The following is a 61,462-nucleotide window of genomic DNA, read 5'->3' on the forward strand; positions in this document are numbered from 1 at the left end:
CGGGCCAGCCTCTACAGGCTTGTGGACCTTTTCAGCTGGGCTCGTTTTACACGATCTTACATTACTGTGAGTACTTCACAATCATGCTCTAGTGCACACCTGCTAATGTATGCAGCACAAGGACTATGTATCTTTATGTGAGCCTTGTGTTCTCTGGCTTCCAGGAAGACTTAAAGGGGAACACCTCTTTATTTTCAGAAGCCATTTGTTTATGGTTTAGAAAAATACTATTTGTGAATATGAACAGCTCCTCAATAGCAGGAAGTCACACTAAAATATGTGACGGACACTTGAGATATCGAGATTTAAAGCTATCTTTTTCCTTATAGACAAAACCTAGAAAGTCAGTTTTATCAGCCCACACACTGATTTTTAAGTTTTTCATAGTGAAGAGAGTTTCCTCCTGTGGTTCAGAGTTTCCTGTACCCTTGAACTGGTGACATGGGTCTTCTTACTTTGAGTAGCTGCTAACCTGACTTTAAGCTCTTTTTAAAGCAAAGAGACTTGGTCTCCTGTGGCATCAGTGCTTTTTAACAAGAATGAATTTATGTGGGAAACACTCCTGCAAAAGCATCAGGGGGGTCAGAAATACATAGCGCCTATATTTCAGTCTCAGATTCTCTTGTACGAGCTCAATAAACACTGATTATACACTGTAATAAAATCACAGATGTTTTTCAGTATTGGGATTTACGCATGTTTTTGTAACTTAGGTTTTGGATATTGATATTGATTCATTGTTTCTCAGGTGCGTGTCAGCAAAGAGCTGGACCATGTTCTTATTAGTCCACAAGGTCTGTCCTTCGCTGAGGTGACAGCAGCAAATTTGGTAAGCACAATGACTGCATGTTTTGTTATTTTCCAATTATGAGTAAGAATGCATTGCATTTGTAATGCATGTATTGGGCAAGGTAAAAACACTAGTAAAGTTTTTGTGTGTGTAAAGCCATTGTAAATACATTTAATGGATACCCAAAAAATTTAAAGATGTATCTGAGGAGTGAATTGTATAGTAAATGCAGTAAGACATTTTTGTAATGTTGTATTTGATTGAGAATGCCAGGCACCTGTAAGATATGAAGCGATATATTTATACATGCACAAAATTGCACACAAGTCATGAAATTCAAGTCTGGGTCAAGTCTGAAGTCTCTGGGGTAGGAGTCCGAGACAAGTCTGACGTCTTTGAGTTAGAGTCCGAGTCAAGTCTCAGATTTCTAATGTTTCCTGTTCAAAAGTATTTTGTTCTTCTGAATTTTATCCAATGTGTTAACTAATAAGGGTTTATAGTGGATTTATACTATGTCTCTCTAAGATGCCAAAGATGCCATCTAAAACTGCCTTTTTAAATTCAGCGAACCTGCAGGTAACTACAGACACCAAATGAAAATACAGATATTATATTCTTCCAAGGCAAACTGGAGGCAGAGTGTAAAACATTTACATATGCCTCTTCGCTTTATCAGCCCTGGGATATGGCACAAATCACTCACATTAACATCTACGGGCAATTTAGAGTTGCCATTGAATCTAATCTGCATGTCTTTGAACTGTGGGAGGAAGCCGGAGTACCCAGAGAAAAGCCACACAGACACGGGGAGAACATGCACACTCCACACAGAAAGGCCCTGGTCGACCACGAGGTTCGAACCTAAAACCTTCTTGCTGTGAGGTGCTAACCACTGCATCACTGTGCTCCCTGTTATTGTTATTGTTACTATTTAAAAACAGTAAGTCGGTTAGCCTTTAAATTATTACTCCTATAGTACGAAAACAACAGCGACTGCCCACTGGCCTTCATCATGTCTCTAACTTTGCTTTTTTTTCCTGCCTCATTAAGGTGAAAGTAAACATAATTGGTGAAATGGTGGACCAAGGCTCTACTGAGCTGGGTATTGACCATTTTGGATTTGCTCCTCATGCGGCCATTTACTCCATGCGCCCTGATGTGAGATGCATCATCCATATACATACCCCTGCTACAGCTGCTGTAAGTATGCTCCAGGCAAATATTTAATGAGCTTTGTCTTAATCAAGGCATAAAGGCTGCTGCTAAGTGCTTATTGTGCAGCAGAGGAAAGGGCTGATCTAAAAGCAGCCCCCTGCATGGCTACTTATTTTAGATGGACACCCTTTATCGTTTCCCTTGAAGCTTGATGGTAAAACGCACAGCATATTATAAACATCACTGTGTAAAGTTATATTTGCGCCTGATAGCAAAAAATGTGCCTCGATTTAAATGTTGATGTGTCACAGCCTCAGTTGCTTTTATCCCGTGTTAACAGGTGTCCTCGATGAAATGTGGACTCTTGCCCATTACCCAGGAGGCTTTGCTTCTGGGAGATGTGAGCTGCTTTGGTTACCATGGCAGCCTGGATAATAAAGAGGAGAAGGTGGAGTTTCAGAAAGCACTGGGTCCTACTGCCAAGGTACTGCCAAACCAAGGGACTCCATTAGTGACAGGCTCACTTTCACTTGGGACAGAGTGGGCTTTCAACAACTGCTTGTAAAAAACCCATCAGTTATTATAATAAATTGCACACACCAGCGGTTATATATGAGGTTAGTTTTCCCTCTTGCTTAGGTAAGGTAAATATATGATCACATACAATATAATATATAGAATCAACGTGTCACACAAAAGCATTATTACCTAAATGTAAACCCATCTTCTGCTAACCAATTTCAGCCGTAATCACTTTGTCTAAAATTGAGGTTTTTGTGTGTCAGTTACATCCATGAAGGGGAACATGATATTAGAAACACCTCTGACGTGGAAGAAGACCTGTGTCATGTCAAGACAAGTGTTGATAAAGAAATAGCAAATGGGTTAGCTGATGAATGCATGTTAACAAAGTTGGATATGCTAATAAATTAGCTCAACTGGATTTATTTACTGTTTCACGTGTTCTTCAGGTGATGATTCTGAGGAACCATGGGCTGCTTGCTTTGGGGGAAACAGTAGAAGAAGCTTTTCACTATGTTTACCACTCACAGCAAGCTTGTGAAATCCAGGTACAAAAAGCTTGATTTTTATTCTATTTTATTTTTTACACATTTAAAAGCTACCTTATAACTTATATTTAACATATGTAATTCACCTGTAGACATGTTTTACCTTTATATTATCTTGTCTACAAATAGCAGTGCCTGAGATGAAAGCAGAGTTGGTGTCTAACATAGAATAAGTCTGAACAAAACTAAGTCAAATGTGTACAACACTGCACACAGTCAGAGTGTCACAGTGTTCGCTGTTTAAGGATGTTTTGAGTTAGTAGAATCTGAATAAATGCCTGCAGGAAAACTGCCACTGACTTCGCACAGAACAATGATTAGCCTTGTAATTCCAAAAGTAAGAATTGTATTACTAGAATGATTTTGCTATAACGTACCTTTGTTTAGGTCAACGCTTTGAGGTGTTCAAGCAGCACGGACCACCTTGTGCTGCTGGACAGAGAGAAGTTTAAACCCCTGACACAGGGTGTGGCTGCTGCCGGGGTGGTGATAGACAATGAGGTCAAGTGGAAAGTGGGCGAGGCCCAGTTTGAGTCCCTTATGAGGATGCTGGACAACCTGGTAAGTGAACTCTGACCTGTGCCTTATATCCATGATGCTCCGAATTTCCTGTCTCAGATGCTTCCTTTGGAAACACAGTGAAACTAGATGTGTTTTTGTTGATGTAATCTGAAAACGTTTTGTTTCTGTTTTATGATAGTGGTCTCTGTGTAATCATTTTTTCAGATACTCATTAAATTACTGTGAGAACCTATACAGGTTTACAGTAATGTAACAGGCTGCCCGCTGGTATTGTGACAACCTCAAGACTTCTTTGCTGTGCTGTGCTTCTGTACATTCTAATCACACTGCTGATAACCAGATCCTGACATGTTCTATGTGTGTCTGTTTGTGTTTGCTACTCGCTAACAGCTGCGGCTGGAGTGAGCTACAGCGGCGTTAACTCTGTGTGATCAAAGCCCGCCCACCCTCTCAAACATAGTTTCCAGATGGTGAAGCATGCTGTGGATAGTTAAAGCAACACAGGCCACACAGTCACTTACTGTAAGGACTTTAGAGTACTTGGAAAGAAGATATGGTGTTTGCTCAGAGACTGTATATGGCACTGGGTGTAAATGCCAGTACACTCACTGCAACAGGAGGTCTGTTCTTCCATGCCAGAAGGTAGAGTTTACTTGTGGTGGTGAATGATGTCAGAACTGATCCCAATGGAGAAATCCAAAACAAAGACAGCAAGAGCCTTGGCTGCACTAAAGGTCACATCTAAAGATTTAGCTCTGTACAGGCATGAGAAAGGAATGGTGTGTCAGTATCCACTTTCATTAAAAATCTTCTTCTATTCATCTCCTCTAGCTATCTGCTCATTATATGAAATAGGAATGCATCACATGGAAATAGAAATACTCACAAAATAATGAGGGTAGCATAGCTGTTTGTGTGTGCAGAAATGTATTTGAAAGCTACAGCTGCTGTCTTCTTTATTTTATACACGAGCCCAGATATATCATAGCTGAAAGTTTCTGCACATGCTAAATTTAAGTGCCCTAATCTAGACTACGTAAAAGGTGCTAGTAAATACTGGCCAGGTTCTCACTGCTCTTATAAATGATAATCAGGCCTACAAGTATAAGTTGCAGCTGGGACTGTGCAGCTGTGCACTGGGAGGTGGGGTTATATTTAAAAGGATTTCAGAAAGTTCTGTCAAAGGCTTGTTTACATTGTGAAAGGGTCTTTTTCAATTGCAAACTTGTCATATTGCCTGAAGGAAAATGCCAGTTTGAGTTGTGACTGTAGTGTTGCACTGCTGACTTCAGACTGCCCTCTGCACATACCGCGGGTTCCCATCAGTACTTTTACAGTTGTCTCTCCTGGCCCTTGATGTATTAACAACATACTTACACAAGTTTTATCTTTTTGCTCTGAAACTGGTCTGGTTTGCAAACGTGCTGTTTGTATTCACAGCCTTTTTTTTTTATATTTAAAAGCACTGTGTAAGTGGCCTTCATTTGAATTTTGTGGCTTTTATAGTTGACATTTAATTATTATTTAATGGATTGTGAGCGGAACTAAGGAGCAGTGAAAAATACTGCAGACTTCTTCCAGCAAAGGATGATTGTTCAGTAAGTGTCTTAGATTGAGGTTTCCTCTCTGTCTGACCTTCTAGGGATACAGAACAGGCTACTCTTACAGAAACCCCATTGTCCGTGAAAAACCCCGCACTAAGAACGATGTGGAGATCCCTGCCACAGTGTCTGCTGTGCCACCGGAGGACAGTGAACTGGGTCTACGTAGCCCCTTCAAGTTTATGGCGCAGAAACAGCAGAGAGAAAGAACCCGGTGGCTCAATTCACCCAACAGCTACTTGAGGGTCAATGTTCCTGAACAGTCACCCAGCGGGGATGTCAGTCCTAGGACCAAAACCATGGTAACAAGAAACTGAATAATCTATCCTTTACTGGTTTAGACTCTGAGGGAACTTGTGATCTTGGGAGTAGTCCATCCTTTGTATTATCCTGCCCTCTGGTGGCAAGTTACACAAATGCATGTTTTAAATCATCTTTATGTTTTTCTTGTGAATGTTTTTTATTCTTTCAGTGGATGAAGTCATCACAGCCAGGTAACAGCGTTGGCACCCCAATAAAGATCGAGGACCCCAACCAGTTTGTCCCACTCAACACTGATCCCACAGAGGTTTTGGATAAGAGGAACCGGGTCAGTTGAAAACATTGTCACTTTTGGCACCAGAGACCCAGAAGGACCTCATTTCATTCACTTGCATTGCCTGCATTATATAATGATTAGAGCTGGTATTTGAAAAAGTCACACCCAGTTTTAAGCTCATATATACTTAAACTTGTATTCAAACATAGCATTCTCTGTAATGTATGGCACTGAAATTAATACTAGACACCTGATCTCGGTGTATCGAGAGTGATGGTATTAATATACTATATGTAATGCCAAACATTCCTGAATCAGCTATAATATGATTTTGTTGGAAATCATTTTCAGATAAAAGAACAGCACAGAGGCGACCAGATGACACCAGGACCAAAGTCTCAGTTACTAGCAGGCATTGTTGTGGACACCATACCTGGACCAGTGAGTACATAAACCATTTAAAGTTAATAATAGGTCACATATGCTATCACATACTGCATGATGCACAACCCAAGAATTGTATTCACTTATCAAGGGAAGAAACAGCACGGCCATCTCAGCTATGCCCTCTTCAGTGTTTAGTAAGCAGTCAAATGTCTGCAGTAAGTAACACTTTATATACCGTTCCTTGTTGAGACTTAAACACAGTCACTCAGTAATTAATGCTACCTGCTACTCCTGGGCTAGAGGCTAACACAATACATTTGATTCTGGTATCAAAACAAGCAGAAATACATCCACTGAATGACTTGTGTTAAAGCAACTGGGAAAACTGTAAACATAAATGTATAGTCAGTCATAATTCAATATGAGCATTTTACTGCTGTTTACTGTAAAAGACATAACAGCTGATCATGATGTCTTTTTATAATCTCCTCTCCATCAGGCTTTCATCATTGAGGACGAGGAGCAGACTCGCTCGCTTCCCCCGAACCCCTTCAATGAGCTTACAGAAAAAGAGCTGGAGGAATACAAGCAAACTGTAGAAAGAAAGCAGCAAGGACAAGAAGGTACGCATTTCTACCTACACTGACTTCAGCGATTTCTTTATCATTACAAAACCTTTACATCCCACCGTTGCTCTTCAGGCTCACAGATGCCTCTACTTTATTTATTCCTGTTTGGGTTCACATAGACTCATAACTGACATCATCCCACGTAGATTTAGAGTGCAGTGTTTGGAAGTTACGGTCCTGACAGAAACTGAGATGCAGAAACCAAACTAATCTCAGGAGCTAACATTTGCAGTGGTCTCGTCTGTATTTCTGTTTAGTACTAATTAGGAGATGTTAGCATAAGAAAACATTTAACTTTTACCACTGTCATTAAGAGCATATTATCAGACTATGTTAACAGGTCAAAGCACCACTGACGTACCACTAAACACAGATGCTAGTGTGGATGTAGGCTAAACAGTGAAACAATACAATTCTGAATTAAGATTTGTTCATCCACTTACATGAGCACACTGGCTTTGATGAATGACTGTCCTCTGATGACTTAAATTCTTTCACAGAAGATGATGATGCCACTGATGCAGATGAGATGACCACATTTGATGGCTCTACTATCTCCCTCTCTCTCTCTCCCATAATGACACCAGCTAAACAAGGTAATTAGCTAGTCAGTAGGTAGTTAAATGATCAGGTGTTAGAACTAGCTGTCTCTGTGTTACCTGTCCCTCTGGTATAAACTGTAAAGGGACAAAGAATGTCTCAAATTACATGGATAATTACCTCTACCATGGAGGTTATGTTTGTACTGCTGTTTGTTGTTTTATTCACAGCACAAGTCAAAGTTATGAATGGATTTTTATGATTTTTTTTTTTTGGAGAGGTAGGGTAAGGTCCATGGAACAATCCATTACATTTTGACCCTTATCCAGCTCATCATCCTAGTTTAATGTATTATTACAGCCTAGTGTTTGTGATGGCAGGTCTTATTCACATCCTTCTCTGACTTGGATTCATCTGTTGACAGACACCATACCCAACGGGAAAGACCACTTGGCAGAGATGGAGGAGGATCTGAGTATAGAAGTGTCTAAGCTGAGCGTGAGCACTTTGGAAAGCGTGGAAATCTCCATAACAACAAAAGAGAAGACGACAGAGGCTCAGACCCCAGAGAGCCAAACAAAGTCCCCCAAGAAAAAGAAAAAGAAGTTCCGCACACCTTCATTCTTGAAAAAGAGCAAGAAAAAGAAGGAGGAGAAAGAAAAGGCAGAAGCTTGAGAGCATTTACTGTTAAAACAGTGAGTGTTTGAAAAACATCTTAATTGCCTTGTTATGTTTTAGCTTGCTGAAAAGGGAAGAATAAGAGAAATGACTATAATTTAGTTGGAAAAGTCTCCCAGGACAGGATTGTTTTTACATATCCTGCACATTCATGGTTATTTCATGTGAATGTTTTTCCAGGATGGAAATGTATAGATTTTTTTTTTTCCTAATGAGAATCTGTGAATGACCAGTTCTGAGGACAAAGTAAAATGAAAAGTGAATGCAGAACTGCATAGCTGTGGTTTTGTATTACCCATATTTTTAATGGGGTTAAAAAACTGATATCATATGATACACGGATTCGAAGTTCATGAGTGCATCAGTGTGAGCCAGTGATTTATCTGTTGTCATTCCTTTTGCACAAGTTCATCGTTGAATGTATACTGAAAGCTAAGTAAATTGTTTAACAATTTTAAAATGTAATAATCACAATAGTAATGTAACAGGGGCTGCACACATTAAGATTATACAATGTTTAGCCTTATAAAAAGAATGATTTGTATTTGAACATATTCATAGCTATATGATCTTGTAATAATATATGTTGGTTTATATTATAGGTATTACAATAGTGTTTGATAGTTAAATAATTGATTTGATAGTCTTTACATATGTTCTTTACACACTAACTCATACTAAACATGCTGTGATTGATAATAGAGTAATTCCTGTTTTTACATAGATGTCAGTGGTATTTTTCCCATGGTTGCTGCTTTATTGTAATTGTGACAAGGAATCGACTGCGACTAAAAGGAAGAGCTCAGCAAAGTGGCGATTCTTGCATACTGATGTGTGGCAGAGCGATGAAGTTTGACTTTTACTAAACAGACAGAAAATCACTACTTGTTTGGTTGTTGACAATGAAAGTGCCAAAGCTGAATCATAGAAAGTTGAACATGACGGTTTGACTAATTATGTCCAAATAGTCATTTGATGGCAGTATGCTGTGGAATGCTTTTTTTTGTAGCCACTGTCAAAAGTTTAATATGAAGCATATTAGAGGACCATATATTTACATCCCAGCCAATAATGTGAATGATTTATTTAGTCCCAAAGGGAGTGAACACTGCCTTTGTAAATAGTTTGTTTTTGTGAAGTTCTTCTGTTATGCTAAACCAAACGTTAAACAATGAAACATAGAAATGTGACAGTACAGTCTAATAATAGTTAATACTTTTATCATGTTTTATCCACCTTAATTAAGCTCCTTATTTACTAAACATGCACAGCTCCATGTGTTTACAAATGATATTACTTATGTAATTTGTGTGTCTAGTGCTTGTATTTCCTCTGTTGTTTATGTTGCTATTTGTATTGCCTGGGTATTCCCACGGTGCTTTACATTACTGTCACCTTGCCTCAAAGTCACTCTAAAATTGCCTTCCACCTGATGTAATAAAAGCTGGGGTATGTTTCCATAACTGTTTTATTGCTCTCTTGCTTATTGACTCTAAGATATTTGGTGTTATTGCTTCCTATATTTATTCAATCATAGTTTCGAACATGAACAGGTTTTTCATGTTGGATATTTATGCATTTATTTAACATGGGGTTTAAAACGGCAGCTGATTTGATCAATTTTTAACAGAAAAAATAACACCTAACGTATGAAATAAAGCTTTCTCAAATACTACTCACGCAACCTCCCATTTAAAGAATAAAAAGCACCATCCCCTTAAAACAATGTCCTCTGATCTATGGCTCTGTGAAGCTATATAATCAGTCTTCACTCATGATATTAATGGGCATTGTCATGGTAATCCACCAAGAGGGGGATGCGGAGACAAAGGGGATTTGGTGTCTCCAACAGGTGTTCATGTTGGGGGAATGACACAATCTATACTGAGATACACCTCCCCTATGAGATGACAGGGAGAGGAAGAGGAGGTCAAAGGTAGTGCATTTCATAGCATATAAAACTCATAATGACAACATTATGTTTTAAAAGAAGGTATTAATGAGGATTCAATTGTACAAAGATGTCAAAATCTGGCAGATTGAATAAATTATTATTAATGGAATGTTTTTGGAACAATAGGAGAACAGACATTTTCTCAGAATTTTTACAAAACAAATCAGTTATCTAAAAAAGCAATAGAAGGACCAGGCTCCAACCTTGTCTGAAAAGTCCCTTACAATGCGTGGATGACAAATCTTAGTGCTGAGCACTTTCATGTCCTGACAGTGCTAAGGAGAGGATGGAGCAGGTGTCCTTCTGCTGTGAACTCAGAGCAAAGGGCAGCTAGTGTTTTAAAATGGGACTGCTGCTGCACGAACCATCTAAGACCGCCACCTTAACCGACCATCAGCATGTGTGAGACTAGACTCAGCACAGAGAGACAGAAACAGATACAGTACCTTTTGCTCTCTGCTTTCTGACACTAGCACGGGATGTTTGGCACATTCTGTGAAATAGATGCACACATACCTGTACTTCTATCTTTGTGAGAACACTCACTGACATAATGCATTCCCTAGCCCCTTACCCTAACCCTTAACTATCTGAACTAAATGTCTAACCTTAACACTTCATCTAACCCTAACCTAAACCTAATTCTAACCTAAAATTTCAAAGCAAGTCTTAACCCTCAAAAATGTATTTCAGAAAGTGAGTACCAGCCAAAATGTCCTCAATTTCCAAAAATGTCCTCATTCTGTAGCAAAGAAAATATTGTTTTTGGTCCTCACTGTATAGCAAGTACAAGAACACACACACACCAGCACCATGTGACTTTGTCTCCTCTGTGACAGTCAAGCCATTGGTGTAATCCTCTGGCTTTTCAGATTACTACAGTAGGGGTCACATTCAACACAACCTACAGAGGGTCAGCTTTCTACGCTGGCTATATCAGCGTGCAGCATGCAGTCAGTCGAGCCTTACTGAAAAGATGAGCCTCTTCCTGGTGAGATGCTGTCAACATCCATCCCCCACTGAACTCTGTCCATGTGTGACTGCATTTATCTGTCCTGTTGAGCACATGGTAACGTCTGAGTGCATAAACACTGTTGTTTGATTTGAGGAAGATGCTCCAATAACAGGAGCCTTAATTACATGGGAAATACATAAACATCTAGATTTCAAAAGTAAATCTGTATTTGTGAGGATTTTTAAGGCACCTTTGCATCTGTCCATGATCAAGACCGTCTGTGTGTCAGGCCTTGCCAGACAGCTGAAATAGGCGGGTGTACTTTCACAGGCATCCGTTACAGGGCTGGCTATATCTGCAGCGGGCCAGCCATCTGCACCCATTGTCTCAGAGGCACAACACAGCCCTGCACGCTTGGCTGCCTTGTAAAGGCAGGCCCTTTCACATCTGTCCTCCTCTTCCGTCACAGTGCGGGGAAAAATGACTTCTTAATCCGTCAAAAGGACAAGAGAAGTTGATCATCAAGCTAGAAGTAAATTAAAGTTCAAAGATTAAAAAAGGGATAATTACATCAATATAATATTATTATAACATGATCACTTTTACTATCATTTCACTTCTGTGAGCTGCTGAATTAAAACTCCCACTAAGGGATCGTCTGTGCTGCACATTCTGAAATCAAACATTATTTTACTAGTTTATTACTTTCTTGTATTGTATTTATATGTTTAGATAGTTTTAAAACTGGAAAACTATTTAAAATAAAACACAGACAGGCTATGATTAAAATGAGAGACTTCAAGACCTCAAAGGAGAGCAGCATATAGTGTATATACAGTATAGTGAAATGAGGAAAGAACCTTGGTGAGAACAAGTCGCAAGAAGAATCTTAGAGAAAAACAAGCATTACTAACTGTTCCTGTCTTGTCCAAGTTCACAGATGTGACTAACAGATTAGAAATACAAGCATGGGAGAAAAATTACCATGCCTGTACATTAAAGTATTACTGCCCGGGGCCCTTCAGCAACACTGTGGCCTAACATAGTGATTACATATTTATAAATGTCCGACCCTGGCAGCTGTCCCTGATAACCAGGTTGCACTATTGATTAGATGTGATACTGTCTAATACCATGCTTTTCACTTTTTAAACTCTGTTTGCATATATTCACACACAAGCTGTGCACATGAAAGGCAGCTCTTTGTCATAATCATTCAGTTTGGTTTATGTCCATAAAAAAGCAGCACTGTTACAAATGAAAGCAGATATTATTTCAGAATGCCAATGGACATAGGTGTGTTATTTGTTACTCTCCTGCTGTATTGATAATGAGGATTTATTATGGCACAGTTGACAATGAGTGCAACGTGCATGCGTTAGTGGGAGGGATTATCCATCAAGTAGGGCAAGTGGCTGAGACTAAGGACTGCAATTTCATCCAGCCTAGTTCGTTTTAGTCATCTGCTCAGTGCACAGACGGGACAAGGAGACCAATTCCAGTGCTGCTTATCTGTCAAAGCCCAAAAAGGCTAAAGTGAAAATGGTAAAGTACATGCGACAGCACAGCGAGCTGAAACCCGAGGAGGTCTTGTCGGAGTCTGATGCGTCCATGGACCAGCAAGATTTCGGAGAAATGTCCGACTATTCTTTCAGCGACGTTTTATACTCCAAATGTTCCGCAATGGACCAAATCGGCACTTTTATGAAGAACGTGCAAGTGCTGCTCGATGCAGCAAATTACATAGAAAATATCGAGAAGAACCACGGAAGTAAGTAACCACGGGCTGTAGGGGATATTAACACGTAATGCACGGAGCAGACAACAATAGAGGCGAAGGCGACAAAAGACGCGCAGCGGACAGATGATCTGACCCCACAGCAGCCAATGATATTTCGCCTGCTACTCTCTAATTGACCTAGCAATTAAATATGATCATATAAGCAGAAGTGGGAAAAATGCCAAAATGTTCTATTCAATAAGCACTGCATAGCCAGAGACGTATTTTATCGCAACAATAGCCTGCAGCTATATCATCTGCTCACATTAAAGCTGGTCTTTTGCAGACCATGGGGGCTTAAATTAACGAGCACGATTAAATGTATTTAGTGTTTTCAACAAGCTTACATGTGTGCACATTTAGGTTAATATAAGTAGGCTAGTCAAATACAGTTTGGGTCGCAGATGTTCCCTTTAATCTTTTATCTCCGTTTATCAAAGTTCCACGTATTATTCACTTAAAATGTCCCGCTCACTCAAATAATATCGCATTCACGGGTTGACTCGCGTCCACAAACTGCGATATAGCGCTTATTTCTTCTAAAAAATTAATTCAAAGCCCAGCTATAGTTTTCAGGGGCAGCTGCTGCTTCCTTGTATGTGTTGTTCACATGGTTTCCACATGGAACAAATTGGAAAGTTTTCATTGGTCGGGACACATGTTCCCAGTGCAAGTCACTGCAGACAGCCAATCAGAGACAGGTTCATGTCTGTCGTCATATGTTACCGGGAGGGAGGGTTCATGGGTATTGTAGGTTTTTTGAGCAATTGTAAGAATACTGTAGAACAGAAATGTGTTTTGGCCAAAATATTGTTACTCATGGCCACTTTCACGGTTTTTCCATTTAACTTCAGTTCTTTGAGCTAAATTCCAAGTATATGTTGCCACTGGCTATATATTAAGTTCCCATTTAAAATGCAAGCCAAAATAAGGTCTCATCCATCATGCTAATTAATACCTTCATGAAGCTGTAGCACATTTATTAAAAAAAATGCACAGTATATTTAATCCTCTATCTTTTTCATCACCAGAATATGAGCATGGGTATGCTTCTATATACCCAATCACCCAGACTGCACATCAACAGAAACAACGTAAATTTAAGAACAGGAAACTGGACAACATTCACAATAGGTAGGTTCATGACTTGAAAAAGGTCTACAGTATATGTATGCATGAGTATTCCACCATTCTAGCATAAGCTCATAACTACTGGATTTGGTTTCTACACACATATTGTATAATATGTCTTATTTTTCATTAGTTATGACTTGTTCAACTGTTTTGTTTACATGTTTATAATTTCAACAGGTCAGCACACAATGAACTGGAAAAAAATAGGTGAGTAAAACAAAACTGAAGAGGTCATTTAAATGCATGCTTATGACAAAAACAGACAGATAACACTATATAAAGAACATTAAAAAGGAACCAGATGAAGATAATGACATGACTATGGCAGTGATCGTTGATTTTTACTTTTATCTAGCTTTAATCAGCATTTGTTATATATGCATAACAACTTCATGATGTGGACATACTGTACAAAAGGCATACAAAGCGGAGGAAAGAATCTCCAGTCTTTAAATTGCTGTAGCAAATGAGCTACACGGGGAGTTTATCTCAAGAGCTTCCTGTCTCAAAATGAAGCGGCAAGCTGATAATCCAAAAGCATTCTCTATTCTGGCATGTTTGCATACCTTGGGCTAAATAAGTTGACCATACCATTTCAGAGAAATGAAATGTACTGTAGGCTTATAAATCATCTTATATCATCGCAAGACTCAAAAAAGGCCTTTTTTTTATCCACAACTTGGGAATTTACCTATAATATATGATAGTGTGCATTTTGCAAGGCAAATAAAAGGGAGGTGTAATGCAGTCTCAGTAGCAGCACTGTTCCTAGAGGATGTGCACACATTTCCCCAGTCAGCAAACAGGAACTGTCTGTTTCCAGACAACAGGGCTCCTTCCTGAGAGATTCTCAGCTGCAAATCGCAGCTTGCTTCTGATGTTCTAGGATGAGGCAGCATCTGCTTTGAGCGGGGAACAAATGTCGGGACACATTTACCCTGAAATTAAATGACCAAAAGTATCTGGGAAAATCTTAGTTTAAGAGATGAAAGATGGGGATCATCTAGAGGAAGGCTTATTTCATATTTCTCTATGTTTATTACAAAATGGTGGCCAATGCAGGGAGGAGATATGACATCACAACCTGACCTAAATTTTATACCTTTTTTTTTTTTTTTTTTAAATAATCCAGAAATCAGAATTGCAGACCTCGGGTCCAAAGGCCTTAGTGGGTCAGAAATAGGCTTTAAATCTGGGCCCAGCAGATACACAGTCTTATGCTGGTTTACTGTTTACTTGCCCCTTGCATGGGGATATGTACATACACGTTGAGAGCCGATGTACCAGAGTCAAATTCCTCGTGTGTCCAACACACCTGACCAATAAAGCAGATTCTGATTCTGATTCACATGTAATTGCAAAGGAGTCAGACAGTGTGGTTAACTAGCAAAACAGATAAACAGATAGGTCACGTGCCATCACAGATGGATTAATAGTCATAATCAGAACTGATCAGGACCAAATAGTTAACTATTACAATACTAATCACACTGGATGAAGAGGAAAGATTATCATCTGATTTAATCAGGATCAGTGCAGAAGATAATACATTGGTCTGGGAATTCAGCTTTCAGTTTTCTGTCATGTATTACTGTTCTATAATGCACATTATCCCATGTTTCCTGTCTCTCAAGAGAAATTACCCTTCTTGATTATGTTTCCTCACACAGACGAGCACATCTCCGCCTGTGTTTGGAAAGGTTGAAGTCCCTCATCCCTCTGGGACCAGACTGCAGTCGGCACACCACACTGGGGCTGCTCAACAAGGCCAAAGCACATATCAAGGTGTGGTAGTGTAAGGCAGCCCATGTTGTCATGAAAACACTCACAAATCAAAACAAAATGTGTGGCTGTCACTCACAGGTAACTAGATTGAGAGATGTCTGGTCGCTCCCTTGAGAAAAATAAGTGATGTTGTATAGACATCAAAAATAGAACTGCAGTTTTGCAGAGATTTACTCAGATACACAAGTGAGGGTCCCAGTATCCTGATTCCTTTGAGACCCAATGTGAATGACTTACAAAATGTAAACCTTTACCAATCAATAAACAAGAAAATCAAGAAAATTATATTTAGTCTCCTTGCCACCAAGAGTCTCTGCCTGTTGGTGGCTCAGAGTCTCAGGTTCCTCCTTAAGTTACGAACCACTGTGCTGCACTGATACTCAGTCAAGTGTGACCACAGTGCAACCCCACGGCATACACAGAAAACTCAATATTTAGCTTGAAATCCATTTTGAAATACTATATATTCTTAGATGTGTTAGGTCAGCACTTGCTGACAAGGGTTTCTCCATGCAGTTGTACACTGTACATTAATTTTTTCTCAGAAACATTAAATGAACTGCACCTTAAGGTACTTTGGCCTCAGCATTTGGACATTATGGTTGCTGCTTGGTGAATTCAGTTTTTCTTTCCATTTGAACAATCTCACGGGTTGTTGCCAGGGTTGTCCTTTGCAGGACTTTGAGCCTTGGTGAGCCTTTGATTTGGTCTTGTGTCTGTCACACTATGGGATAATGTGAGAATAGTACACTGACTATTGGTCTAGAGAGCACCAGACTGTTAGAACTACAGTACATACACACACACTAATGTAACTAAGTACATTTATTCAACTACTCCACTCAAGTACAATTTTGAGGTATCTGTCCTTGAGTATTTTCATTTTCTGATACTTCATACTTTGACTACATTTCACAAATAAATGTACTTTTTGAGTGGTAAGGTGGTAAGTTTAAACAAATAAATTAGAGCTAAGAAGGCAAAACTTGAATAAGATGACCTTTAAATTCATTTGTATATCAAAACCCATAAAAAAATGACCATGCCTCTTCCAGCCAGCCATTTTTCAATTATATCTGCCTCACACAGAGACACTAACACTTTCTCTAGAATCAAACCAGCAACTCTGTGCCCTTGTGTGTTGAATAATTCATTTGAAGGCACAGGGAGCATCACAGTTTGCAGTGGAAGCAACTACATATTAACTCACATACAAGACCATCCTCTCATGGAAATACCTGTATTTACAATTAATCGTGAACCACATCTGGAGAGGTGTAGTCAATAATGGTGCAATTTGATGCAAAAATATTCATATAAATATCAACTGTGGAACATTGGATCCCCAAATACTGCACATCATGATTATTTTTAGGTTTACAACTATAAAATGAACTCTTGTGCATTCCCTTCTTTTCAGAAACTTGAAGAGATGGACCGGAGGAGTCAGCACCAGCTAGAAACCTTAGAGAGGGAGCAGAGGCACTTGCAGAGGCAGTTAGCCCAGCTGCAAACTCATGGAGAGAGGGAAAGGGTGTGTATGGACAGCCTGGGCTCCCAGATGGACTCTGACCGCTCAGAGTCGGACAGAGGTTTGTGGTTCTAATAATCTAATTTATCACCATATATACTATGGCAGGCACAATTTCAAATGTTTTAGACCCACATGATTCAGAAACTTAATCTATATTTATTTGCATTCTGTTTTTGAGCAGAGGAAATTGAAGTTGATGTGGAAAGCACTGAGTTCTCCCATGGAGAAATGGACAGTGTAAGCACCAGTGGTGTAAGTGACCTGGATGACCCTAGCAGCCAACAGAGCTCAGCGAGTGACGAGGGCTACTCCACATGCAGTCTAAAACTGGCCTTCTCTGCATAAAGCACCAGCCTATACATTCACTTGAGCTGCAGTCTTTAATGGCTTTCACCTTTCAAAGTACCAGCCTACAGCTTCATTCTCTTTAGCAGTTTAGGTTGTCTTCAAAAGAATCAGCCTCAATCCCACCTTTACCTGACAAATGAAACATCTACTCCCCCCCCAAAAAACCAGCCTTAAGTTCAACTCAGTCTAAAAATGTTTAAAATATATATATAAAAAAAGGGGGGAGCACCTCTACATTTTACACAACAGCCTGAAATTTAACTTCTCTGGCAATATACTGTTTCCTAATTTTTCAAACTTGATGTAACCGATCACCTGAACGTCCCTTTACCCACCACCAGCTTGAATCAACCATACCTACACTCAGTACTGATCCTGTAGATGGCCAATGATCACGAAAGGGAAAAGCTACCTTTAGTCAAGTTAATCCTCTGAAACCAGCAAAAACACAAAACCCCCAATACCAGCGTAAAGCTCACCATTTGGAACGTTTGCTCCATTTGCCATGTAAAAAGATTGCCCTTTTTTCCTTGGATAATATGTAAAGGTGACACTTCTTGTCAATGTACAAGCCAGTGGCAAGGGCTACAATCTCTGCATTCCAAAATGTTTATTACACTTCTCTGACCTCTGCTTTAGGACCCACAACCATCACTGATCCATGTGGTGTCCCTCTTGACTGAAACAGTCATACCCAAACAGGTCTGCCCTTGTCATTCTAATTTATTTTGCTATGATTATAGTATTTATTTTTGGTATGTTTAACTGTACTGTAGCTACAGTATTGTTCAAAATAATAGCAGTACAATGTGACTAACCAGAATAATCCAGGTTTTTAGTATATTTTTTATTGCTACGTGGCAAACAAGTTACCAGTAGGTGCAGTAGATTCTCAGAAAGCAAACAAGACCCAGCATTCATGATATGCACGCTCTTAAGGCTGTGCAATTGGGCAATTAGTTGAAAGGGGTGTGTTCAAAAAAATAGCAGTGTGGCATTCAATCAGTGAGGTCATCAATTTTGTGAAATAACAGGTGTGAATCAGGTGGCCCCTATTTAAGGATGAAGCCAGCACTTGTTAAACATGCATTTGAAAGCCTGAGGAAAATGCGTCGTTCAAGACATTGTTCAGAAGAACAGCGTACTTTGATTAAAAAGTTGATTGGAGAGGGGAAAACCTATAAAGAGGTGCAAAAAATTATAGGCTGTTCAGCTAAAATGATCTCCAATGCCTGAAAATGGAGAGCAAAACCAGAGAGACGTGGAAGAAAACGGAAAACAACCATCAAAAGGGATCGAAGAATAACCAGAATGGCAAAGGCCCAGCCAATGATCAGCTCCAGGATGATCAAAGACAGTCTGGAGTTACCTGTAAGTACTGTGACAGTTAGAAGACGTCTGTGTGAAGCTAATCTATTTTCAAGAATCCCCCGCAAAGTCCCTCTGTTAAAAAAAAGGCACATGCAGAAGAGGTTACAATTTGCCAAAGAACACATCAACTGGCCTAAAGAGAAATGGAGAAACATTTTGTGGACTGATGAGAGTAAAATTGTTCTTTTTGGGTCCAAGGGCCACAGACAGTTTGTGAGACGACCCCCAAACTCTGAATTCAAGCCACAGTACACAGTGAAGACAGTGAAGCATGGTGGTGCAAGCATCATGATATGGGCATGTTTCTCCTACTATGGTGTTGGGCCTATTTATCGCATACCAGGGATCATGGATCAGTTTGCATATGTCAAAATACTTGAAGAGGTCATGTTGCCTTATGCTGAAGAGGACATGCCCTTGAAATGGTTGTTTCAACAAGACAATGACCCCAAACACACTAGTAAACGAGCAAAGTCTTGGTTCCAAACCAACAAAATTAATGTTATGGAGTGGCCAGCCCAATCCCCGGACCTTAATCCAATCGAGAACGTGTGGGGTGATATCAAAAATGCTGTTTCTGAAGCAAAACCAAGAAATGTAAATGAATTGTGACACTGCTATTTTTTTTAACACACCCCTTTCAACTAATTGCCCAATTGCACAGCCTTAAGAGCGTGCATATCATGAATGCTGGGTCTTGTTTGCTTTCTGAGAATCTACTGCACCTACTGGTACCTTGTTTGCCATGTAGCAATAAAAAATATACTAAAAACCTGGATCATTCTGGTTAGTCACATTGTACTGCTATTATTTTGAACAATACTGTAGGTCTTGGCGATGGTTGAATGAAAAAATATATAATTTTTTTTTTCCAGTTTTGTTAGTGTACCGAATTTCTTTACATAAAATTAATCCCCACTATAGCCTATGTAGTGCTACAGGTTTAATGCATTACTTATTGTTTTGTCCAAAGAATGTCACATCTCTTTCATGCTGTGCGCAAACTCAATTTAATTTTATTTAGACAGTAATAAGCTATCCCGCACTTGTCCAAGCACAAGGCCCAAGCAATAATGCCTCTAGTTCAGCACACTATTCTGTCTGTCCAACACCAAATTACAGTTTGCTAGATTTCCACTCCCTCCAGTAGTGATGTCAGTTAATAATCACCATTAAAATGATTGTAACTGATTTAAAAACTGTGGTGCATGTGTATTGAATGTAACCTTTCTAAACATGTTGTAATGTGCTTTGAATCGACAAATCTTGTAAAAATGTCTGTAGCATGACCAACAAACACTACAGAACACTAATTTAGGTTTATACTTAAATGTTTAATACCGAATCTTTTTGTATTGTAGCATATAAAGTACAAGTTCAAATTCATGAATTATATGGAGACTTGCCATTGCACTGCTGACATATTTGAATCCATGAAACCAAATAAGACATTTCAATATAGTCATGTTTTTACATTCTTCTGTTCTAAGCTCTAAGCAGATCACCGCCAGCATGCATCTTAAAATACTTACAAAACTCTTGCACAAATATCCTTGTTACAGCCCCCTGCTCCCCCCCCAAATTAGTTTGGGGAACTAAAATGCACTTCGAAAAAGACTTTTGTAAAGGAACTATGTTGAAGCACACACCAGAATGTTTTCTCTTTGTGCTTACCCAGCCATTCAAGGTGAATTTTTTTTTTTTTTTTTTTTGCAAAACATGCTGCTGGTCTCCTGTTAATACTTTGTTATGGTTCTTAATAACTGACCTGAAATCTTAATAAACCAATACCACCTAGATATAAACTGGTTTTGTCATTTTCAGTAAATCTAACAAAGCTCAAATAATCAGCTTGCATGTCTGACACAGTATTTGTTGCCCAGTCTTAAGACTTAAGAAAACACATATCACATCTGTCAAAAACACAGTAGTGACGAACTAGGCTGAACATCTCTGATTAAAAAATGTGACTTTGATGGTAAAACAAGTTTTATTAAGAACTCCAGTGTGATGTTCATAGCATGGATTGATTAATAATGGTTGTAAGTCTTTACTGCCCCATGCAGGACCTGACAGAACCACACAGATTAATTCTAAAAGGAGTCAAATGAGGTGGAAGCTGTTATTTAAAAAACTGAAAACAAAGCAATGTTTATTTCACTGTTATATACACAGAAATTAAAATGTAAATTGAGCCATCTCAAATCAAAACCATTATTGATGTTAAGACACCATGAAATGGTCAGTGTTCAAAATTCAGCCTCAAATTTACACAGCAAATCTACAGGTGAATATTTATAAACATCTTAGCAGGCATTTAGCCTCAGTGGAACCTGGACACAAATGGCACACTCTGTAGTTTTCCTAAAATGCCACTTCCTGTTCCTACATAAAAGGTGGGCCTGTTCCAGTGCAGGAAAAAGCCCTGTATTTGGATGGTTGGTTGTACCTACATAATATATAAGAAAACAACATTAATATTTCAAACAATGGTGTGCAAGCTATTCGTTTCAAAGCTTTCTTTACTTGAGAAACACAAATCATGTATAAACACAACAGGGAGCACTGATACAGCTAGTACAGAGTGGATTATTATGTACAGAATATATTAGGTCATTGTGGCATTAGATGTCTGACATTGTATTTTGATGTGTCGTGGTACTGGGTCATAGGTTTGTCTGCGATACCACATGTTCCCACTCCCACCTTTCCATTTACGCTTTCTGGAGATGCAAATATGCTCCTCTTTACCTAAGAAAAAAGTAATTATTAACCGTTACAAATACAAAACAACAGAGTACTGGATTACTTTAACAGGTGTATACTCCACACAGTCTCCCAGTTGTATTTCATGGACAGTGTGTCACTAGTTTAAAGTTTCTTTGTCCTGTGGTCACGTATGGTATTACATTATGCGTCATGCCATGAGAGGGAGATGGGGTGGATGAGGCAAGGTGTTAAACAGCTCAAAACCTGCTGCTTTCTGGCAACATTCTGAATTTTAAATTACATTCCATGTTATACTGACTTGGAGTTTTGAGCTTTTTACTACAAGACTTATGCAACCATGTGAAAAGTTAACATGATGATGTCAATTTTAATGCTAGAAAGTTATTTTGCAACAAGCTTAAATCTCAGCTAACAGGCTATGGAACAGTTAGTTCTCAAACTTGAGGATCCTTGTCAGAAAACTGGTTGCAGTACAGCAAAGATTTTAAATTACAGTGAGAGATATTTTAAATTCTGGCCATTAAATACCACAAGTACTGATTAAGTAACCCAAAAGATTGTTTAGCGAGTGTCTCTGTAGTAGCTAACACTTCTCCACACAGTCCCAACCGTGAATGCAACATCAAAATTCAAGTTCGGCACTAACACAACTGTTGTCACTTTGTCTTTTGCTTTATCGTGCTGAATTTATCACCTTGTTTCAATATACAGTGAGTTTAATTGTGGCTAGAGGTATAGCTTAAGACCAGATCACCTGATGCTCTGACTTGACAGACATCATGTTTTACATACAGTGGAACCTCTGTTTTCATGATTAATGCGTTCGAAAAAGTCAGAAGAAAATCGAATGTACGAAAACTGAAGCAATATTTCCCATAAGAAATAATGTAAATCCCATTAATCCGTCCCAGACACCCAATAATACATTTTATAGAGAATAATTATATTTTTACATACAGAAAACAATGAGAAATAAATATAAATGACTAATGAAATGGATAAATTAACATTTAACATCACTTTTATCTTTATTGAAGACTGTTGTTGGCGTATGGAAGACAGCGAGGAGGGGAGAGGGAGGAGGAGAGGTTATTGTTTGGAAGGGGAATCCCCCTCCATAAGGACTTCATGTATCAAGGCACTATCTGGGGTTACTTCCCTTCACTCATTTCTTCCGGGAAATTAGTGGCCGAGTCACGCGGGCAGGCGAACGACTTCGGTAGGGACTAATGACGCTGAACTGACCAATCAACTGTACAAAAACCGAGCGGATGTACGAAAACTGGGACAAAATTTCGATGAAAAAAGTCGTCGAAAACCGAATCGTATGAAAACTAGGGCATACGAAAACCAAGGGTCCACTGTATTTTGTCTCAAATGTTTTATTACTGCAGAGCTACTCTTTGGCTACTTTAAAAATAAACCAGCGGGGGATTCACTACAGATCTGCTGCAGTGGAAAAATATAAAGCAAGAAAGGAGATACTACGAGTATAAAACTACTGTCAACAGCGCTTGCTCAGTGCACCACAGACTACTACTTTCAATAGATTAAATTAAAAGAAAACGTACCTGTCCTTTCTTGTTCTTTGAGTAGGCTTTGTTGTTGAACTGCTGCCACTTTGATTTTTGCTCCTCCCTCTCTTGCTCCAACTCCTTCATCCTCTGTATCTTCTTCTGGGCTTTCTTCTTCTTATACTCTCTCTGCTCTGCTATCTGCTCTTTCCTAGAAAAACAGAGAATGAGGAGAAAATGTTTAAATCCTGTCCATGATGTACAAACAGAACCACAAACATGTTATTAAAAATACAAAATAGCATTAGTCAGTCCAACATACAGTACAACTGAAAGGCTATATTACACAGACCAAAAGGTGCACTGGACAAATAAACTTAACCAAGAAAAACTGATGGCAGAGTACAACAAAAAAGGCGGTGTGCCCTGGCCATGAGTAGTGAAACAACTAAGCTACTCATTCTACCAATTATGGCTCTAATAACCTAGGTACAGCTAAAGTCTGTCCATGTAGTTTCCTTAATATGTGAAATAGTAGGTTTTGGCTCAGTTTTTTGTATGCACACTGCAGGAGTGACACAAAGTTATTGTGATCATACTTTGATTTGGGCTTCACACTCCCATCTTCAGCAGAGCGCTTCCCCATCTCTACTGCTTTGAGGTTCTGCAGAGGGATCACTTCAGCATTCCCGTATCCAGTGAAGGTAATGGCTGCAGTGCCGTTGTCTTGGTCTATCTCCTCAATCTCAGCCTCATACACCCTGCCAAAGAATCACATCTGTAAGCAGGTGAGTATGAGCCAAAGACTCAAGCTCTACTTAATAAGCAAAACGTTAACACTAACATATAAAGGTTATATGTAAGTGATTGTGTGATTAGACTAAAGGGGAGATATATATACATATAATTTTGCCCCTCAAGAATATACATTTCCTACAAACTGACTTTTGCTCCCCTTAAGGTCAAATATGCATGAAATTAGTTTGTTTCATGCAGATGTATTAAGACGTAAAAACAATGTCTATTGAAAGTCGGTATTCAGTAAACAAAAAACGTTTCCATACATTATGTAACTACATAACAATAGAAAAACTGAGGCATGCTCTATGCTCATATTTTAAATAGTTATTTACTACTGGTGCAGGCTGAGAATTTAAACACCTCATTATTTTAACCAAGGTCAACTACGTAGCACTCAACAACTATTCGTCAATTGAAAGTAAAGATGTTACACTTCATATGCAAAAATTCATAGCCAGGTACAGATGTAGGTACAATAGAATATGAATAGACCACCACAATATAATTTGTGCATTTGTTACAAAGACAGAAAACTGAATTAATAATGTCAAAACACAGAAAATTTACAACAATTTAAACACATTAAGGCTTGCTGTGTGAATGATCTGGTTTAGGGAACTTACCAGTAGATACATTTCTCTCTCTTTTTACATTGTCCAAAATAAGAAGCAAAAGCTAGTTACATCTCAGAAAACAAAATGCACATTTGAATGTATTCATTTGGCAGATGCTTTCTGTCGAAAGTTATGTACAAATCTATGGTTTTAAGAAAAACAACAAACATGATCAGACAAAACCTAATCCATAAAACCACTACTGAGTCAAACAAGTTCAAATGTAGTGCAATAAGGCATGTAGCTACATGCAATGTTTTCATGAGAAGAGGCTGGTGACACTCACTGTCCATCCTGACTCCATGCAGCCATACACTTGTCCCCAATTTTCCAGCTGTGTTTCAGGGGTACTGTGTCAGAGCCATTAGTACTGGATGCACCATCATTGGGCTGTGAGGTCAAGAGGTCTTTTGTCAAATCAATGACTTCCTGTAAGAGAAACAACAAAAACTCAGTCAGATATTCATAAAGAACCAGGCAGATCTTTCTCCAGGAAAAATATGGTTAGCAAAAGCAGTGAAGGGTAAAGAGGGGAATGGGTTATCTATAGGGATGTGAGTCTCTTGTGGTAGTAGGAGATCTGGAAATATTAAAATATGACAATATTTCTTGTGGCAAAAGCCGTCTCGCGATAACAGTAGTCTAGCAAAAATGCAGCTCCCTGTAGTGTTTTAACGCACAGGGCTGCATTGGACGGGCGTGAGGGGTTGCAGGGGCAGTGTTGTAGGCATATATGATATGGCCAAGTTGTGATGAGCTGACATGAGTAGCTTCATTCACATTTCCAGCCCGTGAGTTACCGTTGTGTTTTGGTTAGCCATGCCACCAACATAGCCTACTCTACCTTAGCTTCAATTCTACCACCAGTGTGTCTGCATTGATAGATAAAAACAACAACAACAACAACAACAGTTTAACATCCAGTAATAGCAAAAATGCATGGCATGTCATTATGGTGCATTAACTGTGCAATTGTCCTATGTATATGATTGGTCAATGCAGCACCTTTGGTCTAGTGTGCCGAGGATGAAAATAGCATAGTAGGTCACACACAGCTTCAATTTTAGAAGTTAAAAGCCCATGCAAAGTTCATGCACAGTTATAAGGTCTGAAGAAGTGAAATCGCACAGAAAGGAGAATCCAGTCTGTTGAGTTTGTCACAAAACCTTTTACAGTGCTTGCATGTTGTTGTCTTTTACTACATATGATCATTCATACTCAGAAAGTAGAACTGAAGTGACATTCGTTACAAGCTGATAAGTCAAATCATTTCAAAATGCACATGCATTCTTTTTGCATTTTGTGATTATCATGAACCCATTACTGTGTATCATCACGTGGGCTAAGTGTATGGTCACAGCACTAGTTATTTACCAAGTCACTGGCCAACACACACTGGCATATCATAAAATAACCCGGGAGCCATGGCTACATACTTCATAATTCAGGGTTAGCAAATTAAAGTTTGAAAATGATTACACAACATCATGATAATAATAATGTGATCCTTTAACACTAAAGAAAAACATATTTTGGAATAACATAATAATAATATGTATACTATATTATTAAGGGGTCATTTGACTGGTTATTTGCTTTGTGTAAAAAGATATCAGAAATTACTAAAATGCCACATGTTCGCAAGGTGGCATTTTGGTCGTTGTAACGTTAGCCCTCTTCTAAAGCGATGTGCAAATGCACCATTTGGAAGTACAGTAAAACATACAAACCTGTAAGTCTTTCTGGAGCTTAAGAAGGTCTTCGTTATCTGGATCAGTAGATAAAGCGACTTCTACTTGCTGCAGCTGGGCTTTGTAGCTGCTCAACTGTTTCATCAAGTCGTCCGACATCTGTGTGATAGCATAAATGTTTAGTTTTCTAGAACAGCTGGCTTGGCGTATTAGCACATGTCCGAAATGCTAAAGGTAAACATCTTGTATTTACCAAGCTAGTTTAGATTAGCAATAACATAATTACGCGAATAATTATTAGCAAACGCGAAATGAATGAAACCTGCGCAACTCACCATCAACAAGAAACATGTTATATAATGTTAGAACGTTCATATTAGCTTAGAACAGTTAGCAAGATCCTCAGGCCTTTTTTTCCGTCGACGTACATTTATCGTACGGCGGCTAATGCTAGCTAAAAGCGGCCAAGGGGAAATCACAAAAACAAAGCATTGATGCGTAATCTTACCTCTGTACAAATTATATTTACTGATAAATACAGTAAGCATTCAAATCCCAACTCGACCAATCGCCAAAACGACTGCTTAAAAGAACAACAGTAAACTCTCCTTCCTCCCGCACACAAAAAGGCCACCGGAAGTCCGTGCAACACTTTCTCGCGATAACACGATAGCTCGTTTCAACACCATATGGTTTCAGCCAGGTGTCAACCCTCTAACATACAGTATAGATGATAAATAGCTATCTCAGTGTGTCCCACAAATTGCAGGTAGGTCTCATGGATGTCATAGCCTATACTTCTATAAATAATGAGGCATATAGCAACATAAAAGAGTTGTAAAATAGAACGTGTGTGGATAATATTCTAGGTAGTCTCTCTTACATTCAGGAAACACTGTTTATATCAATAAAACAACATTACAACATGAATTATATACAATATATATAAGATTTTTACCTATAACCTGATTTCACTCTATCAAAATTATCCAATCACAGGATGTACTCAACTCAAATATAACCCATTGTAGATGCTAAGTCTGTTATAGTCTAATGCATAAACATCATCAAGCCATTTAGTTAAATATGTGTGCTGAGCAATAAACAAAACTGCATCATCTTAAAGTGAATTAAAAGAGATAATTACAAATCCATGCTGGCTGGCATGCTTGTAGCTACTTGTAGCTATAAAGCAACACATTCAGTAAATGGTAAAACAATAATGTTATTAATTTGAAAAGCTCAAGAATATAAAGAATCACAAGCTACCACAATTAAAATCCTTGTTATCAGCATGTCCTATCAACCTGCAAACATTTATTGTTAAACCTTGCTTACAAACAACATTGTTGTTGCATAGTAGATGAACATAGTTTGGTCAGAGAAAACTATTTTTAATGATTATATTTATATATCAAATACAACATGCAAAATACATCAGTAAATTCTCTTCAATGTATTCTTAATCAAGAAAGCAATCATTTGTCAAGGTAAAAGGTTTTATCCTTATAAATATACTGCTCTTGCTGTTCTCTTGCACTAGTAGCTCAGACCTAATCTATAAATTCAGATTCTTTCAAGCTGTTCTTCAAGCTTCTTTCAGCATATCTCTGAACATTTTGTTCATAAAGAACAACTACAAAACCATATAGACTGTATTTGTAAGCCATTGTCATTTTACAGGCTACAGATATTACATCTATAAATCAAGAATACTGTTAATGCCATAATCAGTCAATTGTTTCAGGGCCTGGGAGCAACAACACCAAATGGGTTTTAAATTTCCAGCAGCAGATGAACCCCGCCCATTACTGAAATGGAGCCAGCACCACAGATCCTCAGCCTCATATCAAGCCAATATAAATGCCGCACTCCACACTTCAGCCACAATAGACAAAAAGATCTGTCTGAGCCAGCGCTATCTGCAATTTAAGTTTGTTTTTTGAAATGTCTTCCAGGAGGACTTAACTGCAAGTTCTTATTCTAAAAGGTTGGTGGATGAAGAATTATTTATTTTTTTTATAGAATATATCTATTTTTTTTAATTATCTGATGTGGAGAACTGGGATAAATCAAAGTTCAATTAATTTCTTTCTTTGTTTTTGTCTTAATACAAAGCATTATTTCTTGTCATTTTTCTCTGCTGGCATCTATTTTCTTACTGACCAAGAGCAAAATAACACAGATTTCTTTGAACAAGATCTTCCTCAGTGAAAAGACTCAATTATCTGGTGCTGTGTTCTTGAATTGATGCAATTAATAGACTGCTGGCTAGCACAGCTTCCAAGCCTCCTAACAGAGCAGTGTTCAGACAATATCATCGATATCACAGCTTATCCTTATGGGCTGTCTTAACTTTAGCGGAAATGAGACTTTGCCTGGCAGGCATCCATATACTGTGCAGACCTCTGTGCTGCTAACGATTCTGGTGGGCATCTTCATCCTGCTAACCGTGTTTGGCAATGTCATGGTAGTAATTGCTGTAATCACAAGCCGAGCCCTGAGAGCACCTCAGAACTTGTTTTTAGTCTCCCTGGCATGTGCGGACATCCTAGTTGCCACCTTCGTGATGCCATTCTCTTTAGCGAACGAACTGATGGGTTATTGGTACTTTGGTAAAATATGGTGCGAAATCTACCTGGCTTTGGATGTGCTCTTCTGCACCTCATCAATTGTTCACCTGTGTGCCATCAGCCTGGACAGATACTGGTCTGTCACTCAAGCCATTGAGTACAACCTGAGGAGGACACCACGCAGGATTAAAAGGACAATCTTCATAGTCTGGGTGTTGGCGGCCATCATTTCCTTCCCTCCACTTATCACAATGAAAAAGGATGAGGGTAAAGAGGACAGCCCCAAATGTAGAATTAATGAGGAGAAATGGTACATTATATTCTCCAGCACTGCCTCCTTCTTTGCACCCTGTGTCATCATGATTACGGTGTATGTTCGAATCTACCAGATTGCCAAGAAAAGAACAAAAGCCCCTCCAGGCGAAAGACAAGGAGCAAATAACAAGTCAGAAGACACAAAGTATAGTTTGGAAACCCTGGAGAGAAAATACAGAGAAGGGAGAGAAGTGAAAGGCAAAGACTGTAGAGAGGTCAATGGGATAGACGTGGAGGAAGAGCCCTCCTCTTCTGATGGAAATGAAATCACCCCTTGTTCCCTGAAGAAAAAGAGGGGTCTGAGAACATCCAAAGTGGCTCAGGTGAAGCCTGGAGAAACCTTGAAGCCAGAGGTGCAGCCCAGTGTGAGAATGAACAGGTGGAAAGGAAGGCAATACAGAGAGAGGCGTTTCACTTTTGTTCTGGCCGTGGTTATGGGAGTGTTTGTTCTCTGCTGGTTCCCCTTCTTCTTCACATACACACTCACTGCTGTGTGTTACACCTGCTGTGTCCCAGAGACACTGTTCAAGATGTTTTTCTGGCTCGGTTACTGCAATAGCTCACTAAATCCTGTTATATACACTATATTCAATAATGACTTCAGAAGGTCTTTAAAAAAGATCCTTTGTGCAAGGGATAGAGGAACTTTATAAAGATTAATAAAGATTGTTATATATGCATTTTAAAAACTCTAAGGCTGTTATCTGTTTAATATTACATTTAAAATATATACGATATTTACTAAATATTTGAAAAATGTGTACTGTAGAATATTTTACTTCTGTTTTAACATTTATGTACTTCCGTGTCAGCAAATGTTTGTTTTGGTGGACATGTAATGTGCAGTTTGTTTTACGGCTAGGATTGCACTGTGACAACCTGTGAATTTAGACATTAACACTATACAACTGTGACAATATGGATGATACTTTTTTAAAATGTCTGTTTTGTGTCATATATAGCATACCATAAATCATCTGAAATGTCAATAGTTTGTAAATAGACATGGCCAGTAATTTCATTATAACTGAAAACTAAGTTATGTGCTCATGGTGGTGATCATCTTGCAAGAGAAAGGAAACATGCAAATGATACAAATTCCTTGGAAACTAGGTCTCTCCCTCTGTAATTATTAGAAATAAAGAAAAGACTAATTTAGAAAAGCAGATGCATGTAAATGCACATAAAAAATCTTTGTACAACAGTATAAACAAAAGCAAGAGCATAGGAAAGCATATTGCACTTAACAATATGTTATCCCCATACCACCAGCTATCTCCTTCTCTAATAACAAGCACAAGTACAAAACAATTATGGGAAAAGAAAATTGTGCCTAGGAGGTTGGGGTTGCTCACCAACACTGAATGCAGTTTATCATGAATTATAGCCCTTCATATCAGGACACCATTAAATCCTCCCCTGGAGTCAAACAGAATTCATGGAGTGACTGAAATATGATTGACTGCTGCAAATTACACTGTGAGGTTAATATCCACACAAGCTTATCAATGCTCTGTGTTCTTGTCAACACTCTCTGCCTCTTCTCGGTTTTCACATCATTATAACCATTCTTTAACAAATAGACTTTTATACTAGTATAAATATGTGAGGCTGAAATAAACTAAATGCACCATCTGTAATTGCTTTAATTGAGCAAGCATTTCCTCCTGATGACCTCTCATGTATACTGTAAATAACAGCATGATTCCCATGACTTTCTCTGTGGGATACTGGTGTTTTGAGATTCCTGTGGTACACATCTTTGGGATCAACCATGTCCCTAATTCTTAAAAAATAACATCTATTACTTACCACAAATGGCAAACTATAAGACCTACTGTACTGCTGATCGAGTTCCCATGAACAGTCTGACAAAACATTTATATTTGAGGCTTTGTGGCAATGAGAATTCATGCTATTCCGCAGCCTTTCTTAGAACAGTGACGCTAACAGTTGGCATCGATATATACACGAAAAAGGGTGATTCCTGCCATTCCAGGATTTATGAAGAGTGAAACATATTATCATAATTGTAACATTTTAGCAGATGTAGCTGTTTGAATTAATACTTAGCAATTAACATTATGTGACATTTAGTACTATAAAATGTTTGCAAGACAGTCTTTAAAATAGGTCTACATGGCCCTGATTCACGGCACACCAATGTGCCTTGAAAGATTAAAGTGCCGTAATTGCCATCTGAATGCACTGTTTAATTAAAATGACAAATCTTCTGGAGTTTGTCGCTATGCCTGAGTAGCAGAATGCATATATTATATTTATAGGGCACATACTCACAACAACAGAGAGATGAAATGTCAAAATATCTATGACATTACTTGCCCAAAAACATTAATAAAACTAAAGAAAGCATAAAAAAAAAATTTAAAGAGGTGAAAGGGAAACAAAAACCTGAATAAATTATTCATTAAAAACTGTTGACTTATATCTCCCCATTAGTATGTTAAATGTAACATACAGAATTAACTTTGTGTTGCTCATTGTTTTCAAATGTGTAATGTGTCACTGAACTTAGTTTTCAGTCGTATAAATTATAGTTGGTTACAAGCAGTTGGTAACCCTCGCTATTCTCATCACAAACATGTCTCCTTTTGCTCTCTGCTGAGACAATGATTTATCTTCCACTATAAAGGCCACTTCAAACTGCCACAATTTATGATTGTGACATCACAGCTTATAAAACTATACAAGCTGCCACTGGCTGGAGTTCCCACAACCTTCATGCAGCTCCCCGGTTAGTGTTCTCCATTTGCTTTTAATTTCTCATGCCTCGAACTCTAAGTGCTTCTCAAAGCTGCTAGTCATGTCTCTCATAGAGGCTGGTGAACAAAGCAATGAAAGACCATAGAGAACAGGCTACATCCCAGATATACAGAGATTGCTGAGGCAGGATCACACAGAGTCAGGCAGAGACACCGAGACCATACTAACAAGTTTAAATCATAGCTAGTGATGAATAGTGTGTTTTTAATTGAATGTTGAGTCATTCATTATGGATTGAGAACAATGCATCACACACACTGGAGCATATAATACTTCCTCCCTCTTGAATTGATAAGGATGCAAGTTAACCAAATTACATTCTGAGGGATGTAGCAGCAGGAAGATCCTGTTTAATTTGCCTCATACAATCTCTGTTACTTTCTCTACTCCATGGACTCACCAATGCAAAAGAAAAGTCTTATTTTAACCCATAGTTTTCAAATGTATTTAATTACATTATTTTCAGTTTAAGTATGCAGATGATGGCAACATTTCGGCAAGACATACAGTTTTGAAATGACTGACAATATTAGTAAGAAATCCAAATGGCTTGCCAGCCCAAATGTTTTCTGGCTGCTACGATTGGAGCTATTAGAGGGAATTTTTGATCTCCTTTCCTTGAGAAAGGGATTTGTATTGGGGATTAAAAAAGTGAATAAACCCTGATAGGGGTTTTTTTTAATTCTGTTTTCTTAACTCATCAAAAAAGCTAAACAGGCTTCTCTAAAAGAGGCTCAATAGGATCCTGGGGGAATGAAGACCCTACTGGGAATTAACATAGCCAAACACATAGATGATGTGGAATTTAGTAAATATAGCTAATGTATCAACAAATAGAAGCTCATACTTTAGGACAACCAGTATACTCAACTCATTCTGTCTTGCATTTAATTACATTTTACCCTCCCCCCTTTTTAGACACAACAGAACATTTTGGTTGTATTATTAATCAAAACAATAATCAGATCAAATTAACCAGAGTGTGCTCCACGGTGTCTGTTGAATTTAACTAATTTTAACTGTATTTGTGTAGCTCAGAGCAAGGTGTTTGAATAAATATGTCTTTGAAAAAACTGACAAAACTCTGCACACCTGACTGTGTGGCAGGTGAGTCAAAGAAAGGGCTTATTTTTGTTTCAATAAACAATATAAAATGTCTCTATGAAGCCATTCTTCCATGAATACACAGAAAATAAAAAGATGGGAATATATATGAGCACAAAATGAGGGGTCATTTACTGGAATCAAAATTAATAATTTTCCAGCTAATGTCACTATAGCAGTTTTATTTAGTTAATCTAACTGGAGTTATTCCGCCTTTAGATGTAAAGACTTTTTTGGCTGGATCCCCTCTGTCTGCTTTCTGTATTAATTTTGAGTACATTAAAATTGATCTCTGATGTTTTCTATTATAAACAATCTGTTTTACACAATAGCCTTATCTTCTCTGATCTCCTTTAAGCAACAAGTACACTTGGGAACTTGTGTGTGTTTGACAGTGAGATATAGCAAAAAAAAAATAAAAAAATAAAAACGATGGGGGTATTGGCTAAACCAGTCTCAGAATGTGGTTCTTACTCATCGGTCTTGTCCATCAAATCAGTCACAATAAATTAACATTCAATAAAAAGTGGTGGTTAGTATACATCGTAACTCTGATTCTCCTTGCTCATCAAAAGCACCATCTCTGAGAAACTCCAAGCACCATATGCTTTCTATGTTCTGTAGTGAATCCTCACTGATAGCAAATTAGGTTCTGGAAAATCTCCTGCGCCGGACACCATAATTCTTAATAATAGCCATCTTGTCCTGTCTGTGTCATTGATCATATCCACCTCCACACTGGCCTACTCCCATCATCTTGCACAGGCTTCTGCACAGCATCATCCCCCACCTACACCATGGATGATGGCAACTACACACACACAAAGTAAACACAAACTCCTGACCAAGCTTACCATGATTGTACTTTGTCTTCAACATCCAGCTGGTGTTGTCAACCATTCATCTCTCGCTGTCAGGTAACACACACCTACACACAGAGAGAACAAGACGTATCACACTGTCCACTGTGACTTCTCTATGTGCTCACCACTTCTCCTTTTCATCTCTGTTTTACGTCTTTTTTTGTCAGAGCCCCAGGCAAAGGTAGTTAAAATATTGTGTGGATTATTTCTATTGCAATGTGATTTACAGTAGTTAAACGAATAGCCCCTGTAGTGTAAAATTACGGTTTATTAAATTATCATACCAACTCCTATAGCTTTGTTAGCATTTCATAAGTAAAGTTGCTAATTATAACCCAGATAGCTAGAGTAAGGTTAAAGACTAATATGGTTAATCAAAATTTATTATGAAGCAATTTTGTTTTGGCTTAGTCAATTTGTGTCTCTTTCATACTGTCTAGTTATGATTCTTAGTATTTGTCATTCTATAACAAAACTGAGAACATGTACTTACAGAAACTACACTGTAAAGAACAACAGTTTATAACAAACATTTTACAGGAAATAGAGATTAACAAAGATAAATTGCAAAACAAAACCCTAGTGCAGCACTCAAGGGAATTTATTCATGCTTGTTTGTGCAAGCTTGTTTTTGTTAAGGAGGAAAACTGCAATAAAGAATTTCTTTTTTTTTTTTACAGGTTACCCAAGTATTTTATCTTTGTTTTGAAATGATTTATTAAGCTCCATGTAGGCTGTTCCTTGTTGGGCAGGAAGGAGAACACACCCCAGAATAATAAGTGCTCTCAACTGTAGAAATGATTTCATTTTGCAAGAATAACCAGTCATACTCATCTCCATTGTAACAAACATTATTACATTATGCCAGCCTCAAATTTGGAGCCTCCCTTCAAGAAATCAGAAACATTAACTACATGTATTATCATTGATACAATACAGGACATCAATCACTTGCAGAATAGTTAATTAAAAGAAGTGAGTTGAAACACGTTTTCCCTTGGTTAATATATTTCTGTGCTGTTCAGGTTGGGATGCAAACAATTCTAAACCAGAAAGCATTAATTTAATCATAGCATTGTAGCTTGCTTGGACTCTGAGCAATTTAGGAAAGAGGAAAGAGGCTGCATGAGTCCAGATAAGATGGGGCTACAAGCGAATATTTTCATTATCAATTAATCTTCGGATTTTTTGTTTGTTAATTATTTTGTTCTCTAACATCAGATAATATTGAAAAATGTATTTTTTTTTTGTTTTTAGCAGCCTGCTGCAATGTCTGTAAATGTGTTGTTTGAAACAAAAACAAACAAATGAAGTTTAGTGTGATGCATGACAAAGAAATGCAACCATCTATTCATCCATCCATTATCTATACCACTTACCCAGAAGAGGGTTGCTGGAGCCAATCTCTGGAAAGGAAGAAATGCAACAAATTATTACATTTTAGAAGGTTATAGGTTATAGAACCAGCAAATAGCTGACATTTTTGCTTATAATTGCGACCAGAACAGAACAGAAATGAGCAGAACTTATTTGATTATCAGCAGTTTTAATCCATATAACTGCACAATGCGCACTTACACAGTTAAGCCACGCCGTGGCCTCTCTCCCTATAGCCTACACACTGAAGCAAGTGAGAAAGGAAAGGTGAGTTGTGAGCTATGACCGCCCCCTGCAGACAGATGTGTGGAACTACAGTAATACATAAAGCTCAGCCAAATGGTAAAACAAGCTGACATAAGAAAAATGCATGTCATAAATATAATATTTAACGCGGAGCGTTTATTTAGCATGCGCAGTTGTGTGTGAGCATGCGTGCTTTTTTAAGTGGCACGAGCTCAGCCTGCGTGTTGTGCGTGCCCTTCCACAGCCAATCACCGTGTAGATAAACAGAAATGTTGCGTCATTGTTATTGTTGTAGTTGGACCTCCAGCTGCTTTCTGAGATTTCGCCACCATTTCGCTTATATGTAGGCTTCTATTTAAAACTGCGTAAACGCGTGGACCTGAAGGATTATAGCAGTACGATGTCGCTCCAGAAAGAAATTTCATCTGACGAGAGTCTGCAAGGTAAAGTATAAACGACAAAAGAGCTGGTAACTTGCCAGTGTTCATGTTAGCACTAGTCGACAGTCAAGAAAACACGACGTAACGTTAAATCACCTGACAGGGCTTGAACAGATAGGGATCCAGCTAACTAGCAAGTCAAAGCTTAACGTTACTACATATCGATCTGTTAAGTTAGACGTAGACAGACCATGTCAAGAGGACAGGCAGTTGTTTTAGTTGGTGTGCTGTTCTACTGCATCCCTAGCTGTGATGCCATATTGGATATCCGCCACGTCGGGTTTCATCTGTAAATTCTGTGTATTATATTTAAGGTTCCTGGGTTGAACTGCATTTCAGTGGCACTGGTTCTCAAAGTACTAGTCATCATGGAAGCCAGGAGCAAATCCCCACGTCCAGCCAGGAGTGCGAGGTGGAGAAAATGCTGCTAGATGCACAGCACGAGTCAGGCAGGAGCAGCTCCAAAGGAAGCTCTCAGTGCAACAGGTTTGTTCGAGAAAAGGGGAAGCAGTATTTCTCTAGTATGTTGTAATACAGATTGGAACGTTACTTTTCGACAAAGTGTCCTTTATGTACTGTCTTCTTCTGAACAGCCCACTCAGAGCACAGACCCCCCTTCTTCTGTTGAGAGGCTCAGAGGGAAACAGCTCACAGGTATTTGTTTCAACCAGTGACCTGAATATGACTTTTAAGTGTTGTTTCATGAAATAGTTTATATGATATCTCATAGTATAATGTTTTTAAATATCTGTGATGTGCTCTGACAGCACTTAATTTTCCACATCTGGTGTTTTTAGTCAGATGAAGACTTCCAAGAAAGAAGACGGGAGGTAGAGAACCTGATGAAGAAAAATGCTGACTGGATCTGGGACTGGTCTAGTCGACCTGAGAACAGTCCACCAAAGTATGTAGCCACCACTGAATTGGTAATTCTTGAATTACAGTGTCAGCATCTTGTTTAAAACAACACTTCCAAGATTGAAATGAAAAATGTGTGATTGTAGAACTATAAAGCAGTTTGTTTCATTATGAATCATATGATACAGTCTGGCTGCCCATGTAAGTGCTACCAATAGGAAAAACTGTATTGGATAAAGGGATGGTATAGGTAACAGGCATAGGAAGTTGTTAAACACTTTTGTGTTAATCTCTTACATGTATTAGCCTAAGTATATGATTTGTTATTGTAAATTTAAAATGATTATGTGAGCATAGGTGTCAGTATGACATTAAACTGGCACTCATTGTTTTTAATGTATTCAAAAAAAATGAAAAATTAATGTGCTTTTCTGTAGGGGGTTTCTGCTGAAGTACCCTAAGCGCTTGACCTCTCTCAGCATCAGGAACACCAGCGTCATGAAGAAGGGAGGCGTTCTCTCTGCCGATTTTCTGAAGATTTTCCTTCCCTCGTTAATCATTTCTCATATACTTGCTGTTGGCCTAGGGTAAGCAGTATCATTTAATCTCTAACTAGCAATAAAATAAAAACACTTACCAGTAATATGACCCTCTAGAGGTAATTAGAGATCTTTAAAGAGCACAATATAGCCTGAATTTTTACCACATACAATTGATATTATATCCACATAAGTAATTTGACACAGAGATGAAAATATATTTTGTATTTTTCAAATACTTGAACTTCAAATATTCTTGTTTTCCCTCTGCTTAGAAACATCACTGATCCAAGGAAACCTTTAATTGCTCCAACACAATATGAATAATTTAATAGTAGTCTCTGTATCAAACCACCTGCCAGTCAGTTTCATAGTGATATATTCTAGTCTTGTTTTTATTTTGGTGGAGGGACTACATTAAGAAGTCTCGATCTGAACTTTCATGAACGTCTAAAGACGCAGAATAGAAGAAACCAGTATAACCATCACAAAGACAAACAAACAAACAGAACATTAGCATGCTGATCTTAAAGTGTGTAAGCTGAATAGATAAAGGTTGGATAGGTGCTTCCTTGTTTTCACTGTCTCAGATTTAGTGGGTAAAAGCATAAAACTAATATTCTCATGACTATTTCTAACCCTGGGAGTATTCAGGTCACTCAGCTTAGTCAGGTGTGTCCTAACTATTTTGTCTTAAAATGCAAAGGCTTTAACAAATTTACTATATATGTTTCATACTGGTGGTAATTTGTCCCTAAAGCACTACTGCTCTATAATATAGTATCATCTTAGTGAGGGGAAACATAATGGGGCACATTTTATCTAGTGATATCAAGCCCCAGCTTCAGTACATATACATGCACAGAGAATTTTAAAATGTACCCAGAACTTGTCTTTCAGCACTGTCTTATTTTACATTTGACTTTCTTAATTTAGGATATACATTGGAAAGCGCCTAACCTCCCACAATGCCTATTAAGTCGGATGATGATGTCTTGCGACACCTTTATCACCTGTGAACACCTTGGAATGCCTTAAAATGGAACCTTATGAAGACTGAGGAATGTGACACGGTCTGATTTGATCACGTGCCCCACATCGCCAACACCAGCATGGAGAGTTAAAGATATCTCATTGTTGTTTCATGGAGTATAGTCTTGAACACAACATTGGCCAATCCTCTGCTCTTTGCTGTAGCCCTTGTCCTGGCTTGGAAACACGTGTTTTGCTGCTTCCTGCTCCATAAATCTGCACATTAGGGAACTGATACATGTTGTATATAACAGTCTTTTCTTTTTACAATAAGAAATTACTTGATTTTAATGATTTACTGTCAACAGACATTCCATGTCCCCAGGGCTAGTCTCCGTGTCCAGAGATCGGGTCGTCGGGGCCCCTGCCTTCGACTGCTGAGGAGGCCCCGGGGAAGACCCAGGACATGCTGGAGGGACTATGTCTCTCGGCTGGCTTGGGAACGCCTCGGCATTTCCCCCGGAGGAGCTGGAGGAAGTGTCTGGGGAGAGGGAAGTCTGGGCATCTTTGCTTAGACTGCTGCCCCCGCGACCCGGTCCCGGATAAGCAGAGGAAAATGGATGGATGGATGGATGGACTGGCAACTCATTATTTTTCTTTTAGATCAGCTGTGGATAAAGGAAATTTGTGTGTGTGTGTATGTGTGTGTGTGTGTATAGTCCAGGGGATTGTTAGCTCATTAGTGTAGTGTTAATGAGATTGAGATCCATTACTGATTGCTCAATTTAATAAACTGTAAATCATAATTGTAAAATAATCCAGTATTGACTAAATAAAAGCTGTAAATGCACATATGGCGCTGATGGATTTACAAACGCATTAACATGTACAGACATGACTCACAGGAACGGACCACATGCAGATGAACACAATTAAAATTTTATTGAACTTTGGTCAAAATAATAAACAAGTGAATACATTGCCACCATGTTAGGAATCAATGGACAAAGACAATGCATTATTACGTGTTTGTTTTAATGTCACCAGTATGTTTTGCGAGGTAAACCGTCATTCCTGCATTCACAACTACAGATATAAGATCCACATTTGCAATTTGTGGTTCAAATTTGGGTGACATCTCCAATAAATCAGTAAGGGCACATGTATGAGGCCTGTCTGAATTTCCTACTTATTACATGATCCAGAGGCGCTCTTCTTACATAAACTGTATGGTGTGCAATTTTTCTCCTCTGCGTTTTCATAGACAGCCACATATAGCAGCAGTATACGAGGACAAACTCTAAAATAGGATTTACAAATAATGCACATGAGGTTTGTAAAACATACGGGGACATAACTTGTAGCTGTCATTGATAGAAGTAGGTATTAAGGCTGCACATTCTTTGTCCTGGGCCCCATCTTGTGCCATGTAGTTTCCAGCCTGCATCTTTAAACACTGTCAAAACCTACAAACGGATCTGTCGACACAAACACATTACTGGCTGTTTGTTGACGGTGGTTCTAAAAGTGGTAGCCCCAAACTGTATTTCCAAGTTTGCTTGAGATCTGCTCAAAAGACAGTGGTGTGACTGGACATTTTTCCACCTCTCTACAACATAAAAACATGCAAAGCATTAAAGATGTTTTAATACATACTTCTAAATTTAAAAACACATCTGTTGTTTTAGTTTCCTTTATTATGTGGATGACAAGGTGTACTTGAGTAGATAAGAGTCAGTGAAATTATGTCACCGTATTGGCTGGGGTAAAGTAAGAGGAAGAAAATAAACAAGTCCACTTTCCAAATTCATGACCTCTTCCAACAGTAGTTTGGCCAGTGGGGGGGGAATGTTACAGTTAGCCTTCTTGGCTATTAATCCGTGCTTCAGAGGGCCCAGAATCTTTGCAATGATGTTATAACTTTTGACAAGACGTCATTTTAAGGGCTTCCAAGAGTTCTGTTGTTAAATCATGAAATGAAGGCTTAAAATGTCAACACAAACACCAACGTTCAAGAGTTTGACCTCCAGAGAGTGTCATTCCATCAATTAGACCTGAATTGGGCTTTCTGGGTCAGGGGGGCATGTTGACTGCCCTGGTGCCAAAGGCAAAAACAACCTAAGCTCAGACTCAAAATAAAACAGGCCTATGGATCAACCTCCTGTGGCAAAAAAAGTAGACACGTGCTTTCGAATTCTTCACCAGGAGGACAACGAGGCTGTTTCTTCTTATACAGATAGACAAGTAGTAGGCTTAACTACACAGGTATGGTAAAAGCCCTATCCTTTGGAGCCCCAAATCTTTAGTTGATTTTGTCCTGGAAAATGTACAAGTTGTTGGTGGCTGCCACAGCTATCACGTTATCTTTGGGGTGCCAGGCAGTGTGGAGGATCTTCTTGTTGAAGTCCAGGCTGTCCACGCTGATCTCATCCTTCTTCCTCTTGCCACCAGTGGACACTTTGCGTGGTTTGAGCGTTGCCCGTGGTTTGCTGCTCTCCCGGGACGCCTCCAGTGTGATGTCCCGCCTGGTGTTGCGGTCAAACATTCGGAAGAAGTTGTTGTAGGAACCGGTCATGATGGCACTGCCAGACAAAGGAAAATGAAATTGACTGCACTGACTTGCCAACAAAAAAAGTGTCACTAGTAATGGATACACTGACTACATAATCCAGGAACACAACACACAGTCGCTGGTAGTTGTCCTACAAGTGAGGATGCTTACCTGTCAGTGCCATTCCAGCAGCACTCGAACTTGTCAAAGATGCAGTCATTTTCATACAAGGAGCAGAGTTTACTGCGAAGGTATTCATGGACCTGAAACAAAACATATTACTTAGCCTAAATATTCACTTGAACCTGATGCATTCACCTACACTGATAGGTGTGAGTATAAAAGAGCACATCCAGCTAACTCAATACTTGGCTTGAGTATGGAACTACTTTAGTTGACCCAAACACAGCTATGAAGCTATTATTTGTGTGAGTCACAGGGAACTTGCCTGCCATTCATCAAAAGGATCAATATTTTTATAAAAAAAATATTATAATATGTGCATTTCAATAAAGTTGAAAATGAGGAGTAAAGATATACAGTTGCATGTGAGAGGTACACAGCAGCATGACAGGCTTATTATATTCTTTGTGGAAAACACCTGACAGCGGAAATCACAGAACGAAAATTTAGTGCTTTTATAAGATACGTTCAATTAATACTTTTACTTGGAGAGCATTTTTTTTAAAACACTGCTGTGCTTATTTTGTTCTCATACAGGGTTAATGTTATTTATATGTGAAGTAACTAGACAAGTATGTTAATGCACCTGATACGTCTCCACTGGCCTGTTCTCCATGTTGAGGTCCCAAAATTTGACGGAGAGGTAGTCACGTGTCATCATATAGCGTCCGCTGTGACTGAACTTCACGTCCGAGATGGAGGAGATGATCTCAGAGAAAAAGGATCGGCTGCTTGGATCCTCAGGCTCCTCAAAGACTTATAAATAAATAGAAAGATAATCATGATTCTTATTTTTAAAATCTCAGCACTGACATTGTTGGACTGCAATAACTACACCAAGAAATCTTTATTTTAGCAGTGACACTTTTTTAATAATTAGCAAATACTCTTTTTAAACGGTCAAATATTTAGTCTATCGCATGACAAAAACAAATAATTTACCAGATCCAAAAGTAATGACTTCAGATTTATTCTGTCTGACCAAAAGTCAAAATCCTAACTGTAATCAGTTTATAGTACCTAATACACAAATTGAGAAAAGCACTAAAACCAATCAGATAAACTGTTCAAAAAATATTAGTCTATCAAAAAACAAATCAATTATTATTCCTCAGACAGAATAATTGACTTGATATTACATACTAGAGTGCAGGGACTTACACTTTGAGTGCCTATCGCAGAGCGCCGCTGCTCGCATGTCACACAGGCGGATGGTGCCTTTGCTACTGCTGTACACAAATACATTGCATTGATGCGGATGGCACTCAGCAGCTGTGATTACTTCTGTCAGTTCCTCCATGTTGGCGGGCTTGATGTCTACAATATCTGAGAACACACCGTTAAAGAACCGTCTTATGTTTCATTATGATGCAGTGTAGAGATCTACAAGCCACATATCTAATATTTGCATTCTGATGAAGAAAAAGGATACTAAAACTTCTGTCTGTGATTTCCAAGTGCCATAGATTTATTCTTAGGTCATCTGCAGAGAGGTACGTTTCATGATCACTATTTACAGAAATGGAATTAATGTGATAGGTGTGTGCATTTGCAAAGATCCTCCGTGGGCTTGCTTCTACCATGAGATCCATTGGCATCAGTACTGGTACCTGAAATGTATAACATGCACCTTTTTAGATAGGATTTTACATTAACAAAAAAAGTCTTGTTAATAAAAAGAGACAGATCTGATATATGATTAAAAATACCCGTAAAGAGGTGATTCTAAAGGGATCTCTGAGTCGTCCATCTTCATCTTTCAGGTTGTAACCTTCTGCTCGTTTATCTCTTTCACTTATTTTCCACAATTTGATAGTTTTATCTGACAAAAGAAGTTTAGACTGGAGGATTTAGAGGGAGGATTATCTGATAGAGAACAAGTCCCACAGCTTTAAATACTAATAAGAAAACTCTTACCATTTGTCGAAAGTAGAAAGTGAGCAGCATTTTGTTGGGGTAGCCATCTTATTTTATTAATTTTTTCCTCGATTTCTAAACTTTTCAAATAGTCAAATTCTGGCTCGTGACTCTGAAAAGTGCTATAGACATTGTACTCCCCACGCAGGTGTGGACGATTCTTAGACTGAAGAAAAAAAAACATACATATATTGCAAACACAAGTTACAAGGTATATAGAGTATCAGCCAGCATTTGATTTTTGAAGGAAATACTGTTGATGTACTTGTCTGCCATTTAATTTGACTCTTACCTCTTGTTCATGTTGAAATATCACTACTCTGCCTCCTTTATCTCCAGTTGCAAGCAATTCTCCAGAATAGTTGAACTCAACTGTAGAGATTATGTCAGCTGAAAATGGACATTAATCAGATTGATTCAGACTTAATAGCTCATCTTTCACAATGATGGTTAGGATGTGATGACAGCTATGTTCATGCCCTTTGTGTAAATAACAATTTCCTTGAAGAGATTGCTCACTGGCAGCTAGACACGCACAACACACATCTATCAATGCATGTATGTAACTAAAGAATGAATGAATGAAAACAAGCATGATGTCACTCGACAATTTATGGACGCAGCACATTGACGTCATGGACACGGTCGCTCCCCTTTAATAGCCTAGCTTCTACCTAGCTCACAACCAGCTAGCGACACACATTTTTACAAAATTGGGCATTTGCGCAAGTTATTTACAGACAAGTACCTAGCACGACAGCTGTCTTATATGAAAAGCTCTGCTAACGTCTAGCTATCGTGCATCTCAAGTAGCACTCACAGATCATCATCAGACCACCTTCTAGCTAGCTAGCTGCCCACCGTTTTAACTTAGCCGCCAAGCTAAGGGTTAGCCACATACCTTCCGCAACATCTTCATCTATCGCTCCTTTTACTTGGGAGAAACACCACTGAAAATCATTTCCTCCTGCAACTCCTGCAAAAAGAACACACCGTTAGTTTGTTGAATCTGATTCCGTTTCGTCCGGCCATAAAATGACCTGACTGTGACACAGTTTGACAACTAACAATCTAGCTGGCCAGAGCTAACGTTGGCTAGCTAACTTGCTCATTCGGGCCATCACACACACCAAGTGAGGTGGATCCTTTCCCTTTTCCTTCCTTCAAAAGTATCTTACCCGCCATTGCTTCATCTAGCAGCTGTTGTTGTACACAGCTTCCAATACCTAATCAACCAATGCGGCTTGCTCAGAAAAATAGATAACATCCACAATCAGTGTGAAGACTCGGTCCAGAGCTGTCAAGACCACGGAAATTATCCGTGATTTTTTTTCTTCCAAAATGGCGCACAGTACATGGAGAAATGACGTCATGCACACATGCTCCATCCATCCTCCTGAGCATCATATTGTAAAGTATGCTTCTAGTCTGCATTTTCCATGCATTCGACTTTATTTCGTGGCATTACATATTAATACGTGCTTACTGAGCCTGTTAAAGTCAGCCAAGCTGTCCTCTGATGGGTGGGACAGATAACGTTTAAGCCTGCACATCAGGGTTATGTTTAAAGCTGAAACCAACAAAATCAAATAAAAAAATATAGCTGCGCTTTATAAGCATTTTTTTCTAGGCTTTTATTCATAAACTGGATATGTAATTCTCATAACATGAGTAATTGCTAAGTCCACAAATAGGCTACAAGTAATTAAAACACATTAACTTGTACTTGAAAATTAAACTATTCATTATAAAACGTTCTTATTGTTTGTTTGGTTGTTGCTGATATTAGATATGAAGCGTGGACCAACCATATGGTCTCAGCTAAAAGGTGTGTGGCGGGGAAAGTGCACGGTCAGTGGGTGACATCTAGTGGAGAAATGATAAAAATCTAATTGATTTTGTTGGTTATGTTTCACCTACAGGGGTTACTTACATGCAGCCCACCTACTTTTCTGTCCATATTTCACAAACAACAGAGGTCTTATGTATTAATATATTGGTATTCTAGTCTTCTGTGCCTTGGTCTGTAAAGCCTGATTAAAGCAAACAAAAATATTGGTCAAATTAAACATTTTAGTTTCAAAGTTTGAAGTTTTGACCTGCAGTATTAGAAATCAATAGCTGAAATCTATCTATCTATCTATCTATCTACTAAGTTTTCCCCTACAGACAGTAATTTTTGTTGATCATTTGTTATGATTTAAATAGTTTGCCAATCAAGCACTTTCGGCGAATGCTATCAATAACATGGTATTGCTTTCTTAAAATCATGATTATTGCTTTAAAGAAAGAACTTTTCATATATTCAGCTCAAAATTTATCAAAAAGTATATTTATATTTTTGTGGCAGAGCTCAAAATCATGGTGTAAATTTTATACAGAAATAGATGTTATAGCTGTACCTTTTTGTTGTTGTTGTTTTATGCTTGTCTTTTTGTAAACTGTGCTCTCTGAAGGGTGAGAGTTGGATTGCCCATAGGGGCTGATTGTGCAGTAAAAAAAGTCACATTCCAAAATAGGAAACAAAGGAAAATGCTGATGAAGTGTGAGAATGTGTAATATCTAGGCCACATTTCACTGGATAAAGTATATGTTGAATTTACTTTTATGTGCACCAGTTGATAAAAAAAAATTATTTATTTCACAAAAAAGTCAAATGAAGTTTCAAGTTGGTAAGCTGCCCCTATATTCTAATTTTCTCCTTATCTTTAAATACCACAGTGGTCTGAAAAGTGCACATTATAATGTTTGTTTTAACCAAATATTATTGGTTTTAGGTGTTTTTAAACCAAGGTAATATGCATTCAGTTTATATTACTGGTTATGAGGTCTGGATACCTGCTACACAATGACTGCATTGTTTCTGTAGCGCCTTCATTGGTTTTCTCCAGGAAAATCAATCTGCAGATTGTCCTGGAGGTGGCAAGTGAATAAACAGGCGAAGACCTGGACCAGATCTGACCAAAACCTTCTCCCTGGTACCTCCTGAGCTCCACATCCCTCTCATCACTCACACAGCATCCCTTGGGGAGAAGTAGAGCAAAGGCCTGAAGGTTAGAAGTACTATCTATATCTACAGAAATGTATAGTATGATGGTGGACCAGCAGTAATGGTATATGTTGGCTGATCTAAGACTTCATATGACATACATAAGGCTGTGGCATTACTGATCACAGGGCATTTCTTATGTTCACTTTATGTAAATTATAGATTTGATAGGTATTTGCTAAAATGCTAAATATTAGTAACTTTAAACCACAATAAGCATTTAACAGATACTTGGGTATTGATTTCATTTGTAGTTAGTAGATAAGGGAATGTTAGCTTTGAATTAAAACCAGCACTTCATAAAACCAGTATTTTACAGTAAGAGCCACTTGAACCTTGACTTCTAAACTAGCAACCCTGGGCAGTTACACACAGCAGTAAATGGCTTTGCTGCAGTTTTAGCTTTTATAGCTCTAATCCTCTGACTAAATGTAACAAAATGTGGAGCTGTCTGAGGCAGTGTTTACATTACTCCTTGGATACAGGAAGGACAAAAGTGTGGATACCCATTAGGGTATATAATACACTAATGGCCAAATTAGATTAAAGGATACTAAATGCTGCTTTTAAATTCTAGGAAGTTACTGAAATTGGTTTATTCATTGTACTTGAATTTTTCTTACTGTACTCTAAACATCTGCTTTTGCTATAATACTAGTAAATTAAAGTGAAAGAATTTGCTGCCTTTACTAATAGTTCACTATTAAAATAAAGCAACAGAAAAAAACTGTTTTATTCATGGCTGTGGGAAGGTGAAACATTTCGTCTAATTTGTGATTTAAAAAAACTATACAGCTTAACTGTTGTGTACATTAAAATTTTCACATTTTTACAAATTCATTGTTGTGGCTATGACTATGTGTGTGTGTGTGTGTGTGTTCTACTGTGCCTTAGCTTCATCAGGTATAAGGAGAGGTGTTGACTTTATTCCGAGCCTCCAGTAACACCACTGACTCTGATAGTTCCCCATCCCTGTGGGAATTCATTATAAGACAGCTAGAGGCTGCTTGTGGATGGTTACTGTGCTGCCCGTATGTTAACTTGTCGCTATCGCGCAAGGCAAACATGTGGTGCAGCTGCTTTCTCTGGCTGTGGGCAACCTGGAGAGATTGATTGGTGAGCCTTCTGTTTTATCCAGGATCAGGGCCACATTCAGTAGACATGGTGCCTCCGGAGAAGCAACCATTTTCCCAAGAAAATATGGCTCATTACCAACACAGACAAAATGAAGGTATATTGACTTTTTAACATCTTACAACACACCTAGTCCAGTGCTGTTTAACAACAAGTTGTGTTATCCTGGAAATCCCGAACTCATTTTACCTCATGTAAGTGAATACGAAAACAGTCCTGATTTTAACATGGCCTCATCATGTTAAAGTGTTTGTGATAAAACGAAACACCGCTGATACACTCATCTATTTCAGTTTGAATGAACACACAGAGGCATGTACGTAAATACTAATACACATGCACCCTGCACACACAAACGTACCCTTCCCCCATATTTGGATCATCAGACAGTTTTAACACAAACCACTGGCCAGTGGATGTGTCTGCTCTGCTCAGGGGCATAAGCTCTGTCCAGACCCTCAGTCTTAACTCTCTCTCACTCACTCTCTCTCTCACACACACACACACACACACACACACACACACACACACACACACACACAAACAGCAAAGACAAACACAATCAATTATTCAAGACTCTTGTTTTGGCTCCTGTGTTTTTTTCTTATTATTTCTGTTCTGTTGTTTCTGTAGCATCCTCTGGCAACCTAACAGCCAGGAGGTTCGATGAGTGAGATATGAGGCCTGATGACTGGAGGTCCAGCCATGTCTTTGTAATTTAGATGGCAGAGTATAATTTGTATGCACAGCCTTTAACGCTGTCTCATTGTCTGAAGGAGATTATCCTTGTGGCTTTCCACAACTGAGACCTAGCTTGGAAGACAAACCTTTATCTCCTTGTTTATTTCCCCCAAGAGTGGAAATTGTTTGTGTGGTCATTCAGTGTAGTTAAACCTCACACTAAAGCACACATGTGATCAGTGTAAATAGTACACTGTCTTTTACTTTTCAGTGTTTCTTTATCAGTTATACCTCTTATATACAACGTATGTCAGATACAGTGTATGGTGTATATTTCACACACAGGGACGGTTATTGTTCAGTGTGCAAATTTGTGCACTAGATGGCACTATGGCACTTATTATTCAATGCCAATAGATCATTTCCATTTTGGAGGATAAGTGTGTGTTGCTGACACAAGTGATGATCACAAATGGCTTGTTTTCCCCGAGCTGATGTTGATCATATCATGATGAGCCCCATATCCACTCACATTTAGTCATTAACTTTTTTATTAGCTATTTTAACTTTTAAGCACAAAGCAGGAGATTTATTTTGACTTCCTTAGTTTCACGTAAAATATATATATATATGAAAATACTTAATTAGAAGTAGTGTAGATCACTAAAGGTTTTCAGGTTATCTCCATATCTACTCTAACTTGACAAATTCATAGTTTTTTTTTAGGCTCAAGTGACCATCAAACCCAATATCAATGAAAACAGAAAAGAATCACATTGAGGATATATTAGATGTGAATCCTTGCAGCAGTGATGTCCTTGTAACAGATCATATTGTAAATAAGATGGGTTAAATTGCACTTGTAGCCTGCCTTCAAAGAGTCAGGTTATTTTCTCAGGGGGACAAGGGAGTGCTGCAGACTCTTCCTCTAATAACGCTAGACAATGAGATCCCAGCTCATAACATAGGCCTACACTATATAGAACAAGTATTGGGGGCTTAGCAGCTAATAAAGTGGCAAGTCTTCAAATCCATGTCAGAAGAGCAGAGTGCCACGGGGAACTTTCATAACACTTGTATGTGCAGGTTCAACTGCAGTGTAAAGGTTACACATCCACATTGTACTGATCTAACCTGATGAGTTGCCCTAAGCCCCACAAATTTCAAGGCCGTTTTATTTATTTATTTATTTAAAGAAGCAGAACTGAATAATTCTCCCCCGTCTCCAAAAGATGACAGACAAAGAGAGGAGTGTGGAATGAATGTTTGAGATGCAATACAAAATCTACCGTGTATCCTCTGTGTGCACGAGGCATTGACGAAATTTAAATCTCTTTGTTAAATTTAATTTTATTCTGATTTTGTTTTATATCTGATAAGCTTGTTTTGCCACAGTTATTGTGGCAGTAATTTTATTTTTTTTTCAAAATGAGCAAAAATCATAATACACATCAATTTTGTTAATTGAATCACGCTGCCCTTTGAGTTCACAAAACAGTCTCAGTAATTAGCCGTGATTGCCTGGTCTGTTTCATAAATGGTCTCACTCGTTTTCTCTCTAGTGAGCCTGTCCTTCACATGAACACAGACGCTCCTGCAGCATTTCCACCCACTTTGTTTGTGACTCTTTGATCCACAGTATTCGAGTTAAAGTTACACCCATGTGCTGCAAGTCGAAACTTTCAGCATTGTTGCTCAGGGGAACCTTATACCCGTGGGGCCTTCTGCTTTTGTCCTTCCCTTTAGCAACAGAACTCTCCTATGGTCCCCGACAAAAGACTACTCACGACACCATTTTATGATCTCTGTGATGATACCGTTTCCTTCTCCTGCTTATATGTTACCTTGGTCTGCTCAACTAATCTGAAATGTTAATGTCAAAAAACATCATTGAGGCATTAAAGGTTCTCCTTTGAGACAATTGTTGATTTGAGGCAAAGGACGATGAGGTAGGAGAGGAGACATCCTTTATCTCGAGATGCATTTTAACTGCAAACAAGAAAACCAATTTAAATCAGTAATTTTTCTATATGGCGCATTATAACATACACGTGTAAAAATGGATGCCACTAAGTTGATAATTGAATCATAAAATTTCTGTTTCCAATTATATTGATATGCACTATCAGCTGGACGACACTCATAAAGCTCATTATATGCAGTGAATGAGGGTTTGTGCACATGTATACATAACATGCATATAAATTTGCTTGTGTGTTAGTAGAGTTACACATGCATGTTAAGTCTAATTTAAAAAGCATTACAAACCATTTTGTACAGTGACAATAAAAAGCAAGAACACCAAATACAGTATATAAAAGTAGAGTGCAAAGTGCTGTGATGTCGTGCCTCTCCTGTCTGTCTAATCACTATGTGAGTGAAACATTCATGGTACACTAGATCAGTTCAATATTTAATTTCTCAACAAAGACTACATGATGGAACAGATGCTCAAACTTTGTAAGTTTCTCAGGAGAGCACAACTCACTTTCATGGAAGCTACTGAGTACAGCAATCCCGATTGTGTACAAGCTTTGTCTCGACTTCTTTGGGCTCTTCACCTGTGCACTAAACGTACAGTCATGGATAAAAAAGATGTTCAAACATACTAAGTGTGCACAGTGAGTCAGTGCTCAAACCATGGACTGAATATATGAATTGTTTACATCCAGGGGCACTAAGAACTCATGTGTGGAACCACATTAGTGATGCACCAAGGTTGCCCTTTGCCTCCATGATACATTTCAAGTGAAAATTTGACTTGGCATGTTTACATAGGATTTCTTCATCTTCCTTTTAAAGCCCTATGGGCAAGCTGAAGGTGAGGGGAACTAAGATTATTATCCCCCGTTTCTCTGAGGAGCTTTTCTTTATGCACACCCTCACAGATGTCGACATTTGGTTAGGCGGTGTACATAGAAGCCCCAGATTATCTAACGCTTCAGGAAGTCTGTTTAGCTGAAGTTAGGAGTGGTTACTTTCCTGCACCTTCCTAATTTACCCTCATGTTTTATAACCTGGAGATATCTGTGCTTATATACATCTGTGATAAAGAGTGCTGAGGAAAATAATATTGACTGGTTGATATAATATTGGTGTCCATTCAAAACCACAGGTCTTAGTTGTAATGATATTCACATCAATAGGCTGCGCTTGTGCAGACGTAGACTGAGTCACAGGAAGCGTAACAGATGGTGTACTATATGTCATAATGCTATAAAATCCAACAGGAATTGGCAATTGAAATCCCACCCTGGAGTTTGCCTCTTTTAGCTTTAGCATAATCTTCTCTGGATTTCAATTGCAAAGTCAAAGGGAATAGCACATGGGGACTAGTTATCTGGGGCAAATGCGGTCTAAGGTTGACAATGCAAAGGCTATGTTTATGTGCATCACACTTGCTATACTGAATGCTTCCCAGAGTGCAAGAACATCCTCCCCTGAATTCTATTCCTCTTCCCACGTCCCAGTGCTGCCGTGGAAAGTAGGCCAAGTGAGCACCAGGGCGTTGCTTTTTTAAGATGATCAGTTTGTCGGTGTGTTTTTGTGTGTGCTCAGGACGGCTATTCATGTGGCTTGACTCTGTAGAACAAAGACCAGCATTATACAATTTGCAGCACTTCTAATAGTGAGGAAAAAAGGAGAAGTTGAAAAATAGGGACAGGGCAAGTGTGGATGAAATAAAGACAAAACCTGGCTTGTACTCTAATTCATTTACTTCTTCTTTTCCACCTCTTTGTTGCAGCAAAAAGGTCCCTTGCCAGTAACTCTCCTCTGCCGAATCCTGCTGTACTCTAACTGGCATGGATTATATTTAGCTATTGCTGTGCAGCTTTCACCTTGACTCCCTCCATCTTGGCATCACAATTAACATTTATGTTAATAGCAACACAATTCAATAATAATAAGAATCTCTAACTAAAATGAAAATGTTGTTGTAGAGTGGGAATGAACTGTACTTCACTGCTCATATATGAGACACCTGCCAATCATCATCTGGATCTGCATAATGACGGCGGTCCCTGTAGTAGTGCATTAGAGTCACTGATGCAACATGTTGAAAATATACATTTAGATGGGAGTGACTTGAGAATTATGAGACTGTTGCAGGCAGGGCAACAATAGGTTGGCAAAAGCTCTATGACAGGGGTCAGCAAGAAAATTTAAGTTGTCTTAAGTAATGAGAAAAAGGCTGCTGCTTGTTTGGTCATGCACACGCACATGTGCTTTAATAAAAACCAAGGTTAAAGCTGATTCCTCCCATTTTGGAGGCTACACTGTCTATTACAACATGTGCCCATATCATACTTACTGATGAGATTTTTAAATGACCTTTAAAATCAGATTTCTGCACCATTTTTTGTTCTGAATGGCACTGTCTATTTTGCATTAGGGCGCCTATATTATATATTCCGATTTAGGACTGAATAATCAAATTTACCTCACTTCCATCAGCACCACTGAGAAATGTGAAGCTGTGTGACAACTTTTTAAATGAAAAAATGTTAGATAGCCCTACAAAACAGTGATGGACACAATCAATGCATAAGAGCGAAGGTATCCTGGGTAGTTGGTCATGTGTATTTTGGTCTAATTTTCCAAGGGATATTTTAGATGTTAATAGCCCTGAAGTGGTCTCGGTTTCTTATTTAATTTCTCTCGCCTTCTTTAAATGTAATTCGCCCACAGACTGCGCCGCAAGGCTCTAAACCGCGCAGAAACTCTCTCATCATTTCCACAGCAGAATGGAAATGCAAATTGTGCGCACGGGCAATGCCCTTGACAGAACTCACCACTGCACACAATTAACATGAGCACTCTGACAGAAATTAGTGACGAAATGTGAGGTCACACCAGCTCTATGTCAGGTAATATACTGGTGTTTATTTGTGACAGCACCACATTAAACGCACCAAACAGACAAACAAGTGAACATCGTGTAGACTAATAATAATAATAATAATAATAATAGTAATAATGATAATAATAATAATAATAATGTAGCGTCTGTGAGGATTGAATTACATTTTATTTTACCGCATGGAAAGCAGTGTGCTCTGTCCCTAACTATCAGCTCTATAATATCTAATTAATTTTTTTAATCGTGTGTAGACTCTGATCAAGATTTGTATAGGATTCTCGTCCAATATGTTTTTATGATTTGAAATCATTTGTCCTACACTCTTAAAAACCATTTCTGGCCGCTCTGGGGGGCTGCGGACTGGGGGTGGGGGGTCTTTGATACAAGTTGAGATTTATCTATGTGGTCACTGAAGAGCACATCTGTTTCATATCGACACAATGATCTCAAGTGTAACCAACGAGGGGCGCTGTCCGTCTATCAGCCATACACGGATAACCCACATGATTGATCTCATCACTCTTGGCCATTTGTGTTTTTCGCCTATAATTAAAAATAAGTCGTAAACTGTGTTTTAATATGATATTTGAATATGTCAAATCGAACTTCGGGACGTGCATTAATTAGGCCCAACGTTAATAGTTCCTGGAAACAAAGTTAGCAAGGAGGCTCTTATTGTAATGTTGAATAAACCTTTTTTTTAAGTAATTTAACTTAAAGTTAAATCAAACTGTTATGATTGTGTTTCCAACTGGTGAGAAAGATTTAACAAGCAAGTTTAAACAATTGAAATACACTTTAAAAGAAAGGCTGCACATCTAATAGTAAATTCGCTTTTGCGCGTTTTTTGCACGTCCCATGGACATAAATAGATAATTAAGTAAACATATATTTTAAGCTCAAAAGATATACTGAATATTTATGTGTTCTAACAATGGAATACACAGTTTGAGCTGCTGTAAACAGTAAGTGGGCTGGCTGCCTGTCCGTACCATGTGGAATTTGAAATGATGCCTAACTGTAGGCCTGTTTGATTAATATTTAATAGAAAAAAGAGATCCTTATAAAACAACCTCTGTGATGAAGCTTTGAGCGAACTTGCTTAGTAGATGCTAATAAGATTTCCCCCCCCCTCTTTTGCCAATCAATCCATTAGGAAACAATGCAGGTGAGCATAATGGAAGTGTTGTCCCAACAAAGTGCATCGATGGACAGCTGGGCAGCGGCCGGCTGATTGACTTTGCCTTGACATCTGGGAGGCCCGCTGGCCCCTGGCACGCGTATAGGCTGATGTCGCCATTTACATGCAAATGTAAGGAGATCATGAGGGCCTCGCCCCGTAAATTCACACAAAAAAGAAGACTTCACCCTCAATACGGGGGAGGCTCGTCCAGTCGAGACGGGAGGTCTTCGAAGTCACCGTGTACATTTTTATTGGGAGCCACGCGTCCCGAGGAGTTGGGTTTTATATCAATGGTCAGACCCAAATCTTTGGGGGGTTCTTTCATTGTGGTCGCTGAATAAAAGAATGAGATAACAGGCCCCGTGTCATCAGCCGGTCATTTCAACGAGCCTTCAGCCTCAATGTGGCCAAGATGCAGAGATCAAGCAGATACTTTGCACTTGTTTCCCTGCTTGTCACCCCTCACTTACCTCCAGCGTGCTGTTGAGAAACAAGCTTTTTTTTATAGGTGAGAATCGAGAAAATGTGACTAAGATCCTCTAATTCCACGCCCGTGCAAAGTTTTCATGCACGCTGCCACTAAAACAAACGGGGATCAACATTTCCTTTATTTTGATGCTAACATTTCACCTAATGATGGAGAGCGCATTTTCCACGGTGTAAGCCCACCACGCAGATGATCCCACAGAATGAGCTGAGACGGATTCAGGCTCCGCGCCTCAGTGTGTGGAGCAGCTGACTCCCTCTCTCCACGTCCAGATGGCTCCTGCACACAGATTTGCATTCATTTTCCTCTAATATCTTCTGAAATAGCGGGGCAGCTGCATTTGTTGTCAAATACGGTTTAAAACTCCCTTTCAGGACAGCATCGTTACCTACGTGACGGGTGTGGAGATCCATTTTCCCTCTCCAGTCAACAGTATCAGATCTAAGAGGATTTGTTTCAAAGTCTCCTAATTTGATAATCAGATTTAAATCGCCTTGGTGCGTGTAATCAGGGGTTAAGTTCTAATAAGCGAGTTGAAACTGTGCAAAAAAGTAAAAGGAGCTCTGTACAAAAAAAAAAGACATTTGCAGCCTCGGGAAACAGACAAAACGTTGACAATATGCGTCTCGGTCTGTTTCATCTAAAAGAAAAAATATTTAACAAAGAGCCCCACTGGCTTTTTCCTGATATTTCTTTCCACATATTGAAACTTAGATTTCTTTTAAACAATAAAAACACAAAAATCCACACCCTCATTTTGTGACTGGGCAATTTGGCAAAAGATTGTGTAGAGGTGAAAGCAACAGCTTATAATTCACTTATCTTTGGCAGCAGCTATTAACCCTCAGCACCAGCTAGATAGATTGCTCAGGATAGAGCACACATCTCTCTTCCTCTCACCCTCCCCTCTCTCCCTCCATTCTCTCCTCCTTTTCATCACTAATGAACCGAATTGCTTGCTTGCCCCTCTCGGACAGAGTCGGACATGTAGGCAGTTGGCTCTTTAAAAATGATTAAGATGTTTCTGATTATTACTGATTTTACATGACGAGCATGAAATAAAGAAGACACGGAACCATGGATTTCCTGAAGTTTGTTTAATGTCATGAGACACAGTGGCTCTGATTTTTAGCCCATAAAAAGAGGTCAGAAAATCTGACTTTACCTTTTCCAAATGGCCACGATGTGACTGATTTGGTTTGACATTAATAATATCAGATTTTCAAACTTTGTTAATAGGCTATTTTATTTCTTACCACAATAAATAATGAATTCCTCGGCTGTGCGACAGACTTTATAGCAAAACAATTCAAAGTTAATCATCTGTTGTCAAACATTCTCAATGAAAAATCCATGTAAATGAATAGATTTATAGTTAGGTCTGATTATTTGAAATCAGCCTTATATTAATTACATTTACATTTTCAAATAAGCTGCAGCCTAGGTTTTAAAAATGCACAACAAAAAATATATCAATTATATAAGGAAACATGATGTGCAATTATTAAAAAATAATTTATGGCCTGTGTTCACACAGCTATTAGGATGCTTTCGATTAGTGAACAAGTAATCTCATTAAGACAGCTGGTAGCCTAATAATAACAAATTCAATCGAAAAAATATATCAAATACTACTAATTTTAGTCCACTATAATAAACTAATCACGGAAAATGCGATCATTAGGCCAGCTAAATATAATAAGCGGTGAATCTTGAATTCCGAGTTATTATTATGTACATTTTATTATTTCTTTCCTCGTTATGTGTGATGGTTACACCCGGTTGAATTTTCCATATCATCAAAAAAATCAAACTCACCACATATAGGGCCTAAGCAAGAGGAAAAGTGGAGCGAATGAGTGTTCTCAGGCTGCTGCACTATAGGGCTGTACCCGTACAGTGGAGCGCCACTGCCTGACAGGAACCGTCAGAGCCCCATATATGGTCAAAACCACGCCCCCTGCGCGTCATATTCTGACAGCGCCTCTCCCGTGGGTTTAGAGTTTTGGCTCCCGGGAAAGATTTCAGTCCTCGGGGAAAGAGGGCTTAGTTTTGCATGTTCCCATCCATCCTGCACGACGCGAAAGGGCCCCTTATCCACCTCTCCTGTGTACTAGGAACACCTCCACTGGTGATCAGCCTTTGCCTGTGTTTGTCTTGTGGAGAAGCAGCAGCACCTTTTCAGGAGTTGGTTTTTTATTCAAGAAGAAGTCCTGAAGGTTTTGGATGCGGTGCTTCAGGGATGTGGGCACTTTGAGAGCAGCATCACCCACAAACACAAACAACTGCCATCGATTTTTCTGTGAATAGCACAATACAAGAAAAAAAAGAAAAACAAAGAGGAACAATAGCAACACGAAAATTCTTGTCTATTGAACAATTCACTTTTCCAGTGTGTGGATACCGCTCTAACTAAGTACAGCACTTTGAGAATTGTTCACATCGGACGGACTGAAGAGGGAGGCAAGACCTGTGGACCGGGTTTTCCCTCGCAAGTCTGAATCGGCTCTTGCTACTTATCCGTGAAAAAAACCCTGAAGGATAACACGCTTGGACGTTTATTTCCCTAATTTCGCAGGAGGCTCCTTTTCACGCAAATTGTTCTAAATGTTTGGGATTCAGGAAACTATACCGCGGGGTGGGACGACGATGAAGGAGGAACCGCTGGGTGGACTGAACTCGGTCCGCTCCTGGATGCACACAGCTGGGGTGGTGGATGCAAACACAGCCGCCCAAAGGTACGCATGCCAAAAGCATCTGATTTTTCTCACGCATTCCCTCCTCATCATATCGACCCCTCAATCCCCTGAATACTCTGTATCAATTACGGTCTCCCAATAAATGCCCCCCCTTCGGCTTTCCCTTCTTTCATTACATCTGATTACCCATTATTGTGACAAATCAAGAAATCTCCCCCGTACTCAAGCGTGCTTCTGCATCTCCAATGTTTCCATCAGCTTCTCCATCATCTAGTATCCCCGGTGTCCGGTGCTTAACCGAGATGGTCTCTTGTTTTCTCCCCGCAGCGGTGTCGGCTTGGCACGGGCACATTATGAAAAGCAGCCCCCTTCCAACCTCAGAAAATCCAATTTTTTCCATTTCGTCCTGGCGCTGTATGACAGACAGGGTCAGCCCGTGGAGATCGAAAGGACAGCTTTTGTGGACTTTGTGGAGAAAGAAAAAGTAAGCGGGGTATTTCAGAAATACATGCACCCCTGTACATAATCAGCACATGTATCGAAATTATGTTCTCTGAAATGGCAGTGGGTTACTAAGGGGGGAAGTCACGTGTAATATTGATTTTTGTAAAAAAGAAAAAAAAGAGAAAAGCAAAAGAAATTCAATTCTTTGATGACAGAGAGTCGTTTTAACAACTAAAGCTGTTTCTCTTCTTTTGCACAGAAGCGGGACATTTTTTCCCATCAGTGATGATAAACAGTTGTTTTGTTGATATTAATTTTCACAAACTGTTGTCTTCTGCAGGAACCAACCAGTGAAAAAACTAACAATGGGATACATTACAAACTACAGTTATTGTACAGCAATGGTGAGTTAAACTGTCATTTTGCAAACGTGTTACTATATCAGATATTACCGTCTGTCTGTGCAAGGCAATAATAATAATAATAATAATGATGGTAATAATAAAAGCTGTCAGTTTTATAGTTTTTACGCTACTAAACCTTTGAGTTTTCTTTATCTTTTTTGTTTATTGCCTACAAAAATTTTCAAAAAATCACAAGTGGTCTCGTTTTTCTTTCTCCAGGCGTCAGAACAGAGCAGGATCTTTACATACGGTTAATCGATTCCATGACGAAGCAGGTAAGCTGCTGTTACACTTGTTTTTACGCACAGTGCAAACCCTGCACACAGCCATGATCCACTCGTGTAAAACCTTAACATGCCGTGCACATTGTAACAGCTGAGACACATATACCACAGGGTAAAAAAAAAAATGCACTTGTACTGCAAAATTTGATCAAATTACGGGTGTAACAAGAGGAGACAGCTTGTATTCTGACGGTTTACGTTTGGTCATATCACATTGCCTGACTAAAGTCAGAGTTTAGGCTCACTACGTCCAGCATTAACATTTAAACACTACGTCTGGTCCATATGATTTGATTTGCTGACGCTCTAAATACATTTTAAAAATTAGCATCAAGTATTAGATTTGTAAAGATAAATATCTTTGCTACAACCTCACAGACACTTTAGTGGCTTCTGACGCACAAACTGTTATTATTAAATCTACATGCACGTTTTAAGCCAACGCAAAGATTTGTAAGCTCAGTTATAATTAGGGAGGTAAAATCAGATGCTCTTGCTTTAGCTCTCCACCTTATGGTTTGTTATTAAATGGGGGGTTTAGGTATAGGCTTCTGAATAGAGCCGTGAATCCTGGGCCACTGCTCACAGACAACATTCCTGTGCGAATGATCCGAGTCAATGACGCAGAACAAGCAATTTATGGATTTCTGTTTCTACAGCTGCAAATAGCGACATAAATCAAACCAATATAGATAATCGCCCGGTTCCCAGGAAAAAAAAAATCAGGTCAAGTAGGACAGCTTTTAAAAGTGAGAGAGTGATGCGACCTGGTTCAGATATGTCACTTTTCAAAGTTACTCTTTTATATTCGCCTAAGAAGAGTGCTCCAAAAAAAAAAAGCTATAATAATAATGGAATTTATTTATGGCAGCAAAATACAAAACATTATTCTGCTTATTATTTGCAATCGTTTTTGTGTTGATTTGTATTTTATCGATAATGTGGTGCTTTGCTTGCGTTTACACTTGGTGCCAGTTCAGTACGAGGGAGTAAAGTGTCTATCCTTAGAAATGGAAGAAGGAGGGAGGGATCGAGGGAGGGAGAGAAGAGCGGCAGAACTGATAGCTCCACGCCATCTGTTTCAGCCAATGCTCAAAAATTACTCAACCGTACCGCCAGACACCGCTTTTTATCCACAGAAAGATCATTGTTAGCGGCTCAAAATAAACAACAGATTGCCCATTAACACTTTCCCCCAAATATCCCCAGATTATAAGCATATTGATGACACTTCTATTGGATCTCTCCTTATGAAAATCTCTCTGTCTCTCTCCCTTTCTCTGTCTGTCTGTCTGAGCCACAGGATATTATCTAGATTAATAAAAAATACATTTTTATTACCAGTCTTTATTATGACCATTGATTTTATTAATTGTATTTTTTATTATTACTGTCTCTAAAATACTGCTGTAGCTGGTATTCTTTGAAATATGTATTTATTGCACTTTTTAATTTAGGTGGATGTAATTGATGTTTATATGAATTAGTATAATTTGTAACACTGGGAGACTGATGGGATTATGACATATCTACTCACCCTTTGCACCCACCTAATATATTGTGCTGTCTTAACAACATGTGTAGTCGTGCCCTTTATGAAGTTCAGAAACAGCAGATATGTTAGTCTTACTATTTGTGAATTAACATGTGTTTAAGAAGATGACTGTGTTTTCACTTTATTTCCATCTGGTTTAATTTCAAAGGCCATAGTTTATGAGGGCCAAGACAAGAATCCAGAAATGTGCAGAGTTCTTCTTACTCATGAAATTATGTGCAGGTAAGCATTATTATTATTATTATTATTATTACTATTATTTGCTCTGTTCATTTTGCAGATCCAGGCAGCAAGTAATTTCAATAAGTTTTGACGTGCATGTGATGCAGCAATCCAGATTGTCCTGTGCTCTTTCAGCAGTGACAGAGAGAGAGAGCTGCTGTCACTTTTAACTTTGATATGATGTGATTCAACTTTGATTTGAGTATGACAGTGAAAATGAAGCCGTTCACTGAGAGGAAGCTGTATAATAAACAGCCAGTGCAAAAGTAGATACGTTCTGTTTTTTTTTTTTTATATTTACTTTATTTATTGTTCATATTGTAATAATTGTAAGTCATCATTTAAGCCTGCCAGAGACAATATGTTTTCTGTTAAGCGATGCAAAGACTTTTGTATCAGCTTTTTTTTTCTTTTTAGCACAGCTAGTCATGTTGTGGTTGATCCCACCTGTCAACAATGATCAGCGAGCCTTTTAGCGTCATTTAACCACATAAATCTCAACCTCTCATATTGCGCTGCTATTCAGTGGTGTCATTGATACTAAAAGGAAAAACGTCTTTTGTTGTTATTGTTGAGCTCAGCATGAGCTTTGTGAACATTGAATTCGGATACTGTCGGTTAACCTCTCCTTTGTAGCACTGGTGCATTGTTCAGGTTACTGGTTGAGAGCGAGTACAGCATGAGAGCTGAGAATGATTTGTCTTTTTCCATGCATAAACTCATCACTCACACTCAATTTATACATGCATCCATCACTTATTTGTGACACGCTGAATATGCTTGTGCTCTAGAGGTAATATTTTTTTTGTCAAGGTGAAGTGTGTTTTGCTGCTGAATAAAGAGCTGCTTTAACTGCTGTCTCTTATCAGATAAATAGATATACATAATAAAACAGCAATAATAAGAATAATATATTAAATCTTATATCTTAATTTGTATGGTTTGTAACACATAAGTTTTTGAGTTATACTCTTGCTCTAATACTTTGCAGCGCTTTAGCCATAAAACATATCTTTGTTATTGCTGCTAGAAAGTCTTGTAAATCAGACATATTTAAATAGCATGTGGTTGACTGACAGTAGCTTTGCACAAAATCTTTGTTTTTCTTTCTGCACCATCTGGCATAAATCAATCTTATTCACATATGTTTATATGTTTTCATTTCAAATGGAAGCTGGGATGATGTATTTGTTTGTTTTTGCAGTTTTGATTCAAGTCCCAATCAAAGAAGTGAAAGGCAGCTAGCTATAGGCTTAGGGAGGAGATGGTTGAAATGTGGTGGAAGATAGATTAGTGCTTTTGAGGCCATAATTGATAAATGCCCCGCAGAAATATTGGTTGAGGGTGGCACCTTGCATCTCCCTCAGAAATACCAGCTTGGCAATTAGAGGTAAACAAAAGCTGAAGCTGTGAAAAGTGACTCCCCTGCCTCCTGGCCCAATCCCCACTCCCCTCCCCTCCAACACTAAGCCAAACAACACAACATGTTGTTTTCACCATTTTTATCAGCCATCAGCATCAATGGAATGGATAGATTGAGTGAAGGAAATCTCTAGGCATTTTCCCCTGATATCAAAACCACTCCAAGGCACTTAATAAATGTATATGGCTTTGTA

General features: G+C 38.7%; 7 protein-coding genes and 1 long non-coding RNA gene across 11 annotated transcripts in view; 5 read left to right on the plus strand and 3 right to left on the minus strand.

The window, feature by feature from the left end:
• Window positions 1–9,379, plus strand: part of add3b (adducin 3 (gamma) b) — a 12,596-nt gene extending 3,217 nt beyond the window's left edge. The window contains exons 5-16 of the mRNA XM_020601874.1: window positions 2–66; window positions 749–829; window positions 1,841–1,990; window positions 2,286–2,429; window positions 2,917–3,015; window positions 3,403–3,576; window positions 5,180–5,440; window positions 5,611–5,727; window positions 6,028–6,117; window positions 6,563–6,686; window positions 7,196–7,288; window positions 7,657–9,379. Coding sequence (XP_020457530.1) covers window positions 2–66; window positions 749–829; window positions 1,841–1,990; window positions 2,286–2,429; window positions 2,917–3,015; window positions 3,403–3,576; window positions 5,180–5,440; window positions 5,611–5,727; window positions 6,028–6,117; window positions 6,563–6,686; window positions 7,196–7,288; window positions 7,657–7,907 — 1,649 coding nt within the window. The 3' untranslated portion in view covers window positions 7,908–9,379. The remainder of the gene's footprint in view (window position 1; window positions 67–748; window positions 830–1,840; window positions 1,991–2,285; window positions 2,430–2,916; window positions 3,016–3,402; window positions 3,577–5,179; window positions 5,441–5,610; window positions 5,728–6,027; window positions 6,118–6,562; window positions 6,687–7,195; window positions 7,289–7,656) is intronic.
• A 2,362-nt stretch (window positions 9,380–11,741) lies between these two features.
• Window positions 11,742–17,557, plus strand: LOC109961262 (max-interacting protein 1-like). The gene is made up of 6 exons (XM_020601950.1): window positions 11,742–12,590; window positions 13,631–13,733; window positions 13,911–13,940; window positions 15,404–15,518; window positions 16,939–17,110; window positions 17,234–17,557. Exons 1-6 carry the CDS (start codon window positions 12,362–12,364, stop codon window positions 17,395–17,397), a joined length of 813 nt encoding a protein of 270 aa, XP_020457606.1. The 5' UTR covers window positions 11,742–12,361; the 3' UTR covers window positions 17,398–17,557.
• Window positions 17,558–20,896: 3,339 nt separating this feature from the next.
• Window positions 20,897–26,740, minus strand: smndc1 (survival motor neuron domain containing 1). The gene is made up of 6 exons (XM_020604261.1): window positions 26,630–26,740; window positions 26,161–26,280; window positions 24,717–24,859; window positions 23,615–23,776; window positions 23,073–23,226; window positions 20,897–21,522 (listed from the first exon to the last, which is right to left on the minus strand). The coding sequence occupies exons 2-6, from the start codon at window positions 26,278–26,280 to the stop codon at window positions 21,385–21,387; spliced, it is 717 nt and encodes a 238-aa protein (XP_020459917.1). The 5' UTR covers window positions 26,630–26,740; the 3' UTR covers window positions 20,897–21,384.
• Window positions 26,741–28,351: 1,611 nt separating this feature from the next.
• On the plus strand, window positions 28,352–29,662 carry LOC109960428 (alpha-2A adrenergic receptor-like). Its single transcript, XM_020600527.1, has one exon. The coding sequence runs from the start codon at window positions 28,463–28,465 to the stop codon at window positions 29,660–29,662; it is 1,200 nt and encodes a 399-aa protein (XP_020456183.1). The 5' UTR covers window positions 28,352–28,462.
• Window positions 29,663–33,162: 3,500 nt separating this feature from the next.
• On the minus strand, window positions 33,163–35,562 carry LOC109958471 (uncharacterized). Its single transcript, XR_002274676.1, has 3 exons — window positions 35,339–35,562; window positions 35,140–35,166; window positions 33,163–33,825 (listed from the first exon to the last, which is right to left on the minus strand). It is a non-coding gene; the product is annotated as an uncharacterized LOC109958471 (long non-coding RNA).
• Window positions 35,563–35,677: 115 nt separating this feature from the next.
• Window positions 35,678–38,633, plus strand: bnip4 (BCL2 interacting protein 4). The gene is made up of 6 exons (XM_020597138.1): window positions 35,678–35,826; window positions 36,138–36,309; window positions 36,417–36,477; window positions 36,621–36,727; window positions 37,119–37,268; window positions 38,157–38,633. Exons 1-6 carry the CDS (start codon window positions 35,784–35,786, stop codon window positions 38,197–38,199), a joined length of 576 nt encoding a protein of 191 aa, XP_020452794.1. The 5' UTR covers window positions 35,678–35,783; the 3' UTR covers window positions 38,200–38,633.
• A 482-nt stretch (window positions 38,634–39,115) lies between these two features.
• Window positions 39,116–44,215, minus strand: LOC109962247 (protein phosphatase 2, regulatory subunit B, delta). Its single transcript, XM_020603785.1, has 10 exons — window positions 44,022–44,215; window positions 43,745–43,819; window positions 43,136–43,233; window positions 42,844–43,009; window positions 42,636–42,748; window positions 42,359–42,536; window positions 42,088–42,252; window positions 41,513–41,682; window positions 40,915–41,006; window positions 39,116–40,774 (listed from the first exon to the last, which is right to left on the minus strand). Exons 1-10 carry the CDS (start codon window positions 44,026–44,028, stop codon window positions 40,495–40,497), a joined length of 1,344 nt encoding a protein of 447 aa, XP_020459441.1. The 5' UTR covers window positions 44,029–44,215; the 3' UTR covers window positions 39,116–40,494.
• A 12,074-nt stretch (window positions 44,216–56,289) lies between these two features.
• LOC109961906 (transcription factor COE3) overlaps window positions 56,290–61,462 on the plus strand; it is a 71,361-nt gene continuing 66,188 nt past the window's right edge. For 3 of the 4 annotated variants that reach the window (XM_020603127.1, XM_020603135.1, XM_020603144.1), the window contains exons 1-5: window positions 56,846–56,976; window positions 57,265–57,421; window positions 57,722–57,785; window positions 58,005–58,060; window positions 59,773–59,846. In XM_020603127.1, coding sequence (XP_020458783.1) covers window positions 56,846–56,976; window positions 57,265–57,421; window positions 57,722–57,785; window positions 58,005–58,060; window positions 59,773–59,846 — 482 coding nt within the window. Of the gene's footprint in view, window positions 56,977–57,264; window positions 57,422–57,721; window positions 57,786–58,004; window positions 58,061–59,772; window positions 59,847–61,462 lie in introns of all 4 variants that reach the window. The other variant, XM_020603116.1, reaches the window with a different exon arrangement.

This window comes from Monopterus albus, unplaced genomic scaffold (genome assembly GCF_001952655.1).
Source record: "Monopterus albus unplaced genomic scaffold, M_albus_1.0 scaffold3.1, whole genome shotgun sequence".
Lineage (NCBI taxonomy): Eukaryota > Metazoa > Chordata > Actinopteri > Synbranchiformes > Synbranchidae > Monopterus > Monopterus albus.

What these genes read in the sequence shown, in the direction of transcription:
- LOC109961262 (XM_020601950.1), top strand. Translation starts at nt 12,362, where the DNA reads ATGGTAAAGTACATGCGACAGCACAGCGAGCTGAAACCCGAGGAGGTC. An exon ending in TATCGAGAAGAACCACGGAA is followed by an intron (nt 12,591 to 13,630) that starts GTAAGTAACCAC and finishes TTTCATCACCAG; the next exon opens with AATATGAGCATGGGTATGCT. An exon ending in CCGCTCAGAGTCGGACAGAG is followed by an intron (nt 17,111 to 17,233) that starts GTTTGTGGTTCT and finishes GTTTTTGAGCAG; the next exon opens with AGGAAATTGAAGTTGATGTG.
- smndc1 (XM_020604261.1), bottom strand. Translation starts at nt 26,280, where the DNA reads ATGTCGGACGACTTGATGAAACAGTTGAGCAGCTACAAAGCCCAGCTG. An exon ending in AGTGTGAAGCCCAAATCAAA is followed by an intron (nt 23,227 to 23,614) that starts GTATGATCACAA and finishes CTGTTTTTCTAG; the next exon opens with GAAAGAGCAGATAGCAGAGC. An exon ending in CAAAGAACAAGAAAGGACAG is followed by an intron (nt 21,523 to 23,072) that starts GTACGTTTTCTT and finishes CTTTTTTCTTAG; the next exon opens with GTAAAGAGGAGCATATTTGC.
- LOC109960428 (XM_020600527.1), top strand. Translation starts at nt 28,463, where the DNA reads ATGGGCTGTCTTAACTTTAGCGGAAATGAGACTTTGCCTGGCAGGCAT.
- bnip4 (XM_020597138.1), top strand. Translation starts at nt 35,784, where the DNA reads ATGTCGCTCCAGAAAGAAATTTCATCTGACGAGAGTCTGCAAG. An exon ending in CCTGAGAACAGTCCACCAAA is followed by an intron (nt 36,728 to 37,118) that starts GTATGTAGCCAC and finishes GCTTTTCTGTAG; the next exon opens with GGGGTTTCTGCTGAAGTACC. An exon ending in ATACTTGCTGTTGGCCTAGG is followed by an intron (nt 37,269 to 38,156) that starts GTAAGCAGTATC and finishes TTCTTAATTTAG; the next exon opens with GATATACATTGGAAAGCGCC.
- LOC109962247 (XM_020603785.1), bottom strand. An exon ending in TATTTCAACATGAACAAGAG is followed by an intron (nt 43,010 to 43,135) that starts GTAAGAGTCAAA and finishes TTTTTTCTTCAG; the next exon opens with TCTAAGAATCGTCCACACCT. An exon ending in CTGCGATAGGCACTCAAAGT is followed by an intron (nt 41,683 to 42,087) that starts GTAAGTCCCTGC and finishes TTTATTTATAAG; the next exon opens with TCTTTGAGGAGCCTGAGGAT.